This window comes from Coregonus lavaretus (genome assembly GCF_964263955.1).
Source record: "Coregonus lavaretus genome assembly, chromosome: 39".
Lineage (NCBI taxonomy): Eukaryota > Metazoa > Chordata > Actinopteri > Salmoniformes > Salmonidae > Coregonus > Coregonus lavaretus.
The window spans coordinates 11,626,383-11,698,471 of NC_140026.1; the positions used below are offsets into that span (position 1 = coordinate 11,626,383).

The 72,089-nt window shown below is 44.5% G+C and overlaps 1 protein-coding gene across 1 annotated transcript; it reads right to left on the reverse strand.

The window, feature by feature from the left end:
• Positions 1-4,244: 4,244 nt before the first annotated feature.
• On the reverse strand, positions 4,245-35,558 carry LOC311112832 (adipose-secreted signaling protein-like). The gene is made up of 6 exons (XM_084155966.1): positions 35,409-35,558; positions 27,537-27,637; positions 13,239-13,387; positions 9,469-9,607; positions 8,566-8,691; positions 4,245-5,065 (listed from the first exon to the last, which is right to left on the reverse strand). The coding sequence occupies exons 2-6, from the start codon at positions 27,553-27,555 to the stop codon at positions 4,965-4,967; spliced, it is 534 nt and encodes a 177-aa protein (XP_084012092.1). The 5' UTR covers positions 27,556-27,637; positions 35,409-35,558; the 3' UTR covers positions 4,245-4,964.
• Positions 35,559-72,089: the final 36,531 nt, after the last annotated feature.

The following is a 72,089-nucleotide window of genomic DNA, read 5'->3' on the forward strand; positions in this document are numbered from 1 at the left end:
TAAGGGGACTGACGGAACTGTGTGTGTGTGTGTGTATGTGTGAGCTAAGGGGACTGTAGCCCCATGTCACCTGAAGGTACATAGATCATGTTTACAATCCCTTGTCCCATATGCTGGATTGAGAAGTTATGCATTTAAACACATTAGAGTAGCACTTGTCATCTCCCGTCTGGATTACTGCAACTCGCTGTTGGCAGGGCTCCCTGCCTGTGCCATTAAACCCCTACAACTTATCCAGAACGCTGCAGCCCGTCTGGTGTTCAACCTTCCCAAGTTCTCTCATGTCACCCCGCTCCTCCGCACACTCCACTGGCTTCCAGTTGAGGCTCACATCTACAAGACCATGGTGCTTGCCTACGGAGCTGTGAGGGGAACGGCACCTCCGTACCTTCAGGCTCTGATCAGACCCTACACCCAAACGAGGGCACTACGTTCATACACCTCTGGCCTGCTAGCCCCCCTACCTCTACGGAAGCACAGTTCCTACTCAGCCCAGTCAAAGCTATTCGCTGCTCTGGCACCCCAATGGTGGAACAAGCTCCCCCACGACGCCAGGACAGCGGAGTCACTGACCACCTTCCGGAGACATTTGAAACCCTACCTCTTTAAGGAATACCTGGAATAGTATAAAAGTAATCCTTCTACACCCCCTTCCCCACAAAAAAAGTGGTTGTCCCACTGGCTATCATAAGTTGAATGCACTAATTTGTAAGTCGCTCAGGATAAGAGCGTCTGCTAAATGACATAAATGTAAATATAGTAATCTAACTGACATTGGAGGTCACGTTCGTAATTCAACCTTAACATAAGGGGACTGTCTCATCTAAAGGGGATGGAATCAGTCTCGTCTCAGGTTCCGCTACTAGTTACGGTTGAGTCGGAACATGAACAAGCAGCCATGAAGCACTGGCCAGGCTTTTATAGTCGAGGAACAAAGAGTGCTCTCTCTCACACACACACACACACACACACACACACACACGTTTGCAGGCTTTTCATCTGTGGTTTGCAGCAGCAATGCAGGTTGTGTTATGATTGGGACTTAACCAGGGACACACAAGAACAAACAGAGTGTGAAGGAGTGAGGGAGAAATGGAGGTGAAAAAAAGAGAGATTAAGGGTCTAAGAGAGAGGGTCAGTCAGAAGCAACTTTACACCTCATTTGTTTCTGTTCCAATAATACACACTACAGCCCTTGCGAAACACCATAAACCTCAGAACATTGTTGTATCCTGTAGTTCCATTCCATCCAACAGAACACAGCGATGTAACAGTAAGGACCGCCCTTTAGCGGAAAATCATTTGAGTTACGCAATGGTAAAACAGAAAGCACATTTAAACGAAGTTATTTAAATACATAAACTTTATTAGTTCAGGTGGGCCTTCACGCTTCAGCAGACAAAGGAAAGGAGGGTGCTCAACAACAATAACTAAAATCATGAGAAGGGCTTACCAAGAAAAACTTCCAAAAGGACTCATTTGAGGTAGAAAGGAGTTGGAGCACTCAACAAAAAAAAAAGCAGACATTGATTTCCTCAGAAGAAGACTGTCAGCTTGACGTCCACCTGTTCGCATCCTGTACAATGGATTAAAAGTGAGCTAAAATAAATAAATCTCTATTCAAATGAGTCCTTTTGGAAGATTTCTTGATAAGCACTTAACATTAACTTTGTTTTATGGCATAAGAAAATAACAGAGATCACAGTAACAAATACCTATGAGGGAACATTTATTGTATAGTGTAACAACTGACAAAATGATCAGTCTGACTGCATGAACAATAGTGCCCCCTCTTTTCTACTCGACAGGACAAGATCGCCTTGTATCCAAACTGAATCCAGTCTGTTTCACTAACTTCTGAAGCGTGGCAGGGTTGTGTACAATTCTATTTCCATTCCAGTTAATTCAGAAAGTAAACGGAATTCCAATTTCACATTCTCCTCATTGAAAAGCATTGAAGAGAACTGGAATTTCAAAAGTACTTCCTGAATTGACATGGAATTGACCCCAACCCTCGAGCGTGGATTTAGTATGGACATCATGACAACAAGGGATAACTTTAAAGACATTACAGAGCCTATTATACAGACATAAACACAAACGATATACAGGTTCTCCTCAATTAAGTCTGAACACATTTAACACATGAAGATTGTCTGATATGATAAAGAAAACAGGGCTTAGTCCGTTTGGCTATGTGAATACGGATATGTTTTATGCAAGATACTTGACATTCTTATTTGATGGGAATTTACATTTAGATTTACAGTGACTAGCAATTGACAGTAAATGTGAATAGCTATACTACTAAGAGGTTGCAATGAAAGTATGAGTGCTCAGAGAGGATGGTGAGGGGTTTGGTGGTAGATCAAGGGTAAGAGTTACTAGTTGTTGGCAGATTCATGGGTGGGCTTACAACCAAAATGTTTGTATTTTTCTCATTGCCTCAAATATATCAAAAAGCATAAAATAACTTTGAAAATCTAATTTTTGTGTGTGGATTTACTACCAATGGTACAGATGGCACCAATCTTTAATATTTTCTAAATACACTGAATATACATTTGTTGATATAAAATGATCTTGGAAGGCTGATCTATTGTTGAGTGCAGATCCTCCAAACTACAAAGTCCAAATTCTTTTAACTCCTGAAGGGGAGGTACGTGATAGATAGTACGAGACAGAAGGCAGTTGTTGATGGTAAAAGCTGTACAGCAACGTAGGCACTTGCGACTGATTAATAGAGTATAATTCTTAAAGTAATTTAAAATACATTACTTAAAGTAAGTCATTTTGAATCCCTCCAAACCTTTGGATTCAGATGGGAGGGATACATTTGGTGGTCTTTATCGTCCCCTATTGGTACAGTTGAGGTCAGGCTGGGTGAAATGGGCTGGATTGAATACGTGAGCTTTGCTGACCCCTAAAGGTTTACGCAGAAAACACATTCAACACAACATGGGGCAGGCAGTGGAAATGAATGGGCAGTTGGATAACGCATCATCTTAGTCCTAAAAAAAGTACTTATTTCAGATGCATTTCAGCTTTGTTAACTTAATATACTGAACAAAAATATAAACGCAACATATAAAGTGTTGGTCCCATGGTTCATGAACTGAAATAAAAGATCCCAGACATTTTCCAGACATCCCTGTTAGTGAGCATTTCTCTTTTGCCAAAATAATCCATCTACCTACAGGTGTGGCATATCAAAAAGCTGATTAAACAGCATGATCATTACACAGGTGCACCTTGTGCTGGGGACAATAAAAGGCCACTCTAAAATGTGCAGTTTTGTCACACAACACAATGCCACATGTCTAAAGTTGAGGAAGCGTGCAATTGGCATGCTGACTGCAGGAATGTCCACCAGAGCTGTTGCCAGAGAACTGAATGTTCAACTCTCTACCATAAGCCGCCTCTAATGTCGTTTTAGAGGCCTCACAACCGCAGACCACATGGAACGACGCCAGCCCAGGACCTCAACATCCGGCTTCTTCACCTGCGGGATCGTCTGAGACCAGCCATCCGGACAGCTGATGAAACTGTGGGTTTGCACAATCAAAGAATTTCTGCACAAACTGTCAGAAACAGTCTCAGGGAAGCTCATCTGCGTGCTCATCGTCCTCCCCAAGGTCTTGACATGCCTGCAGTTTGACGTCGTAACCGAGTTCAGTGGGCAAATGCTCACCTTCGATGGCCACTGGCACGCTGGAGAAGTGTGCTCTTCATGGATGAATCTCGGTTTCAAATGTACTGGGTAGATGGCAGACATTGTGTATGGCGTTGTGTGGGTGAGCGGTTTGCTGATGTCAATGTTGTGAATAGAGAGCCCCATGGTGGCGGTGGGGTTATGGAATGGGCAGGCATAAGCTAGGGACAACGAACAAAATTGCATTTGTCGACACGACCATTGTCGTGTAATTTATCCGCCGCCATCACCTCATGTTTCAGCCTGAAAATGCACAGCCCCAATTCCTAGAAGCTGAAAATGTCCCAGTTCATCCATGGTCTGCATACTCACCAGACATGTCACCCATTGAGCATGTTTGGGATGCTCTGGATGGACGTGTATGACAGTATGTTCCAGTTTCTGCCAACATCCAGCAACTTCGCACAGCAATTTTAGAGGAGTGGGACAACATTCCACAGGCCACAATCAACTGCCTGATCAACTCTATGCGAAGGAGATGTCGCGCTGCATGAGACAAATGGTGGTCACACCAGACACTGACGGATTTTCTGATCCACGCCCCTACCTTTTATTCAGGTATCTGTGACCAACTGATGCATATCTTTATTCCCAGTCATGTGGAATCCATAGAATAGGGCCTAATTAATTTATTTCAATTGACTGATTTCCTTATATGAACTGTAACTCAGTAAAATATTTGAAATTGTTGCATGTTGCGTTTATATTTTTGTTCAGAATAGTTCAGAGGGAAGCTCAATTGTGATCGGATCACATTGGACTTGCTTTAAAAGTCTTGATACTTGTTTGTGTTACTTTTCAAGCAACGTAAAAAAAATGTTGTTTACTTGTATGTGTTGTGTGCTGCAATTCAGCTTTTAGAGGCCAAGTACATCCTACATGTAAAATTAAAAACCCAGACTACTATTACTACTTAAAATAACTTCTATCCATTTCATAATTGAATCCTCCTTTAGGACCATAACATCTTGAATGGTCAGGGATTGTTTTAAGTACAGTGGATGTTGAATTTGAATACATGTGGAGGCAGGTAGCTTAGTGGTTAAGAGCGTTGTGCCAGTAACCGAAAGGTTGTTGGTTCTAATCCCCGAACCGACTAGGTGAAAAATCTGTCGATGTGCCCTTGAGCAAGGCACATAACCCTAATTGCTCCTGTAAGTCGCTCTGGATAAGAGCGTCTGCTAAATGACTAAAATGTAAATGTGTGTGGCACGGCCTTTTGTGAGTGTGTGGGTGTGTGTCACTGTCTGGTTTAGTCAAATCCTTGCCAGTCACTCTGTTCAGAGTCATACTCCAGCTCCACTCCCACACAACGCACTCCTTCCAACAACATGGGTGTACCATGGTGACGGTCTGGGAAACAGGGAGAGAGAAAGAGAGAGCGAGAGATAGCAACAGAAAATGAAAGAGAGGGAGAGAAAAAAATAAAAATACCATTAGGCTATTTCTCAGAAATGGTTTAGTCCACAACATCCGACCAGTGCCAGTGCTCTCTATTAAAGTGTGGTGAAGTAGAGAGTGAGTGAGATACAGTAAAGCCTTAAGGATTAAGCTGTGGGTTGATCTGTTTCCTGGCCTCTCCACGAACCCTTTCATTCAACTATATCCCCTCCCCTGCTCTGCCTGACTATAGATGTTCAAGTTCGGATCACCACTGTGGTTTTGTCCCAAATGGCACCCTAAGCCCGATGTAGTGCACTACTTTTGACCAGGGCTCCACAGCCTGTAAATAAAAACGCTACCCACAAACCCATTTATTAGGTAGCTAGTTGACACAAATAGACTGTCTGTCTATCAGTCATTTTTTTGCACTATTTTAATTTAAAATACATAAATGACTGAAAATGGATAGATAACTATAAACTCAGCAAAAAAAAGAAACGTCCTCTCACTGTCAACTGCATTTATTTTCAGCAAACTTAACATGTGAAAATATTTGTATGAACATAAGATTCAACAACTGAGACAAACTGAACAAGTTCCACAGACATGTGACTAATAGAAATTGAATAATGTGTCCCTGAATAAAATCAAAAGTAACAGTCAGTATCTGGTGTGGCCACATTAAGTACTGCAGTGCATCTCCTCCTCATGGACTGCACCATATTTGCCAGTTCTTGCTGTGAGATGTTACCCAACTCTTCCACTAATGCACCTGCAAGTTCCCGGACATTTCTGGGGGGAATGGCCCAAGCCCTCATTCTCCGATCCAACAGGTCCCAGACGTGCTCAATGAAATTGAGATCCGGGCTCTTCGCTGGCCATGGCAGAACACTGACATTCCTGTCTTGCAGGAAATCACGCACAGAACGAGCAGTATGGCTGGTGGCATTGTCATGCTGGAGGGTCATGTCAGGATGAGCCTGCAGGAAGGGTACCACATGAGGGAGGAGGATGTCTTCCCTGTAACGCACAGTGTTGAGATTGCCTGCAATGACAACAAGCTCAGTCCGATGATGCTGTGACACACCGCCCTAGACCATGACGGACCCTCCACCTCCAAATCGATCCCGCTCCAGAGTACAGGCCTCGGTGTAACGCTCATTCCTTCGACGATAAACGCGAATCCGACCATCACCCCTGGTGAGACAAAACCGCGACTCGTCAGTGAAGAGCACTTTTTGCCAGTCCTGTCTGGTCCAGCGACGGTGGGTTTGTGCCCATAGGCGACGTTGTTGCCGGTGTTGTCTGGTGAGGACCTGCCTTACAACAGGCCTACAAGCCCTCAGTCCAGCCTCTCTCAGCCTATTGCGGACAGTCTGAGCACTGATGGGAGGGATTGTGCGTTCCAGGTGTAACTCGGGCAGTTGTTGTTGCCATCGTGTACCTGTCCCGCAAGTGTGATGTTCGGATATACTGATCCTATGCAGGTGTTGTTACACGTGGTCTGCCACTGCGAGGGCGATCAGCTGTCCGTCCTGTCTCCCTGTAGCGCTGTCTTAGGCGTCTCACAGTACGGACATTGCAATTTATTCACATCCGCAGTCCTCATGCCTCCTTGCAGCATGCTAAAGGCACGTTCACGCAGATGAGCAGGGACCCTGGGCATCTTTCTTTTGGTGTTTTTCAGAGCCAGTAGAAAGGCCTCTTTAGTGTCCTAAGTTTTCATAACTGTGACCTTAATTGCCTACCGTCTGTAAGCTGTTAGTGTCTTAACGACCGTTCCACAGGTGCATGTTCATTAATTGTTTATGGTTCATTGAACAAGCATGGGAAACAGTGTTTAAACCCTTTACAATTAAGATCTGTGAAGTTATTTGGATTTTTACTAATTATCTTTGAAAGACAGGGTCCTGAAAAAGGGACGTTTCTTTTTTTGCTGAGTTTATAAATAGAAAATACTTTTCTGTTGAAAGGAAATTAATTACAGGGTTTGTGTTAGGTTCCAAAGTGAATCATCATGACATAATCTATTCAATGCTTCCAGACACTGAAAGCAGTCTGAGTCCCAGTACTGCCACAGTGTGCTACAGACAGAAAATGGCTCCAACTCAAGTGCCAGGAAGAAAGAACGGGATGCAGTGATTATAATCAATCAGTCATGTTCAATACAGTGCAAGTATTATACCAAATCATAAGCTCTCCACTTATGCGTGACTTATTTCATTTTACTCAGGTTATCACAGTATCACAGTTTTCAGTGATGCGCTTAATTTAAACCGTGCTGTTCACACTTACCAGCAGGTGGCAGCAGCACACTACTACATCTACTCTCACAACCAGTCTCCTAGGTGCTAGACTGTTACGCAATTCAACAATGCTACATAAAAATACATCATTGCCTTGCTTTGCTTTGGGAAGAAAATGACAAGATGGCTACAGTAGAACTAAACTGATACTTCTTTAGAAACTCTATTAGAAGAGGCAGTTGGTTTTCAATACTGTTGTGTATTAATAATGAGGGAATTACAGGTAACTGCCAAACTAATGGAAACACTTGAGTAAATGAGGGATACAAAGTATATTGAAAGCAGGTGCTTCCACACAGGTGTGTGGTTCCTGAGTTAATTAAGCAATTAACATCCCATCATGCTTAGGGTCATGTATAAAAATGCTGGGCAGGCCATTATTTTGGCTATCATGGCTATGCCTCCATAGGATGACAATGCCCCCATCCACAGGGCACTAGTGGTCACTGAATGGTTTGATGAGCATGAAAACGATGTAAACCATATGCCATGGCCGTCTCAGTCACCAATTGAACACTTATGGGAGATTCTGGAGCGCTGTTTTCCACCACCATCAACAAAACACCAAATTAGGGAATTTCTTGTTGAAGAATGGTGTCGCATCCCTCCAATAGTTCCAGACACTTGTAGAATCTATGCCAAAGTGCATTGAAGCTGTTCTGGCTCATGGTGGGCCAACGCCCTATTAAGACACTTTATGCTGCGGTGTCCTTTATTTTGGCAGTTACCTGTACCTCTACAGAGCACATATTGCATGACACCACAACACAAGCTGTTTTCATCAGAATATTTCATTTTTAGGTACGGTACATTGCTTCAAACTGGAAAGGAAGTTAAGTGGTGCAATGGTTTCATATTGATCAATCAACACTTCTCCAAGCGTTGGGAGATCTGGGATGTATTCACTAGGAACAAAACGGAAGCAAACGGAACGAAACGGGGGGAAACGTTTTCCGTTGGACTAATGATTGCAACCCAGATCATCTGAGCAGTGTGACTGCAATAAAGACGACCTGGAATGCTCCCTCTGATTTTGTTATCATGGGTGTAACACTACAGCTACCCTAGCGCGCCCAGAAAACAGTAGGTCTCATTTAAAATCAATAGGGGTGTATCATGCTCGTCCAACGTTACGATGTAGCTGGCCTCTAACTGTGGTCTTACCCATGACGCGGGCGTGCACCTTGACCCCCACGCAGACATCCTCCTGGCTCTCACTGACCAGCATCACCTCCTCACACAGCACCCCCTCCTGGTGGGCCATGTACTCACATGTCACTCTCAGACCACCTGAGGAGAGGAAGGAAGGAAGGGGAAAGAAGGGCAAAAAGCCAGAGGGATAGGGAACACGTATACAGAAAGAGAGAGAGGGGGGGGAGGGGGAGAGAGAGGTGCTTGGTATGACTTTACATTTATTTTCATTGTTTACTTCTCTTTATTCTCCTCCTTATATATTTCCCTCTTCTTCCACTGCATCAAGTCTGTCAACCAGAATGGAAAAACTCTCTGGGGTCAAACACATAAACACAGCTGGCAAACACTACAAATAACACACACACACACACAGTCCAAGAGGTCACAGAAAGATCACAGGGATGAAAGTAAAAGGTCATGGTTTTCCAGCAGATGGTTTAATGGAACGTAGCAACTAACTCAGTTCAACGCTAGAACAAACTACTGAAGCGTTAGAATGAGTGGTAAGAACAACCCTCATTACGAAATCCAGAAACTCCCTCAGGGATGTTAGCAAAATGGTTCAACATTTCAACATTTCCTGATTCGGGTTCTGTCATGGACCGACACACTTTCAGTCTTTCCTGTATATTTGAGATGCACAGCTACTGTAAAACATGACTGACATGAAGGTCTGGTCAACTGGAGACTGGGCAAAGATCAGTGGAACTTCAAAAGGGTTTGGATTAGGTCTGGGTATAGGGCAAAGGCTGTATCTGACGGCTATGGCAAGGCTGAACCATGGGTTGTGGCGAGGTAGCTGGGACTGGGGTTAGGTCAAAGGATAGGACTGGGACAGGGACTAGGGCTGAGTTGAGCAAGACTCTGACATACCCTCTGGTACAGGAGTGATATCGGTGATGCGGACGTGGGGGTTGGGTACTGGAGCTGGAGACAGGTCCTTCCCCAGTGATGGAACCTCCGGGAGGGTGAAAACAATCTCATACTTGTGCTGGGTCTTCAGGAAACCAACCTGACAGATATATATAAATAAGAGAGAGAGAGAGAAATACATTCACCATATACACAAATGCACAGGAAAAGCATTTTCTAGCAATAAAAGAGAGAGTGAGATTCCAAAAATGAAAAGGAATTAGCGTTGCAAAGAAACTTCCAGTTTTTGAAGATGCACATCCTTCAGTTTCATCTGAACAAAATGGCAACAAAAATAAACTAACTTGCTTTTCTCTCTGATAAACATCCTTTCTGGTTCATGTGATTTCATAAAAATCATACAATGCAATTTAACAATAGAGAGGAAGACAGAGAGAGTGAAGATGAAAAAGGGCATGATGGGGAAAGAAAATGGAGCAAGCGAAAAAGCTGCAAGAGAAGAGATAAGGAAGGGGGAAATAACAAGCCAAAGAGAGATCAAGGGAGAGAGAGAAATAGAGAGGGAGAAAGAGCGAACGCAAGAAAAAGAAAACGAGAGCGAAAGAGACAGAGAGAGAGAAAGGAAGGAGCCAATAGATTAGCCTCAGCCCTTCCAGACAGTCAAACGCCTCAAACAAGCCTCACATGACCCTCTGGCCTTGTCAAACAACAAACAATAACAACAAGTGAAGAAGAGAGGGCGAAAAGAGAGTGAAAGAAACACAAAAACCTAGTGCTTTGATTAAACAGCTATGCAGCATACCGTCCATGTCCAACCATCCCACACACTGACTACATCCCACCACATCTGATTTAAACAAGCCGCTGTTGCCAGAAGCAGCTACTCGGTGGTTCCAAGGGGGTGGCAGAGAACTTCAGACACAAGGCACATTCACCGCTGTCGTCTGTCTGGTGGACCTCACTTCCCACACCGGGGCAGCAGAATCAAAGGGCTGTCAGAACCGCAGCACAGTCACACTACACGCCCACAGTGCTATGCTGCAAAGAGTACAGGGGTTCTCTGATCCACAGCCATCCCCTGGTACACAGAAGGGGAGAGGACTGGCACCAGTGACTCGGTTAATAATGACGCAGATGCTAAGCTACAGGAAAGTTTTGCTAGCACAGACTGGAATATGTTCCGGGATTCTTCCGATGGCATTGAGGAGTACACCACATCAGTCACTTCATCAATAAGTGCATCGATGACGTCATCCCCACAGTGACCGTACGTACATACCCCAACCAGAAGCCATGGATTACAGGCAACATCCACACTGAGCTAAAGGCTAGAGCTGCCGCTTTCAAGGAGCGGGACTCTAACCCGGACGCTTATAAGAAATCCCGCTATGCCCTCCGACGAACCATTAAACAAGCAAAGAGTCAATACAGGACTAAAACTGAATCGTACTACACTGGCTCCGATGCTCGTCGGATGTCGCAGGGCTTGCAAACTATTACAGACTACAAAACGGAAGCACAGCCACGAGCTGCCCAGTGACATGAGCCTACCAGATGAGCTAAATCACTTCTATGCTCGCTTCGAGGCAAGCAACACTGAAGCATGCATGAGAGCATCAGCTGTTCCGGATGACTATGTGATTACGCTCTCCGTAGCCGACGTGAGTAAGACTTTTAAGCAGGCCAACATTCACAAGGCACAGGGCCAGACGGATTACCAGGACGTGTACTCCGAGCATGCGCTGACCAACTGGCAAGTGTCTACACTGACATTTTCAACATGTCCCCTGACTGAGTCTGTAATACCAACATGTTTCAAGCAGACCACCATAGTCCCTGTGCCCAAGAACATTAAGATAACCTGCCTAAATGCCTACCGACCTGTAGCACTCAAGTCTGTAGCCATGAAGTGCTTTGAAAGGCTGGTCATGGCTCACATCAACACCATTATCCCAGAAACCCTAGACCCACTCCAATTTGCATACTGCCCCAACAGATCCACAGATGATGCAATCTCTATTGCACTGCACACTGCCCTTTCCCACCTGGACAAGAGGAACACCTACGTGAGAATGCTATTCATTGACTACAGCTCAGCATTCAACACCATAGTGCCCTCAAAGCTCATCACTAAGCTAAGGACCCTAGGACTAAAAACCTACCTCTGCAACTGGATCCTGGACTTCCTGACGGGCCGCCCCCAGGTGGTAAGGGTAGGTAACAACACATCTGCCACGCTGATCCTCAACACGGGGGCCCCTCAGGGGTGCGTGCTCAGTCCCCTCCTGTACTCCCTGTTCACCCATGACTGCATGGCCAGGCACGACTCCAACACCATCATTAAGTTTGCCGACGACACAACAGTGGTAGGCCTGATCACAGACAACGATGAGACAGCCTATAGGGAGGAGGTCAGAGACCTGGCCGTGTGGTGCCAGGATAACAACCTCTCCCTCAATGTGATCAAGACAAAGGAGATGATTGTGGACTACAGGAAGAAAATAAATTCTCATCGACGGGCTGTAGTGGAACAGGTTGAGAGCTTCAAGTTCCTTGGTGTCCACATCACCAACAAACTATCATGGTCCAAACACACCAAGACAGTCGTGAAGAGGGCACGACAAAACCTATTCCCCCTCAGGAGACTGAAAAGATTTGGCATGGGTCCTCAGATCCTCAAAAAGTTATACAGCTGCACCATCGAGAGCATCCTGACTGGTTGCATCACCACCTGGCATGGCAACTGCTCGGCCTCCGACCGCAAGGCACTACAGAGGGTAGTGCGTACGGCCATGTACATCACTGGGGAAGAGTTTCCTGCCATCCAGGACCTCTATACCAGGCGGTGTGAGAGTAAGGCCCTAAAAATTGTCAAAGACTCCAGCCACCCTAGTCATAGACTGTTCTCTCTGCTACCGCACGACAAGCGGTACCGGAGCGCCAAGTCTAGGTCCAAAAGGCTTCTTAACAGCTTCTACCCCCAAGCCGTAAGACTCCTGAACAGCTAATCATGGCTACCCGGACTATTTGCATTGTCCCCCCCAACCCACCCCCTCTTTTATGCTGCTGCGACTCTGTTTATTATCAATGCATAGTCACTTTAACTCTACCCACATGTACATATTACCTCGACTAACCGGTGCCTCCCTACTGTTATTTTAACGTTGCTCTTTAATTATTTTTTACTTTTCTATTTTTTACTTAACACTTTTTTTCTTTTTTTTTCCTTCTTAAAACTGCATTGTTGGTTAAGGGCTTGTAAATAAGCATATCACTGTAAGGTCTACACCTGTTGTATTCGGCGCATGTGGCAAATAACATTTGATTTGATTTGTAACTGAACCTTCATAACAGATACAGGAGATTAGCAGAGATGAGAGAGAAACTCTCCTCCTCCCCTTAGTTGTCATACAGGTTTAGGGTTGCAAAATTCAGGGAACTTTTAATAAATTCCCTGGTTATCCCCAAATCCCGGTTGGAGGATTCCAGGAATCAGGAGGGAATAAGAAGGAAATCCAGAATCCTCCAACAAGGATTTCTGGTAAACCAGGGAATTTATTGACAGTTCCTGGAATTTTGCAACCCGATACAGGTTAACCTCATAGTACAAAATGGCAACACTGTCTGTACTGATGTTTTCAAGAAAAGAGGGACCACTGGAGATGAAGGGGAAAGTTTAGGAGAATCCTAGCTCTATGGGTGTGCCGTTTTGCCAACTCTTATGGTCATTGTCACGTCAGACACGTTAAATTATTTAATCCAAAACCCACCTTGACCATAAAGTTCCCATCAGGCTCAGGGATCACCATGACAACAGAGTCGTGGAGCTTCTCATCAAAGTGGACATGGGAGGGAGTGCCGGCGACAGCGGTGGCTGGCTCTTCTGAGAAACTAACACCTCCCACCTTCGCCGCGGAGCCTGAAGAGGGAGAGAGCAACTAACTTAATGACTTGTCACACACACACACACACACACACACACACACACAGCAAGGGCCTATGGTACAACAGTTTCCCATGGGAACAACTTTATGCCAGTGACACTCAGCAATGAGTGGTTAGTGGCTATAAAAGAAATTCAAAAAATATACATTTAATTTTTTTCATATTTATTTATTTCCAAGGGAGAACATGGCATCTTGAACTTTGATTGTAAATCCACTTATTTTCGGTCATTTGAGTGCCTCTTCAAAATGTCTGTGATCACTCTTAAAAGCAATAGTAACAAAATATATTTGTAATCATGGAAGGAAAACACATCTTTCAGGGAGAAGATTGAGGATTTGATATGGGGTAAAGAATAATAAAGAAAAGACTAGGCCTATCCCAGAATGCCCTGCAGTCATAAGATAAACAACTTTATTATCCATTAAACGTTCATTAAATTGACATTTGAAGGAAACCACTTGTCACAGCATTTATAGAGGGAACAGACTAAATGGTATTATAGAATAATAGATCTCTACCACTGTCTCTCATGTCTCTGGTCAAAACTAGTGCACTATATAGGGAATAGGGTGCCATTTTGAAAAGAAGGTTGACGACATCCGATCCTCGTTTGTTAAGTCAAATGACATCGCTGGTCCTGCTCACACTGCCCTACCCTATGGTTTGACTTCTTTCTCCCCTCTCTCTCCAGATGAAATCTTGCGACTTGTGACGGCCGGCCGCCCAACAACCTGCCCGGTTGACCCTATCCCCTCCTCTCTTCTCCAGACCATACCCGGAGACTTTCTCCCTTACCTCACCTCGCTCATCAACTCATCCTTGACCGCTGGCTATGTCCCTTCCGTCTTCAAGAGAGCGAGAGTTGCACCCCTTCTCAAAAAACCTACACTCGTGCCCTCCAATGTCAACAACTACAGACCAGTATCCCTTCTTTCTTTTCTCTCCAAAACTCTTGAGCGTGCCGTCTTTAGCCAACTCTCTTGCTATCTCTCTCAGAATGACCTTCTTGATCCAAACCAGTCAGATTTCAAGACTGGTCATTCAACTGAGACTGTTCTTTGTGTCATGGAGGCTCTCCGCACTGCTAAAGCTAACTCTCTCTCCTCTGCACTCGTCCTTCTAGACCTATCTGCTGCCTTTGATACTGTGAACCATCAGATCCTCCTCTCCACCCTCTCCGAGTTGGGCATCTCCGGCGCGGCTCACTCTTGGATTGCGTCCTACCTGACAGGTCGCTCCTACCAGGTGGCGTGGCGAGAATCTGTCTCCGCACCACGTGCTCTCACCACTGGTGTCCCCCAGGGCTCAGTTCTAGGCCCGCTCCTATTCTCGCTATACACCAAGTCACTTGGCTCTGTCATATCCTCACATGGCCTCTCCTATCATTGCTACGCAGACGACACACAACTAATCTTCTCCTTTCCCCCTTCTGATAACCAGGTGGCGAATCGCATCTCTGCATGTCTGGCAGACATATCAGTGTGGATGACGGATCACCACCTCAAGCTGAACCTCGGCAAGAGGGAGCTGCTCTTCCTCCCGGGGAAGGACTGCCCGTTCCATGATCTCGCCATCACGGTTGACAACTTCGTTGTGTCCTCCTCCCAGAGTGCAAAGAGCCTTGGCGTGACCCTGGACAACACCCTGTCGTTCTCCGCTAACATCAAGGCGGTGACCCGATCCTGTAGGTTCATGCTCTACAACATTCGCAGAGTACGACCCTGCCTTACACAGGAAGCGGCACAGGTCCTAATCCAGGCACTTGTCATCTCCCGTCTGGATTACTGCAACTCGCTGTTGGCTGGGCTCCCTGCCTGTGCCATTAAACCCCTACAACTCATCCAGAACGCCGCAGCCCGTCTGGTGTTCAACCTTCCCAAGTTCTCTTACGTCACCCCGCTCCTCCGCACACTCCACTGGCTTCCAGTTGAAGCTCGCATCTGCTACAAGACCATGGTACTTGCCTACGGAGCTGTGAGGGGAACGGCACCTCCGTACCTTCAGGCTCTGATCAGTCCCTACACCCAAACGAGGGCATTGCGTTCATCCACCTCTGGCCTGCTGGCCCCCCTACCTCTGTGGAAGCACAGTTCCCGCTCAGCCCAGTCAAAGCTGTTCGCTGCTCTGGCACCCCAATGGTGGAACAAGCTCCCTCACGACGCCAGGACAGCGGAGTCGCTCACCACCTTCCGGAGACACTTGAAACCCCACCTCTTTAAGGAATACCTGAGATAGGATAAAGTAATCCTTCTACCCCCCCTTACCCCACCCCAAAAAAATAAAAAATAATAATAATTGTAAAGTGGTTGTCCCACTGGCTATCATAAGGTGAATGCACCAATTTGTAAGTCGCTCAGGATAAGAGCGTCTGCTAAATGACGAAAATGTAAATGTAAATTTGGGAATCAGACTGTGTTTGTTTGAATGCCTTGTGTAACACATTAGATCACTGATCTTTTGAAATGCTGTAACTTGACTGTCCCTCTGGCATACATTGTCACAGTATCATCATATTCATATACTTTTTTTATTTTCATACTTTATTTCCCATTAAAAGAGTGATGCGTATCTACAGCATTTATTTCCATTGCCTTGCTTGAGTTAATCCTATCTGGGTCAAGAAGATAAGAGTTTAGGAGTCATAATTACATTGTGAGTCAGAATTTCATCAGGCAGTGGATGGCTGTTCAGATTAAAATGATATAAAAGGATATTAAAAGAAGATAAAAATGTATGAGGTGGAAATATAACCCTTGAACCTAATCAACTTTACAGTTGCATGGTTTCATACAGTGCATTCAGAAAGTATTCACACCCCTTGATTTTTCCCCCACATTTTGTTATGTTACAAAGTGGGATTAAAATGGATTTAATTGCAATTTTTTTGTCAATGATTTACACAAAATACTCTCATGTCAAAGTGGAAGAAGAATTCTAACTTTTTTTATGGAAATTAAAACACTAATAGATATTGATTAGATAAGTATTCAAACCCCTCAATACATGTTAGAATCAACTTTGGCAGCGATTACAGCTGTGAGTCTTTCTGGGTAAGTCTATAAGAGCTTCGCAAACCTGGAGTGTACATTATTTGCCAATTATTCTTTTAAAAATTCTTCAAGCTCTGTCAAGTTGGTTGCTGATCATTGCTAGACAGCCATTTTCAAGTCTTGCCTTAGATTTAACTAGGCCACTCGGGAACATTCAATGTCGTCTTGGTAAGTAACTCCAGTGTATATTTGGCCTTGCATTTTAGGTTATTGTCCTGCTGAAAGGTGGATTTGTCTCCTAGTGTCTGTTAGAAAGCAGACCGAACCAGGTTTCCTCTAAGACTTTGCCTGTGCTTAGCTCTATTCCTTTTAAATGTTAAATCCTACAATAAAACTCCCCAGTCCTTGCCGAGTGGTACTCGGTAAAGTGTTGTGTTGGATTTGCCCACACCAAACATGCTTTGTATTCAGGACAAAAAGTGAATTTCTTGGCCACATTTTTTTGCAGTATTACATTAATTCCTTATTGCAAACAGGATGCATGTTTTGGAATATTTGTATTCTGTACAGGCTTCCTTCTTTTCACTCTGACATTTAGGTTAGTATTGTGGACTAACTACAATGTTGTTGATCCATCCTCAGTTTTCTCCTATCACAGCCATTTAACTCGAACTGGTTTAAAATATCCATTGGCCTCATGGTGAGTTAGGAAGAACGCCTGTATCTCTGTAGTGACTGGGTGTATTGATACACCATCCAAAGTGCAATTAAATAACTTCACCATGCGCAAAGTGATATTCAATGTCGGTTTTCTTTTTTTACTCATCTACCAATATATGCCCTTCTTTGCGAGGCATTGGAAAACCTCCCTGGTGTTTGTCGTTGAATCTGTGCTTGAAATTCACTGATCGACTGAGGGACCTTACAGATAATTGTATGTATGGGGTAGTCATTCAAAAAGCATGTTAAACAGCATTATTGCACACACAGTTATATTACTTGTTAAGCAAATTTTTACTCCTGAAGTTATTTCTGCTTGCCATAATAAAGGGGTTGAATACTTATTGACTCAAGACATTTCAGATTTGCATTTTTTATTCATTTGTAAACATTTCTAAAAACATAATTCCACTTCGACATTATGGGGTATTGTGTGTAGATCAGAGGCACAAACATCTTAAAATGGAACCCATTTTACATTCAGGCTGTAATAACAAAATGTGGAAAAAGTCAAGAGGTGTGAATACTTTCTGAAGGCACTGCATGTCACCCTACAGGTTTTTATTGAAAGAGATTCTATAGGAATGATAACTATGATGACATCATAGAATTACATACAGTGAGGGAAAAAAGTATTTGATCCCCTGCTGATTTTGTACATTTGCCCACTGACAAAGACATGATCAGTCTATAATTTAAGATGGTAGGTTTATTTGAACAGTGAGAGACAGAATAACAACAACAAAAATCCAGAAAAACACATGTCAAAAATGTTATTAATTGATTTGCATTTTAAATGAGGGAAATAAGTATTTGATCCCTCTGCAAAACATTACTTAGTACTTGGTGGCAAAACCCTTGTTGGCAATCACAGACGTCAGACGTTTCTTGTAGTTGGCCACCAGGTTTGCACACATCTCAGAAGGGATTTTGTTCCACTCCTCTTTGCAGATCTTCTCCAAGTCATTAAGGTTTCGAGGTTGACGTTTGGCAACTTGAACGTTCAGCTCCCTCCACAGATTTTCTATGGGATTAAGGTCTGGACTGGCTAGGCCACTCCAGGACCTTAATGTGCTTCTTCTTGAGCCACTCCTTTGTTGCCTTGGCCGTGTGTTTTGGGTCATTGTCATGCTGGAATACCCATCGATGACCCATTTTCAATGCCCTGGCTGAGGGAAGGAGGTTCTCACCCAAGATTTGACGGTACATGGCCCCGTCCATTGCCCCTTTGATGCGGTGAAGTTGTCCTGTCCCCTTAGCAGAAAAACACCCCCAAAGCATAATGTTTCCACCTCCATGTTTGACGGTGGGGATGGTGTTCTTGGGGTCATAGGCAGCATTCCTCCTCCTCCAAACAAGGCGAGTTGAGAGCTCCATTTTGGTATCATCTGCCCACAACACTTTCACCCAGTTCTCCTCTGAATCGGGCGCGGCAGGATTTCAGTCCTTCACGGCATAGTGTGTTACCAATTGTTTTCTTGGTGACTATGGTCCCAGCTGCCTTGAGATCATTGACAAGATCCTCCCGTGTAGTTCTGGGCTGATTCCGCACCGTTCTCATGATCATTGCAACTCCACAAGGTGAGATCTTGCATGGAGCCCCAGGCCAAGGAGAACTGGGAGATTGACAGTTATTTTGTGTTTCTTCCATTTGCGAATAATCGCACCAACTGTTGTCACCTTCTCACCAAGCTGCTTGGCGATGGTCTTGTAGCCCATTCCAGCCTTGCGTAGGTCTACAATCTTGTCCCTGACATCCTTGGAGAGCTCTTTGGTCTTGGCCATGGTGGAGAGTTTGGAATCTGATTTATTGATTGCTTCTGTGGACAGGTGTCTTTTATACAGGTAACAAGCTGAGATTAGGAGCACTCCCTTTAAGAGTGTGCTCCTAATCTCAGCTCGTTACCTGTATAAAAGACACCTGGGAGACAGAAATCTTTCTGATTGAGAGGGGGTCAAATACTTATTTCCCTAATTAAAATGCAAATAAATGTATAACATTTTTTAAATGCGTTTTTCTGGATTTTGTTGTTGTTATTCTGTCTCTCACTGTTCAAATAAACCTACCATTAAAATTATAGACTGATCATTTCTTTGTCAGTGGGCAAACGTACAAAATCAGCAGGGGATCAAATACTTTTTTCCCTCACTGTATAGAATATAATCTGTCTACTCTCTCTTGCCTGACCACTCACCCTGAATTGTATTCCCCTGATCTATCGATCGCTTAATACATTCAGTCAAACTGCCATCTTAGAAGTCGTTTGTGTTACTTCAAAATGAGGGGGCATTATGAACAAATTAATCAGCGATTGGATCGTCTCTAACAAATCTAACCAAACAGAGTATCAAAGTTGATAACGTCATCATGTAGGCTGGCTCTGGCCTAACCCATCAGTTTCTGGGACCAATCAGAACAGTCAGATTGTGTTCGCATTCTAAAAATCGTCGGTGAGGGAGGCAAATCCAGACTCATCGTAGAGAAGAAACGTCGGTTGGCCTGAGCGATGTGGATGGCTAGCCAGGCAATATTCTGAGCTTACCTCAGACAAAAAATATACAGTATAATATATATATACATATATATATATATATATATATATTAGCAGTCAAAGGTTTGGACACACCTACTCATTCCAGGGTTTTACTTAATTTTTACTATTTTCTACATTGTAGAATAATAGTCAAGACATAAAAACTATGAAATAACACATATGGAATCATGTAGTAACCACAAATGTGTTAAACAAATCTAAATATATTTTATATTTGAGATTCTTCAAATAGCAACCCTTTGCCTTGATGACAGCTTTGCACACTCTTGGCATTCCCTCAACCAGCTTCACCTGGAATGCTTTTCCAACAATCTTGAAGGAGTTCCCACATATGCTGAGCACTTGTTGGCTGCTTTTCCTTCACTCTGCTTTCCGACACATCTCAAACCATCTCAATTTGGTTGAGGTCGGGGGATTGTGGCGGCCAGGTCATCTGATGCAGCACTCCATCACTCTCCTTCTTGGTAAAATAGCCCTTACACAGCCTGGAGGTGTGTTGGGTCATTGTCCTGTTGAAAAACAAATGACAGTCCCATAAGCCCAAACCAGATGGGATGGCGTATCACTGCAGAATGCTGTGGTAGCCATGCTGGTTAAGTGTGCCTTGAATTCTAAATAAATCACAGACAGTGTCACCAGCAAAGCACCCACACACCATAACATCTCCTCCTCAATGCTTTACGGTGGGAAATACACATGCGGAGATCATCCGTTCACCCACACCGCGTCTCACAAAGACACGGCGGTTGGAACCAAAAATCTCAAAATTTGGACTCCAGACTCCACCCGGATTCCACCCGGTCTAATGTCCATTGCTCGTGTTTCTTGGCCCAAGCAACTCTCTTCTTCTTATTGGTGTCCTTTAGTAGTGGTTTCTTTGCAGCAATTCGACCATGAAGGCCTGATTCACACAGTCTCCTCTGAACAGTTGATGTTGAGATGTGTCTGTTACTTGAACTCTATGAAGCATTCATTTGGGCTGCAATTTCGGAGCCTGGTAATGCTATTGAAACTTATCCTCTGCAGCAGAGGTACCTCTGGGTCTTCCATTCCTGTGGCGGTCCTCAAGAGCGCCAGTTTCATCTTAGCGCTTGATGGTTTTTGCGACTGCACTTAAAGAAACTTTCAAAGTTCTTCAAATTTCCCGTATTGACTGGCCTTCATGTCTTAAAGTGATGATGGACTGTCAATTCTCTTTGCTTATTTGAGCTGTTCTTGCCATAATATGGACTTGGTCTTTCACCAAATAGGGCCATCTGTATACCCCCCTACCTTGTCACAACACAACTGATTGGCTCAAACGCATTAAGGAAAGAAATTCCACAAATTAACTTTTAAGAAGGCACACCTGTTAATTGAAATTCATTCCAGGTGCCTACCTCAAGAAGCTGGTTGAGAGAATGCCAAGAGTGTGCAAAGCTGTCATCAAAGCAAAGGGTGGCTATTTGAAAAATCTCAAATAGAAAATATATTTTGATTTGATTAACACTTTTTTGGTTACTACATGATTCCATGTGTTATTTCATAGTTTTGATGTCTTCACTATTATTCTACAATGTAGAAAATATTAAGAAAAACCATTGAATGAGTAGGTGTTCGAAAACTTTTGACCGGTAGTGAGTGTTATATATATATATATATATATATATATACACACATACATACATACCTACACACACACATACATACATATACACACACACACAATGCCTTCAGAAAGTATTCAGACCCCTTGACTTTTTCCACATTTTGCTACGTTACAATTTCCTCATCAATCTACATAATGACAAAGCAAAAACAGGTTTAGACTTTTTTGCGAATGTATTAAAAATAAAAACAGAAATACCTTATTTACATAAGCATTCAGACCCTTTGCTATGAGACTCAAAATTGAGCTCAGGTGCATCCTGTTTCCATTGATCATCCTTGAGATGTTTCTACAACTTGTTTGGAGTCCACCTGTGGGAAATTCAATTGATTGGACATGATTTGGAAAGGCACACACCTGTCTATATAAGGTCCCACAGTTGACAGTGCATGTCAGAGAAAAAACCAAGCCATGAGGTTGAAGGAATTGTCCGTAGAGCGCCGAGACAGGATTGTGTCGAGGCACAGATCTGATGAAGGGTATTAAAAAAAAATCTGCAGCATTGAAGGTCCCCAAGAACAGAGTAGCCTCCATCATTCTTAAATGGAATAAGTTTGGAACCACCAAGACTCTTCCTAGAGCTGGCCGCCCAGCCAAACTGAGCAATTAGGGGAGAAGGGCCTTGGTCAGGGAGGTGACCAAGAACCTGATGGTCACTCTGACAGAGCTCCAGAGTGCCTCTGTAGCAATGGGAGAACCTTCCAGAAGGACAACAATCTCTGCAGCACTCCACCAATCAGGCCTTTATGGTAGAGTGGCCAGATGGAAGCCACTCCTCAGTAAAAGGCACACCTGTTTTTGTTTTGTTTTGTCTTGTCATTATGGGGTATTGTGTGTAGATTGATGAGAAAAAAATAATTTTATCCGGTTTAAAATAAGGCTGTAACGTAGCAAAATGTGGAAAAATTAAAGGGGTCTGAATACTTTCCGAATGCACTGTATATAAAAAACATTTTGTAAATTTTGCCGACCCAAGTGGGGTCGTGACCCCGACTTTGAATACCACTGCACTATAGGAAGATAAAAATGGGTCCACTTCGTCGGTAATATGGGTCAGATCTTTTGACCTGGTTAGTCTAGAGGCAAGCCGTTTTTGCTGTAATGGTGCAACTATGATGCTAACGAATCTGTACTCGCTAGTTTCTCTAGGGCCCTCGGAAACAACAGTACAACCGATATGTTTACATATCTTGCACTACTCATCTCATATGTATATACTGCATTCTATTCTATAATATTCTACTGTATCTTAGTCCATGCCGCTCTGTCATTGCTTGTCCATATATGTATATATTCTTAAATCCCATTCCTTACTAGTTTTGTGTGTATTGGGTATATGTTGTGAAATTGTTAGATATTACTGCACTGTCGGAGCTAGAATCACAAGCATTTCGCTACACCCGCTATAACATCTGCTAAACACGTATGTGACAAATAACATTTGATTTGATTTACAGTGAAGCCTTATCGTTACAACAATTATAATCTGGGAGATTTTTTTTTATAGTCGCACAGCGCTCCCAAAATAAAAATCCTAGTCGCACAGCAAAATATTTTAGTTGCATATGCGATCAATTTGGTCACACTTTAGAGTCCTGAGTGTGAGTGATGCTGATGTATGAGGTGAGTCGGAGTAGCTCTCTGTCCACTCCAGTCTGAAGACTATCTACTATGCTACACTAGTTGAGAGGATTTGTGGATTCAGACAATGCTGAGAGAGATCCACAGCCTTTCAAACAAGACCGTACGTTAATCCACATTCTCTGGACACTAGCCCAGACAGTGAACTGCACTGGACACTGTGCTGGCTAGCTACCAGGCCTGGGTTCAGATAGTATTGGTTTTCTTTCAAATACTTGGAAGCATTTGATTGAGCCTATTTTGGAGAGTCAGGTGGGTAGCCCGGGCAGGGTTTGCACTTTTCCATTGATTCTATAGTGCCAGGCAAACTCAGTCAAGTGCGGCTGAAGTGTTTGAAAAAAAAACATATATATATACACTATTTGAACCCAGGTCTCTTAGCTGCTGAACATCCCAGGCCTGTTACATATACTACAGTGCAGTCTACAGTACAGGAGCTGGCTTCTCTGTCTGGTTGTCATAATCTCGCTCTCTTTTTCCCCTTTCTCTCTCACTCTACATCTGTCGGTCTGGGTCTGGATCATCGTTTCTCTCCTAGCCTCTGTTGTATATTAGATTACTGCATGGGTCTACCTCGCTCTCTAACCTGTCCTTTCACTCTATCCCCTCCATCTTTGTCACATGTCTATGTCTCTTTCTCTGCATGTCCATTGTTCTCCCCCCCACCCCCGGCTGTCTGGTTCTCTCTGGAAAGGAGAGGCAGGCAAGTCAGTGCTCGGCGCTGCACAAGACTTTAAACAAAGATCTATCACTACCTTTCTCTGATAACCATGGTAACATACTCCATTAGGCTTGTATCTCCATGTTCAGTTCCCTCTTCCACCCCTTGCTCTTTCTTTCTCCCCCCAAGGACCAAATTAAAAACTCTCTCTCACACACACACTCTCTCTCTCTCTCTCGCTCTCCCTCTCTCTCTCACTCCCCTGTGAAACTGGCTACATCCCAGACACATGAAAAATACATTGAAGTGAAAACAAATAGGAAGTAAATCGCCACTCTCATTCAGTAGCCTAATCAACGTGAGAACAAAGACCCAGGGAGAGGGGAGCACTTTGTGTGCAGAAACAAAAGCCTCCAATCGCCACTGGGGATGTATTAATGACAGTGAAAAAACGTGTTGAGTCACACTTTTAGTCTGTCTCCCAGGTGCTGTTCTCTGGCTGTGTTTCTATGAGGCTCCCTGAACACTTCCTGCTTATCCTTCATGTGCAACATATTCGTTCACACTGAGACACACACACACACACACAATTCAGACTCAATTCAATCAAGTCCACATTGTGTTTTTGCACATGTTTTGCCTAGAATCCCCTAAAAATACATTCTTCCAAAGACTATAAATTGATGCTTCTAGTTCTGAGAATAAGATGTAGTATGTGTGCATTGTAAACAAAGACATTGCATACATACAGTGGGGGGGGGAAGTATTTAGTCAGCCACCAATTGTGCAAGTTCTCCCACTTAAAAAGATGAGAGGCCTGTAATTTTCATCATAGGTACACGTCAACTATGACAGACAAAATGAGGGAAAAAAATCCAGAAAATCACATTGTAGGATTTTTAATGAATTTATTTGCAAATTATGGTGGAAAATAAGTATTTGGTCAATAACAAAGGTTTCTCAATACTTTGTTATATACTCTTTGTTGGCAATGACACAGGTCAAACGTTTTCTGTAAGTCTTCACAAGGTTTTCACACACTGTTGCTGGTATTTTGGCCCATTCCTCCATGCAGATCTCCTCTAGAGCAGTGATGTTTTGGGGCTGTCGCTGGGCAACACGGACTTTCAACTCCCTCCAAAGATTTTCTATGGGGTTGAGATCTGGAGACTGGCTAGGCCACTCCAGGACCTTGAAATGCTTCTTACGAAGCCACTCCTTCGTTGCCCGGGCGGTGTGTTTGGGATCATTGTCATGCTGAAAGACCCAGCCACGTTTCATCTTCAATGCCCTTGCTGATGGAAGGAGGTTTTCACTCAAAATCTCACGATACATGGCCCCATTCATTCTTTCCTTTACACGGATCAGTCGTCCTGGTCCCTTTGCAGAAAAACAGCCCCAAAGCATGATGTTTCCACCCCCATGCTTCACAGTAGGTATGGTGTTCTTTGGATGCAACTCAGCATTCTTTGTCCTCCAAACACGACGAGTTGAGTTTTTACCAAAAAGTTCTATTTTGGTTTCATCTGACCATATGACATTCTCCCAATCCTCTTCTGGATCATCCAAATGCACTCTAGCAAACTTCAGACGGGCCTGGACATGTACTGGCTTAAGCAGGGGGACACGTCTGGCACTGCAGGATTTGAGTCCCTGGCGGCGTAGTGTGTTACTGATGGTAGGCTTTGTTACTTTGGTCCCAGCTCTCTGCAGGTCATTCACTAGGTCCCCCCGTGTGGTTCTGGGATTTTTGCTCACCGTTCTTGTGGTCATTTTGACCCCACGGGGTGAGATCTTGCGTGGAGCCCTAGATCGATGGAGATTATCAGTGGTCTTGTATGTCTTCCATTTCCTAATAATTGCTCCCACAGTTGATTTCTTCAAACCAAGCTGCTTACCTATTGCAGATTCAGTCTTCCCAGGCTCGTGCAGGTCTACAATTTTGTTTCTGGTGTCCTTTGACAGCTCTCTTTGGTCTTGGCCATAGTGGAGTTTGGAGTGTGACTGTTTGAGGTTGTGGACAGGTGTCTTTTATACTGATAACAAGTTCAAACAGGTGCCATTAATACAGGTAACGAGTGGAGGACAGAGGAGCCTCTTAAAGAAGAAGTTACAGGTCTGTGAGAGCCAGAAATCTTGCTTGTTTGTAGGTGACCAAATACTTATTTTCCACCATCATTTGCAAATAAATTCATTAAAAATCCTACAATGTGATTTTCTGGATTTTTTTTCTCATTTTGTCTGTCATAGTTGACGTGTACCTATGATGAAAATTACAGGCCTCTCTCATCTTTTTATGTTGGAGAACTTGCACAATTGGTGGCTGACTAAATACTTTTTTTCCCCACTGTAAACATTGCCATGTCGGGGTTGGATTGCCAGGTCTTATTATCTTGTTGCTATGGGGTTTCCTGTACCCTTCTCGCCCATCTCTTCTTTAAATTACACACACTTACTAAGTAAGCATTTGTATACTGTAGTGATGTTATAACATAGTGGGGAGGGGGAGAGCAAGAGAGGGAAAGAGAGGGGAGGGGGAGAAAGATGGAGAGCGCCTCTACCATATTCGTGCCAATACCTCCCGTCTCGCTGAAACAAAGCCTCCGAAAAAAAAGACAAATCTATTACAGGTTCAAGCATTGAAAAATTAATCGCATTAAATCTGATTTAGTTGAACGATTTCCTGAGGACAGTGTGCTGTTTGATCAGAGGAAAGCCTGATTCAGGTGGGCTCCCTGTTTGATGTAATATGTGTGCATTGTAAACAAAGACATTGCATACATAAACATTGCCATGTCGGGGTTGGATTGCCAGGTCTTATTCTCTTGTTGCTATGGGGTTTCCTGTACCCTTCTCACCCATCTCTTCTTTAAATTACACACACTTACTAAGTAAGCATTTGTATACTGTAGTGATGTTATAACATAGTGGGGAGGGGGAGAGAGGAAAAGAGGAAGCATGATTTGGGGGTTTTCGGTTACTGGCCCAATGCTCTAACCGCTACGCTGCCTGCTGCCCCTGGCTTGGAGACAGTTGAAGGGAGTGGCTGGAGAGTTCTATGAAGACTGATGGAAACCTGATCCAAACATCAACAATGTCTGCCAACCCTTGGGAGGCTATAGGACAGGGGTAATCAACTAGATTCAGCCGTGGGACGATTTTTTCTTGAGCGGATGGTCAGGGGGCCGGAACATAATTACAAATAATTTGTAGACTGCAAATTGATCACAAGAAACCCAAACAGATATAATAGTTGACTAAAACATAATCATTTCAAATCTTGCTTACATTTGTATACAATCACGTGTCTCTATTATGCGTGAGAATACATGGGAACAGATTCCCAAAATTTAAATCACTTGGACCTGATTTCCGGGTGTTTTTACAATCTTTTATGTCCAACAATAAAAATAAAATGTAAAAACCACCCGCGGGCAAAATTCGGACAGTTGGGGAACCCTGCTATAGGGGTTGTTTCTGGACAGGGTCCATGTGGAGGAAGAACAAGCTCAGGTAATAAAGCATGATGTACTACAGTACCCATAATGCTCTGTAACCATATCAGTTTTTATCCACCTAAAGACGTTCCTAAGCTAACACTATGGCAGGAGTAGGCAACTAGATTCAGCCGCGAGCCAATTTTTGGTCGGAGCGGATGGTCGGGGGGCCAGAACATAATTTAAGAATTTGTAAACTGCAAAATTGGCCACAACTAAGCCCAAAAAGATATTGCATTTGAAAATAACTATACATTTCATACCTTGAACACATTGAGACATATGAGAGCTGTACTGTGTTTTGAATTGGAAGACATTTTAGAAATACCCATTCTTGCGTTGAAAACCACATAACAGGGGAAAAGGGACAAGAGCCTCTACAACAATACAATAGAAAAAGGTACTTACTCTTCCTAGCAGTAGCCATGCCAGGGTTGGTCCAACACAGACACACACAGAACCCACCCGTCACAGCCTGGTCATCTCTATGGCCCAGCCTCAAAACGACCCTGAGAGAGACACACGAGAGAGAGGGAGAGAAACGAAAGAGAGAGCGAGAGAGGGGATAAAGCAGAGGTTTCAATGATAAAGGATTAACAAAATGAGGGAGGGCAATGAAGAAAGAGCTTAAGAAGCTAAAGAAAGGAGAAAGTGACATAACCGTAATGAAATCAGGAAATAAATACTTCTGAAAGACAAGCTGGTATTTGTCTTTAATAAATCCTAGCCCCAGGTTACTAACTCTGTTCAAACGACGGCACCCAGCTGTGTGCCAGGCTCTATCGCCAAGGGAGAGCGGAGGCTCCCGACTGACTTAAAATAAAGAAAAACAACAAACAAACATTCAAAGAGGATTAAATTAAAACCAAGGAGTGTCAGATGTTTATTTTAACATTTCAGGGAACCTCACAGGTTTCTGTAAAAGAAAGGACGAAATATAACCCTAACAAAAATCAAGAAGGGAGGCGTCTTTAAAAGGTTGTTGAAAGATGCAGCACTCCTAGTGATTCCAATGACGTCAGGTGAGGGTCATAGGGCGATGTTGAAATACTACGAAAAATGACAAGTTCCTCTGACTGTAACTGTGAAACCACTGGCCTGAAAATAATGGATAGGTGACCACTGACAAGTGGCAAATTGGGTGTTTCACCATATTGCTTTTGCCTGTTCAGTCCTTTCAGATCAGTCAGTAGCTAAAGAGACAGACCATTGGATTGTCCCTTGGACGTAGCCACAATTGGAAGAGAACCAAAATATGTGCTTATTTACAATTCACCTTTTTAATAAATACAGTGACGGGGCCTCCCGAGTGGCGCAGCGGTCTAAGGCTAGAGGCGTCACTACAGACACGGGTTCGATCTCAGGCTGTATCACAACCAGTCCCATAGGGCGGCGCACAATTGGCCCAGCGTCGTCCGGGTTAGGGGAGGGTTTGGCCAGGGGGGCTTTAATTGGCTCATCGCGCTCTAGCAACTCCTTGTGGCGGGCCAGGCGCCTACAGGCTGACCTCGGTCGTCAGGTGAACAGTGTTTCCTCCGAAACATTGGTGCGGTTGGCTTCCCGGTTAAGCGGGCTGGTGTTAAGAAGCGCGGTTTGGCGGGTCATGTTTCGGAGGACGCATGACTCGACCTTCGCCTTCCGAGCCCGTTGGGGAGTTGCAGCGATGAGACAAGATCAAAATTGCGGAGAAAAAAGGGGGTAAAAAATAAATACAAAAATTATAATTATATATTTATTTTTAATACAATGCCTTCGGAAAGTATTCAGACCCCTTGACTTTTTCCACATTTTGTTAGGTTCTAAAATTACAGTTTTTTACCCCTCATCATTCTACATTTGACATTTTTGTCATTTTAGCAGACGCTCTTATCCAGAGCGACTTACAGTTAGTGAGTGCATACATTTTCATACTACACACAATACCCCAAAATGACAAAGCAAAAACATGTTTTTAGAAATGTTTGCTAATTGATTAAACATAAAAAAACGTAAATATCACATTTACATAATTATTCAGACCCTTTACTCAGTACTTTGTTGAAGCACCTTTGGCAGCGATTACAGCCTCGAGTCTACTTGGGTATGACATTACAAACTTGGCACATCTGTATTTGGAGAGTTTCTCCCATTCTTCTGTGCAGATCCTCTCAAGCTCGGTCAGGTTGGATGGGGAGTGTTGCTGCACAGCTATTTTCAGGTCTCTCCGGAGATGTTCGATCGGGTTCAAGTCCGAGCTCTGGCTGGGCCACTCATGGACATTCAGAGACTTGTCCCGAAGCCAATTCTGCGTTGTTTTGGCTGTGTGCTTAGGGTCGTTGTCCTGTTGGAAGGTGAACTTTCCCCCCAGTCTGAGGTCCTGAGCACTCTGGAGCAGGTTTTCATCAAGGATCTCTCTGTACTTTGCTCCGTTCATCTTTCCCTTGATCCTGACTAGACTCCCAGTCCCTGCCGCTAAAATACATCCCCACAGCATGATTTCTCTGACATGCACTGTCAACTGTGGGACCTTATATAGACAGGTGTGTGCCTTTCCAAATCATGTCCAATGAATTGAAATTTACCACAGATGGACTCCAATCAACTTTTAGAAACATCTCAAGGATGATCAATGGAAACAGGATGCACCTGAGCTCAATTTCGAGTCTCATAGCAAAGGTTATGAATACTTACGTGAATAAGGTATCTGTTTTTTATTTTTAATACATTAGCAAAATGTTCTAAATACCTGTTTTCGCTTTGTCATTATGGGGTATGTGTTTTTTTGTTTTAATCCATTTTAGAATAAGGCTGTAATGTAACAAAATGTGGAAAAGGTCAAGGGGTCTGAATACTTTCCAAAGGCACTCTAAATAAGCATTGAATAATGGATTATGTAAGTGATCTACTACAGCGAACATTTTGTATGCTATAGACAGGCTTTTACTATGTCTTGTAGTCAAGTTCTTAGTTATTTTTACCACGGCAACAGAGGCCTGATACGTTCCAAGAGGACTTCCGCTCCCTGACACATTTAACCATTTGGAACAGTGAGTAAGAACAACTCCCTCTCAGGAGTCAGGGACCCCAGAACCGCTTTAGGTTTGAACCCAGCTGTCTTTAGGTTAAAAAAGCCTGGGAAAGAAACGATTAAACCCACTGACACACCCTCCTTTTTCTACTGCAAAAGAAGGAAGAAGCATCCTAGAGGGAGGTGATTAAAAATATGGCATGTCCATTAACAATAATGCTGGCACACATAGATTGCCTTGTTTCTTAACTCATGCCTGATTTGCAATATAGGGTCGAGCCAAGCTATACTGGGCTAGCCTGGTTATCCACCAAAGCTGCTGGAACCATGCATTGTGAAAGGAAAACATCAGAGCCAGCATGGTGCTGTTCAGGTCGGCCCTAAAGTGCGAATTAGACAAGGCTGTCTAGGCTATAACCTAACTCAGTGTGATATGTCGGTTGGTAGGCCTACTCATCTGAGCATCAAATCAGGTCACTGACTGTCACAATAAAAAAAGTAATATGAAAGGCTACTCAGGGGACTAGGACACAGGTTCTTCTTTCAGACCCAGAAGGTTCTATCAGTCACAAACGTTTGTGACCGCCCTGAAACCACAGGGTGTTTAGAGGGAGGGATGGGATGAGATCTAGTGCCAAGATCATGAAACAGTTGAGAGAAAGAAAATAAAACAAAACATGGAACCCTCTGGGTATGAAATTGGGACCCACAGCCCCCAACCACAGGTGTGCTCAGGGCTGTGAGATTATCATCTTCTAAAACGCCAACTGCCAAGATGAAATAATGCTACAGATGAGAGAGAAACGCTTTAGAAACTAAACTGCAATAACATGTTATATTTACATCTTTGTCTTCAAATACTTGATTTATGCATCCAATTTAAAACATTCCTTTTGAAACCCTCGCCATCGTTCAGTGCAAGCAGAGATTTGCCTTCCCTGCGGCAGGAGACATTCATATTTTAATAAATTAACTATATGCAATGTGGTTAGCCTACAACATCCACACTTTAATGTAGTTTTCACCAGTAACCTAATTTGTAGCCTATTAATATAGGCTAGATTAGGGGTAGGCAACCCTGGTCCTGGGTTGCCGCAGGCACTTTATGTTTTGATTTAACAGACCTGGAAGTCCAGGTGTGTTGAATTTAGGCAATCACTGAACTGATCAATTAGCTCAGTTGGCCAGCTGTGGTGCCTAGTTGGAACAAAATCTAATTCAAATCAAATGTTATCTGTCACGTTTTGTAAACAACAGGTGTAGACTAACAGTGAAATGCTTACTTACGGGCTCTTCCCAACAATGCAGAGAAAATAAATAGAAAAATAATAACATGAGGAATAAATACACAATGAGTAACGATAACTTGGCTATATACACGGGGAACCAGTACCGAGTCGATATGCAGGGGTATGATGTAATTGAGATGGATACACTACCAGTCAAAAGTTTGGATACACCTACTCATTCAAGGGTTTTTCTTTCTTTTTACATTGTAGAATAATAGTGAAGACATCAAAACTATCATGTAGTAACCAAAAAATGTTTTTAAACAATCTAAATATATGTTATAATTGAGATTCTTCAAATAGCCACCCTTTGCTTTGATGACAGCTTTGCACACTCTTGGCATTCTCTCAACCAGCTTCATGAGGTAGTCACCTGGAATGTATTTCAATTACAGGTGTGCCTTCTTAAAAGTTAATTAGTGGAATTTCTTTCCTTCTTAATGCGTTTGAGCCAATCAGTTGTGCTGTGACAAGGTAGGGGGGTATACAGAAGATAGCCCTATTTGGTAAAAGACCAAGTCCATATTATGGCAAGAACAGCTCAAATAAGAAAAGAGAAATGACAGTCCATCATTACTTTAAGACATGAAGGTCAGTCAATACTGAACATTTCAAGAACTTTGAAAGTTTCTTCAAGTGCAGTCGCAAAAACCATCAAGCGCTAAAATGAAACTGGCTCTCATGAGAACCGCCACAGGAATGGAAGACCCATAGTTACCTCTGCTGCAGAGGATAAGTTCATTAGAGTTACCAGCCTCAGAAATTGCAGCCCAAATAAATACTTCACAGAGTTCAAGTCACAGACACATCTCAACATCAACTGTTCAGAGGAGACTGTGTAAATAAGGCCTTCATGGTTGAATTCCTGCAAAGAAACCACTACTAAAGTACACCAATAAGAAGAAGAGACCTGCTTGGGCCAAGAAACATGTGTAATGGCCATTAGACCGGTAGAAATGTGTCCTTTGGTCTGGAGTCCAAATTTGACATTTTTGGTTCCAACCGCCGTGTCTTTGTGAGACGCAGTGTGGGTGAACGGATGATCTCTGCATGTGTAGTTCCCACCGTAAAGCATGGAGGAGGTGTTGTTATGGTGTGGGGGTTTCTTTGCTGGTGACACTGTGTGATTCATTTAGAATTCAAGGCACACTTAACCAGCATGGCTACCACAGCATTCTGCAGCGATATGCCATCCCATCTGGTTTGGCCTTAGTGGGACTGTCATTTGTTTTTCAACAGGACAATGACCCAACACACCTCCAGGCTGTGTAAGGGCTATTTTACCATGAAGGAGAGTGATGGAGTGCTGCATCTGATGACCTGGCCTCCACAATCCCCCGACCTCCACCCAATAAAGATGGTTTGGGATGAGTTGGACTGCAGAGTGAAGAAAAAGCAGCCAACAAGTGCTCAGCATATGTGGGAACTCCTTCAAGAAAGTTGGAAAAGCATTCCAGGTGAAGCTGGTTGAGAGAATGCCAAGAGTGTGCAAAGTTGTCATCAAGGCAAAGGGTGGCTATTTGAAGAATCTCAAATAACATATTTTGATTTGTTTAACACGTTTTTGGTTACTACATGATTCCATATGTGTTATTTCATAGTTTTGATGTCTTCACTATTATTCTACAATGTAAACTTCTTCCCATAGAGTTGATCAGGCTGTTGACTGTGGAATGTTGTCCCACTCCTCTTCAATGGCTGTGTGAAGTTGCTGGATATTGGTGGGAACTGGCTCACGCTGTCGTACACGTTGATCCAGAGCTTCCCAAACACGCTCAATGGGTGACATGTCTGTTGAGTATGCAGGCCATGGATGAACTGGGACATTTTCAGCTTCAAGGAATTGTGTACAGATCCTTGTGACATGGGGCCGTGCATTATCATGCTGAAATATGAGGTGATGGCGGCGGGTGAATGGCACGACAATGGCCCTCAGGATCTCATCTCGGTAGCTCTGTGCATTCAAATTGCCATCGCTAAAATGCAATTGTGTTCGTTGTTCATAGCTTATGCCTGCCCATACCCTAACCCCACCATGGAGCACTCTGTTCACAACGTTGACATCAGCTAACCGCTCGCCCACATGCTGTCTGCCATCTGCCCGGTACAGTTGAAACCGGGATTCATCCATGAAGAGTACACTTCTCCAGCGTGCCAGTGGCCATCGAAGGTGAGCATTTGCCCACTGAAGTCGGTTACGATGCCGAACCGCAGTACTGTAGGCAGTCTCATCATCGTCGTTGGTAATCAGGCCTACTATTGATCGTCATCTGCAAACTTGATGATTGAGTTGGAAGCGTGCGTGGCCACGCAGTCATGGGTGAACAGAGAGTACAGGAGGGAAGGCGGTTGTGTGGTTGCCTACCGTCACTACCTGGAGGCGGCCCGTCAGGAAGTCCAGGATCTAGTTGCCGAGGGAGATGTTCAGTTCCAGGCTCCTTAGCTTAGTGATGAGCTTGGAGGGCACCATGGTGTTGAACACTGAGCTGTAGTCAATGAACAGCATTCTCACATAGGTGTTCCATTTGTCCAGGTGGGAAAGGGCAGTGTGTCATCTATGATCTTTTGGGGCGGTATGTGAATTGTAGTGGGTCCAGAGTGTCTGGGATAATAGTGTTGATGTGAGCCATGACCAGCCTTTCAAAGCATTTCATGGCTACAGATGTGAGTGCTATGGGGCGATAGTCATTTAGACAAGGTTACCTTGGCATTCTTGAGCACAGGGACTATGGTGGTCTGCTTGAAACATGTAGGTATTAGAGACTGGGTCAGGGAGAGGTTGAAAATGTCAGTGAAGACACTTTCCAGCTGGTCAGCGCATACTCTGAGTATGCATCCTGGTAATGCGTCTGGCCCTGCGGCCTTGCGAATATTTACCTGTTTAGAGGTCTTACTGACATCGGCAACGGATAGAGTGATCACACAGTCGTCCGGAACAGCTGGTGCTCTCATCCATGGTTCAGTGTTGCTAGCATAGAAGGTATTTAGCTTGTTTGGTAGGCTTGCGTCACTGGACAGCTCGCGTCTGGGTTTCCCTTTGTAATCCGTGATAGTTTGCAAGCCCTGCCACGTTCGACGAGCGTCAGAGCCAGTGTAGTAGGATTCGATCTTGGTCCTGTATTGACGCTTTGCTGTTTGATGGTTCAGGATTGTAGCAGGATTTCTTATATGCGTCCGGATTAGTACCTGCAGCACTCCTGGAACAGGGATGCCTACCCCTGGGCTAAGTTGATGTAAAGGTTTTGAGGAAAAAAACTCAACACTTAGATATGGTAGCATATACATTTATGTAAAAATGTGAATGCCTTGTAGTTGTAGTGCATCCTATAAACTACTAATACAGTATTCTATTCAAACCAATATCATAATGAGAGAGATTACAGTGCAAGCTGCACTCAATGTCACATTTTGCAGTGGACATAGCATGACACCAAGAGTGCCATATGCCAACCGAGACAGTTTACTGTAGACCCCCCTAGGTTCACGTTTTGGTTCATGCTCTAGTACTACACAGCTGATTCAAATAACCAACTCATCATCAAGTTGATTATTTGAATCGGCTGTGTAGTGCTAAGGCAAACCCCAGAACCGAGTTTGGGAAATCCTGCTCTGGGCTCCAGTAAGCTGTCTCGGTTGGGGGCAGGAACAAATCACTTATGCTATAAGTGACTCTACTGTGGATTCTATAAAGACTTTCTCTCACTAGCTCAGTCTACTAGTTAACTGATCCATTTGGTAGATTTACGTTGCTAAGTTAATGTAGTTAAGTGCAACAGTAAAAACCTCGCATTTCTGCACAAAGTTTAGCCGATAGTCTGATATTTTGAGAATGTGCGACTACGTCATGTAACGAGTTTGAACCTGCTTGTCTCGACACTTGCTGCCTCGTTGCCCTCGCAGTATAATAATACAAAGTTACAACTGTGCTTAACGCTCTGGCAACTGTAGCAAATAGCGTGGAAATATTGCTCACCAAGAACTCACCTTTCTTGCAATTGAGGCTAAATGCACACGCTGCAGCCAGGTAGTGTACTATTGTCGGTTGTATCCAAGTCACTGATAGGCAAAGGAATATAGGACCTCCGAAAATGAATAAACAGCAGGATGAACGCCCACCGTTCCCCCTTGGTCACCACTAGTTACCACAGTCACAAAGTCCTTACTCGCCTATTTCTACAATTAATCTTCTTAAAATCTGATTTTGAATATAACCTTAACCCTAACCTTAATCACACTGTTAATTGTATGTCTAACCTTAAATTAAGACCAAAAAGCTAATTTTTGTAACCAATTTTGAGTTTGTGGCTGTGGAATATGACTTTGTGGCTGGGTTATTTAGTGGAAACCACTCCCCCTTTCGTTGGATTAATTTCTACAGCCAACTTCCCCCTTGGTCACGTGATTTACTATCCAATTTTGGAGATCTAAATTACAGCGTTTGGCAATGTTGTTTATATTCGTGTAAACGATCAAATGTTTAACTCACATAAGGCATGTCTACATTAAGAACTGTCACAGACGCCTGGGTCGATAACTGAGTACGTTTCAGGGGGTTTTCTCCTTCCACTCACCACTAGGCTACATTCATGTTATGATGTCGCCACTTTGTGGCCACTTCACGTGTAGCTGAAGTGAGGATGAGATTCAGCTACTCTTGGAGGACAGCGGACGTTAATTATTATTATTATTATTATTATTATTATTATTTATTGATGTATTTATTTTTAACAACGCGTCTCTGCTCTTGGCCTTCATCAGATTTCACAAATAGAAAAAACGTTGCGCTTTTATACATTTCCAAATGACATCCTATGGGCTCAGGGACCAATCACAATGAATAGCCTACAAAACAAAACATGATCAGTTGCAGAAATCTGACCAATTGTATTTGACATCGGCTGATCAGATTGTGATTACATGCAGTGTTGAGTAATGGGATATGTAAACACAGCCTGTAGCTGCACTTACCTGACAGCCAGGTGTCATTTGGCTAAATAAATGTAACCAGTTGAGACAAAAAAATGACAGAACTTTCAATCATCATGAGAGAAAGCGCATTTCATTTCAAGTAATAATATGCTACATTCTCGTCGAAAAAGGACAACTGAAATGTTAAATGGGATAGGTTAAATAATAGTTTAATTGAGGATATTTACATGTGATAAACAGGACTTAATAGCCTAATCAATATGCTACAATTCCCCACAAACTCATCTTGTAATGGCTTTATTTATGCTAATTACAGTAATACAAGTGGTTAATTTATATAATAGAAACTGTGTAAATGCACTTTTAGTGGTGTAAAGTACTTAAGTACAACTATTTTCAAGTTCTACCTAAGTAGTTTTTTGGGGTATCTGTGCTTAACTTTACTATTTATATTTTTCACAACTTTTAATATTACTTCACTACATTCCTAAAGAAAATATTGTACTTTTTACGCCATACATTTTCCGTGACACCCAAAAGTAGGCTACTCATTACATTTTGAATGCTTAGCAGGACATGAAAATGGTCCAATTCACGCATTTATGAAGATAACATCCCTGGTCATCCCTACTGCCTCTGATCTGGCGGACTCACTAAACACAAATGCTTCGTTTGTCTGATTGTTGGAATGTGCCCCTGGCTATCCGTAAAAAAAATATATATATATACTATTGGGCAGTCTTGTTTGCTTTATATAAGGATTTTGAAATGATATATATTTTTGACACTTAAGTATATTTTAGCAATTACATTTACTTTTGATACTTAAGTATATTTAAAACCAAATACTTTTAGACTTTTAATCAAGTATTATTTGACTGGGTGACTTTCACTTTTCCTTGAGTCATTTTCTATTAAGGTATCTCTACTTTTACTCAAGTATAACGATTGGGTACTTTTTTCACCATTGATTATGATAGAAGAGCTTCGCCACACAACACCGATACCCTGCAGAGGGCACTCAAAGACTAGCTCAAGCCTATACCTGTATGGCCTACTCCTGGCCTACTCCTTTACTAACGTATAACATATAAGTTACAACTGAGTTAATAACAGCAATTATAGGCTAAATTATTATATTCTATGACAAATATAAAAAAAGCAATGTCTTGTTTCACATCCAGTTTATCACCAGGAAATAATCAACTATGTCCACTTCAGCATTAGATCATTCTGAAGCTGTTGAGTTGATCAATTAAACACATTTTTTCCCGAAAAGCTTGATCAGTTTTGCAACTGTGAATGTCATGGCATCTTTTTAAATGATTTAGGCCTTCATGGCATGAGATGCTTTTTCACCATGAATTTGAGTAGCCTAGACTGAATATGATTAGGCCTTATTGTAATAATTTTTAAATTTTGGAAATTGCTGTGATAAACTAGCCTATAAGGAAGGCGAAAGGTGGAAAAATGTTATAGGTCAACATTACCCGGATACAAGCAGATTTCTTTATTAGCAGAGGCTAAATTCTTCGATCACTCATGGTACACGAACGGCAGGAGAAGGTGTAGGCTATGCAACCCGGCATCCGAGCTGAATTTCTTTGATTCGTTTGGTAAAATTCAGCCACCATTGCGTTAATTAATGGTAGCCTAATTGGTGTTTATTTGGGCATAATAACCACGCTATTTCCGTTCGTATTGGAAAAAAATAAAAATTCAGTTCTTCGATTAAATCCACCACGAGGCGCATTGGGAGGAGAGTGGCATTGTTGAAGAGTAGGCCCCATATCCATATAAAAGGTATGACGATTAGATGAAATTAGCAAATATGACAAGTAAATAAATAACCAAGTTACAGTTTGAACAAGAAACATAATTGCATTCGTGTTAACGTGTACTGGTCAAAGAATATCAAGTTTGTGGCTAATGACGCACTAGAAATTAATGAGGAGGCCACAGGCATTTTCCATTCCCCATTTCAAAGTGTGCCAGGTAACATCAAGTTTAGAAGCAATTGTCAAAAATCTGTGAACAGCAGACTAATATTGAAATAGAAACAGTCAAACCATTGTATAGAATAATTGCATTACTGTTTTAATGTGCTTTTGGTCATAGAGAATCAAGTTTCAGGCAATGATGCACTAGAAATGTCAGGTCTCTGTAAATGCGTCAGATTCACCATGTGGATGTTCAAACAACTTTTGGAAATTGTTTGAGTTAAGAAATATAATATGTCCTAGGTCTTCAATTTAAGTTGTCTACTTATTAAGTAAGTTTCGCTGCATAAGTTTTAGTGGACATTGGAAGTCTGGTCTAGGCCTACAGCTTTTTGTCAGGGAACCGTTGTAGGTCCATAGGCCCAATGTTCGAATATAGCCTAGTTTGCAGTTATAATCTTAATGTTTTTTTGCATTAATTTACCTTCCAGCTTTATAAGAATTAGAGACTAATGATAATTTAGGAGAATAAGTAAACAACAATTGTCCCAACTCAGCATATATATCTGTTTTATTATTAAAAGCAAATTGACATGCAAAAAATGGCTCATAATATTACATGAAAACAGTTATTTGTGTGTTTGTTACAACTATGTGGTAATGGCGTGTAGTGCGTAATGGTGGGGAGTATGTATACGTTTCCCCGATAACCCCTGATACAGGATAAAGTAGCAGTTTATATACTGTATTGTTGCACGGTAACGTCATACCGAAACGTCTGTACTTTTTCGATACTAGAACATGAAAAAAGGTTCGGTACTATACATTTTCTTACTTTCGGTACTTCTGTCAAATGTGTCTCACGGGTCAACTCTTGTCTATCAGCGAAGCCGATGTGTGCCTTAGCGTGTGAAAGCACTGTGCCTGCTCCACATAGCCTGCACTGGGAGTCTGGGCTGCATCATGTTAGCACCCCACTCATGCTGCACAGAAGTTAACACACTTGAATGATGCGACACGGCATGTAGACATTTTGAAACTGTTAATTACTGTTTGCAAAACAATGTCCATACAGGCTAGTCCACTTTACAATGCAATAAGATACTGGTAGGTTCCAGCTTTGTAGGCTAACCTTTCTTGCTAGCTTACAATTTAAGGCCAGGCACCACAGGCTAATAGGGATTTTTTTTTCCTTTACTCTCATCAGACTGAAACTGTACCCGTTGAAAGTATACATAAGTACAAGATATTATTGTATTACAAGTTTTATTTATTTTAAAATTAAAATACGCAAATGAGGCAAAACCTGCGGTCGGGCTTGAGCCCCGAAGAAGAGGAGAGCCACTGGACTATGTCCTTTACCAGGTCCTCCAGGTACACCTGCCCATCCTGACACACAGAGAGGTAATGTTGAGGTAATATTGGACATGGTGAGAGAGGTCAATGTAAGGTCATGTAATTCAATATTTGATTATCAAAAGAGTTTACAATTAGATGTTGTTTAATGTTATGGATTGTTCATTAATAGGCCTGCATAGTGAAATTCTCCACTGCTGTGTGTAAATATCAGTAGTCTATTAGCGTTTTGCCTCATCGTAAACCCTCTCACCTCGTCAGACTCCAGGAGGAACTCAATGAACTGGCATCCCACCACAGTGAGCTGCCTGGCTTTGCTGTGGTCCAGCTACAGGCTGGCATACAGCTTACTGCTGGGCTTATAAAAGAACAGCAGTCTGCACACAAACCTGCAGAAATATAACCCAGGGTCAGACAGAGAGAGAACCCAGGGTCAGACAGAGAGAGAGAACCCAGGGTTCAAATATTGGAATTGAAATCCAAACAGACCGTTGTCGTCGGGTGAGGTTGTGTCTCTCTCTGGCGGGAGGTAAGCTTGGCTTATATGGTGTCGAGCAAAGCTTAAACTATGTAGTTAGATTGTAGTTAGGTATTGTAGGTAGTTATCGTGGGTTGTTGTATGTAATTATTGTAGGTAAGTATTGTATTCGGCTGAGCCCGGTGAATCACGAGGCTAGCTAACCCACTAGATCGACTAGCTAGCGGGTAGCTACTGGTAACTATTAGCAACTGTGGATAGTTGTTTCACGCTTGAGAGTACCTGTAATTACGCCAGCTAGCTGCCTACAATAATTACATACAATAATGCCTACCATTCAGCTGTTTTTCTAACCTCATTGTCTAAAGTAATTAGTAGCTACTGTGCTCGAAATGTAGCTAGCTTGTTGCTACCTGGATAGCTAACTAAACAATAGCTGGAACGACCTAGCGAACAGACGCAAACTGGCTGAGTCGATTCAGTGGCTAGCTTTGCACTTGGCTAGCTAACAGTAGCTGCTAGGGGTAAGTTATAACCTACATTTGTGTTTTGTTTTTACATACTGGTAGCCAGAGTCGTTCAAGGGAATTCGGGACATGGGTGACTAGTTAACGTTAGCTTGGCTCTCTCTGTGTGTTCGTGCCATGGGAGGAGGGTTTTTTTTGTTGGCAGAAAGCAATGGTTAGCTAGTATGCTAACTATTCTAGCTAACTAACTGGCTGAATAAGTTGACGACGGACTCGCTCAAGCTGTCGGGACTAACCCACAACGTTAGACACGGACACGTATGATCAGCTTGGCGTGTTGACACACTGGTGGTTTGTTGTGGCCGAGTATTGGTGCTAAACCGTGTTGTTGGAGGCTGGCATGCTAGTTGGCTGTGGCGTCATAGGACTTGGTGCCCTGGACGGTTTTCACGGAAGAATACTGTACCAAGTTAGCTAGCTGAATAAACTAAGTTAGTCTATTCCTAGAAAACATTGAACCGCTGTAGTTTACAACAATTATAGTTTCTGAGGTGGAAGTTGGGAGAGTTATATTTGGGTGTTTCAGTGAAACGTAAGTGAGGGAGGCCCCGCTCTCTCGCTTTCCCAGATGTTTAGTTCATTTCATTCCGATCTCCTTTGCATTATTGTAGCCATTTTCTATAGCCTGTCAACTATGCCTCTGTCTATCCCTGTTCTCTCCTCTCCACACAGGCTATACAAACGCCTCACACCGCGTGGCTGCTGCCTCTCTAACCTGGTGGTCCCTGCACGCACGACCCACGTGGAGTTCCAGGTCTCCGGCAGCCTCTGGAACTGCCGTTCTGCGGCCAACAAGGCAGAGTTCATCTCAGCCTATGCTACCCTCCAGTCCCTCGACTTCTTGGCGCTGACGGAAACATGGATTACCACTGAAAACACTGCTACTCCTACTGCTCTGTCCTCGTCTGACCATGTGTTCTCGCATACCCCGAGAGCATCTGGTCAGCGGGGTGGTGGCACAGGAATCCTCATCTCTCCCAAGTGGACATTCTCTATTTTTCCCATGACCCATCTGTCTATCTCCTCATTTGAATTCCATGCTGTCACAGTCACTAGCCCATTCAAGCTTAACATCCTTGTCATTTATTGCCCTCCAGGTTCCCTTGGAGAGTTCATCAATGAGCTTGACGCCTTGATAAGTTCCTTTCCTGAGGATGGCTCACCCCTCACAGTTCTGGGTGACTTTAACCTCCCTACGTCTACCTTTGACTCATTTCTCTCTGCCTCCTTCTTTCCACTCCTCTCCTCTTTTGACCTCACCCTCTCACCATCCCCCCCTACTCACAAGGCAGGCAATACGCTTGACCTCATCTTTACTAGATGCTGTTCTTCTACTAATCTCACTGCAACTCCCCTCCATGTCTCTGACCACTACTTTGTATCCTTTTCTCTCTCGCTCTCCTCCAACACTACTCACTCTGCCCCTACTCAGATGGTAATGCGCCGTCGCAACCTTCGCTCTCTCTCTCCCGCTACTCTCTTCTCTTCCATCCTATCATCTCTTCCCTCTGCTCAATCCTTCTCCCTCCAATCTCCTGATTCTGCCTCCTAAACCCTCCTCTCCTCCCTTTCTGCATCCTTTGACTCTCTATGTCCCCTATCCTCCCGGCCGGCTCGGTCCTCCCCTCCTGCTCCGTGGCTTGACGACTCATTGCGAGCTCACAGGCTCCGGGCAGCCGAGCGGAAATGGAGGAAAACTAGACTCCCTGCGGACCTGGCATCTTTTCACTCCCTCCTCTCTACATTTTCTTCCTCTGTTTCTGCTGCTAAAGCCACTTTCTACTACTCTAAATTCCAAGCATCTGCCTCTAACCCTAGGAAGCTCTTTGCCACCTTCTCCTCCCTGCTGAATCCTCCTCCCCCCCCCTCCTCCCTCTCTGTGGATGACTTCGTCAACCATTTTGAAAAGAAGGTTGACGACATCCGATCCTCGTTTGTTAAGTCAAATGACACTGCTGGTCCTGCTCACACTGCCCTACGCTATGCTTTGACTTCTTTCTCCCCTCTCTCTCCAGATGAAATCTTGCGACTTGTGACGGCCGGCCGCCCAACAACCTGCCCGCTTGACCCTATCCCCTCCTCTCTTCTCCAGACCATCTCCGGTGACCTTCTCCCTTACCTCACCTCGCTCATCAACTCTTACTTGACCGCTGGCTATGTCCCTTCCGTCTTCAAGAGAGCGAGAGTTGCACCCCTTCTCAAAAAACCTACACTCGATCCCTCCGATGTCAACAACTACAGACCAGTATCCCTTCTTTATTTTCTCTCCAAAACTCTTGAGCGTGCCATCTTTAGCCAACTCTCTTGCTATCTCTCTCAGAATGACCTTCTTGATCCAAACCAGTCAGGTTTCAAGACTGGTCATTCAACTGAGACTGCTCTTCTCTGTGTCACGGAGGCTCTCCGCACTGCTAAAGCTAACTCTCTCTCCTCTGCTCTTGTCCTTCTAGACCTGTCTGCTGCCTTTGATACTGTGAACCATCAGATCCTCCTCTCCACCCTCTCCAAGTTGGGCATCTCCGGCGCGGCTCACTCTTGGATTGCGTCCTACCGGACCGGTCGCTCCTACCAAGTGGTGTGGCGAGAATCTGTCTCCGCATCACGTGCTCTCACCACTGGTGTCCCCCAGGGCTCAGTTCTAGGCCCTCTCCTATTCTCGCTATACACCAAGTCACTTGGCTCTGTCATATCCTCACATGGCCTCTCCTATCATTGCTACGCAGACGACACACAACTAATCTTCTCCTTTCCCCCTTCTGATAACCAGGTGGCGAATCGCATCTCTGCATGTCTGGCAGACATATCAGTGTGGATGACGGATCATCACCTCAAGCTGAACCTCGGCAAGACGGAGCTGCTCTTCCTCCCGGGGAAGGACTGCCCGTTCCATGATCTCGCCATCACGGTTGACAACTCCGTTGTGTCCTCCTCCCAGAGTGCAAAGAGCCTTGGCGTGACCTTGGACAACACCCTGTCGTTCTCCGCTAACATCAAGGCGGTGACCCGATCCTGTAGGTTCATGCTCTACAACATTCGGAGAGTATGACCCTGCCTTACACAGGAAGCGGCACAGGTCCTAATCCAGGCACTTGTCATCTCCCGTCTGGATTACTGCAACTCGCTGTTGGCTGGGCTCCCTGCCTGTGCCATTAAACCCCTACAACTCATCCAGAATGCCGCAGCCCGTTTGGTGTTCAACCTTCCCAAGTTCTCTCACGTCACCCCGCTCCTCTGTACACTCCACTGTCTTCCAGTTGAAGCTTGCATCTGCTACAAGGCCATGGTGCTTGCCCACGGAGCTGTGAGATAAACGGCACCCCGTACCTTCAGGCTCTGATCAGTCCCTACACCCAAACGAGGGCATTGCGTTCATCCACCTCTGGCCTGCTGGCCCCCCTACCTCTGCAGAAGCACAGTTCCCGCTCAGCCCAGTCAAAACTGTTCGCTGCACTGGCACCCCAATGGTGGAAAAAGCTCCCTCACGACGCCAGGACAGCGGAGTCACTCACCACCTTCTGGACACACTTGAAACCCCACCTCTTTAAGGAATACCTGGGATAGGATAAAGTAATCCTTCTACCCCCCCTTACCCCACCCCAAAGAAAGAAAAAAAAAAAAAAAAGAATGCACCAATTTGTAAGTCGCTCTGGATAAGAGCGTCTGCTAAATGACGTAAATGTTAATGTTAAATATGCGCTAATTTGCATATCACGGGAATCAAGGCAAAACTTTTTTTTTTTTGTGATAAGACACTCAATGGTCTGATTTTTGTCAGATCAGTTTATCAAAATATTGTAATTTCATGGAATTATTTTTTTTAAACACTATTCACATGTATGACGGATGCATATTTTTCATATATTTACACATAACATTACACTTAAAATCAAAACGACACAAGATATCATAAAAAAGCCTCTGTAAAAGTCTGACTATAAGACCTAAGAACCTGTGTGTGGAATAATGTGAATGTACGTCCTTTGAAGACTCAAGAAAAATGAATTGGCACACGGGGAACATGTCATTTTGAGAACATGGCTGATAAAGATAGGCTAATGCAATTAAAATGTACTTTCCATAAATATGACTATTTATGTCACATTAATTAAACTCTTATTCATATATCACTTCTAAACTGACAAATAAACATCAAATATACCTTTTACAAATATATTAGCACGTTTAATAAATTTGTTTCAAGCAATAGAGCATATGCTTTGAATACTGGTCTGTTGGGCAAATATGCAGTTTTGGGCAAATTCTTATATCACTTTGCTCAATTTGTCACATACAAGGATTTTGTATGGCTGTTGAAATGTGCAGAACAGTAATCAGCTATGCCTGCCCCATATGTAAGGCCCTCTTTGAGTTGCTGGTGCCGCTTTACTTTCTTGACTGTCATGGGACCTGCGCCTACTCTTGGCACACTCCATTGAAGCAGCATCAGCTCTCACAACTCCTCTCTGATTGCTTCCAGTGTCACCGAAGTGCTGTCAAGCCACAATTTCTCCATCACATTTGATATAGCAGTGGGTCCCTCATTGAACGTGGCTACTGCCATACTGGCTGCTGCGTCAATGCGGCTTTTTCCCACGAAGACAGTTATGGGGCATCTCGACCATATTACAGAGTTCAGACATTCATTTTCATTCTGGGTTCCTCCGTGCTACATTCTTTTGAGGAGGTTATCATTTGAAATCCTATGATATACAGGTACCATTTTCTGTGCAACGTCTATATTAAGAAATGTATGGCCTCCATGGTTTTTGTGACTGGGTGGATCTTCACCATTTTCTAGGGCTCGCTGGTACCAGCACCAATGCACACACCTATCCCATAGTTGGAAGTGAATCATCTCTTTTGCCATGTGCCATAAAAGGATCCATGAATGTCTATGATGGCATCCTCATCCTCCTTCAGCAACTCTGCTATGTCTAGGTCTATATCTGCATATGCTCTTCTAATTAGCTTTGCAGCACTCTCCATTGACTGTAGCCCTCTCTGAATCTCTGCAACTAAAGTGGGGGGGGGGGAAAGTACTTATTATGTCTGTCGACATTACAGTCATAACTGCAGGACTAAATATCAGCATGTAACCCTATATAAATATTAGCATATCAGCATGTATTTACTTTATGTAAAGCTAATTTCTCAGTAATCAATGTAGGCTACAGCCCTATATACTCCTGAGTGGCGCAGTGGTCTAAGGCACTGCATTGCAGTGCTAACTGTGCCACTAGAGATCCTGGTTCGAATCCAGGCTCTGTCGCCGCCGGCAGCGACCGGGAGACTCATGGGCGGTGCACAATTCGTCCAGGGTATGGGAGGGAATGGCCGGCAGGGATGTAGCTCAGTTGATAGAGCATGGCGTTTGCAACGCCAGGGATGTGGGTTCGATTCCCACGGGGGGCCAGTATAAAAAAAAATAATGTAGTCGCTCTGGATAAGAGCGTCTGCTAAATGACTAAAAATGTAAATGACACAGTAAGCCTATGTGACAGTCTCATTGTATAGTTATGTTTTCCTATCACTATGTTTTATTCACTTTGAATACATTTGCTGGATCAAGGAAATAAATATTATTTATACACAGCAAGTCACCTGACAATAATGGGCTACTCTCCCTTTTTATTTACCTGTCACTCTCCTGGGACGTCTCTGATATGAGCTGAGAGGCAAGGAAGGAATCCCTAGGACATTGCTTATTTTCTTTAGAGCTGCATAACCAAGTCCAAGTTCGTGGGCTAGAAGAACCATCCTCACATTTATATAAAATGCCACATCTCCCCTGGAGCACTCCTGTAGCCTGGAGGAAGTGTCAACACTCCTCCTAAATGCATCACGATCACCTTCACAGTGTGCACATTCTATCATGACAGAATTACAGAATCTCTGGTTGGTGGGGTCTATGGTGATTTTCAGTCCAGTGTTTAGACCAGGGGTGTCAAACGTACGGCCCGCGGGCCGGATCAGGCCCGCAAACGGGTTTAATCCGGCCCGATAAATTTTTTATTTTTTTTTTAAGTATAAAAATGCGCTGCAATTTTTCAATAAAATAAACTGCTGTTCCAATTGCGTCCACTGGATGGCGCAATAGCAATTGTGTTAAGCAAGCAAACTGTTTATACCGGGGCAGAGCAAGTAGGTCAAGCACGTGCAACCAATGAGCTACTTTGTTTTGCCCGCGATATTTATTACGGCTTCTACTTTTAACATTATGTGCTTTGGCACCCTCATTGCCCCAATATGTCTCTGTCAAAAAAGAGAAAAGTGGACGCAGAGTGCAGAGTGTTCCAAGAAAAATGGTAATCCTATTTAATCACGGAATTGAATGGGAAAGCTGTATGTTTGGTGTGTTCAGAGCATGTTGCAGTGCTGAAAGAATATAACCTTCGTCGCCACTATGTGAGTCTTCATGCCGACAAATATGACAACTTTCAAGGACAGCGGAGATGAGAGAAGGTGAATGAACTATTGGCGGGTCTGAAGAAACAGCAGTCTGTGTTTACTCACAGCCGAGACATCAGTGACGCTGCAGTGAAAGCTAGCTACCTCATTGCTAATGAAACCGCAGTGGCTTCAAAACCATTTAGTGAGGGTGAATTTGTAAAAACATGCATGATGAAGGCAGCGGAGATTGTGTGCCCTGAAAAGCGGCAGGCTTTTGCAAATATCAGCCTGACAAGAAACACAGTTGCAGACAGGATTTCCGATCTTTCAGTGGATTTGGACAGCCAGTTGAAGCAAAAAGTAAAGTCATTTATTGCGTTTTCGGTTGCAATTGATGAAAGCACAGACATTACAGATGTTGCACAACTGGCCATTTTTTCATCCGCGGAGTTGATGACACATTGACCGTCACCGAGGAGTTCGTGGAGTTGGTGCCGATGACAGATACAACGACAGCAGCTGATATTTTTACCGCACTCGTCGGCGCGCTGGACAGGGTCGGAGTGGACTGGTCCCGCGCTGTCAGCCTGGCTACAGATGGTGCGCCCTCAATGATCGGGAAAAAAGCAGGCGTTGTGACAAAGTTCAGAGAGAAAGTGCAATCTGCAAATGGAGGACATGATTTTTTGACTTTTCACTGTATTTTGCACCAGGAGGCTTTGTGTTGCAAGTCATTAAAGATGGATAATGTCATGAAGGTGGTCATCCAAACTGTTAATTTCATCCGATCCAGAAGCCTGAATCACCGTCAGTTTGACAGCCTTCTCAGAGAGAAAGACCACATCTATGGCCTGCCATACCACACTGAGGTAAGATGGTTAAGCCGAGGTGCTGTGCTGAGGCGTTTCTTTGATTTACGAGAAGAAATTGAACAGTTCATGGAAGAAAAGGGCAAACCAGTGTTAGAATTTCATTCCGCAGAATGGATGCCGGACCTTGCATTTATGGTGGATGTTACAGAGCACCTGAATAACTTGAACAAACAGCTGCAAGGGCGCAACAAAGTTGTCACGCAGTATTATGACAGCATACGTTCTTTCAAGTTGAAGCTGTCATTGTGGGAGACGCAACTTGCCGGTGGTGATGCAGCTCACTTCCCCTGTCTGAAAAATGTGTGCGCGACCCAACATGTGGCAGACATGAAGCGGTTCAAAGATAAAATAACTGGACTGTTACGGGAGTTTGAGCAACGCTTTCAGATTTATGTTTATATGTTTTTATGTTGATGTGCTATTGTTTTTAATTGATTTTATTTTATTTGTATATTTAACATATTCTTGACTCTGTGGTTCTTGCACTTGTTTGGGGAACAGGATTTCATTATTTTTATCTACATTTCTGCCTGAGAAATGACACCCTGATATAGTTCTGTGATCTGTGAAACAGTTCTGTTAATCACTGAGGCATTGTGTGTTTGTGTGTTCTTTTTCTTTAGAATTTTCAAATAAACTTGAGGTGTTTTATGATTAATAGTGATGTTGTGCTTGTACTATTTTGGACACACTGTCCTCAGGCTCCAGCTTTATGTTGTATGTTGATCGTATTAAAACAAAGAAAACAATCTGAAGTTGTTGTTTTTAAGTTATATATACCATGATTTTTCCGGTCCGGCCCACTTGGGAATAGATTTTCCTCCATGTGGCCCCTGAGCTAAAATGAGTTTGACACCCCTGGTTTAGACACTTAGGGTAAATCAAATCATGTACAAGTTGGTTTATTTGTGACATGTGGAATAAAAGCCACTGTTGTCTGACTGCTGTCTGGTTGATCACTGCTAGCTGTCATCTTCATCTCAACTAATTTGCATCTCGACGCGCTGCTGCCGGCTACCTCCTTTTCGTCCTCTACATGTACTGCCACTGCCTCGATTGGCTGATCAGGCTAGTTTTTTCTTTCATTCAATGCTTTTCTCGCATTGGCTAACTGAGATCGACTATTTTTATTCACATACTGTAGGTATATTCTTTGATGTTTTCTCAATTTGTCTCTTTACTTGCATTCTTCGCGGGAGATATTTTCAAACAAGGAAGTGCTGCGCAGCACGTGAGGCATTTTAACCAATCAGGTTGCTGGAAAGGTTCTTTAAATGCCAGTAACCAATCGGATGTCAGGGAATTATTCATCTTTCAGCACGAAGCACTACGTCTACAAAGGATATAGCCATGTGTGGACTAGCTAATGATATGCTCCGGAAAACAAGCTTTGGAATGATATATGATTCAACATGGAGAGTTCTACATGAAACATTTACATTTACATTTTAGTCATTTAGCAGACGCTCTTATCCAGAGCGACTTACAGTTAGTGAGTGCATTCATTATTATTTTTTATATGCTACCAAAACATGCTACCAACAACGACATTTATGGTAGGTGTAGTTGACGGAGTTTGGAGAAAATTATACAAATCAAGTATTTATATACATTATTGCCGATTTATTTGTATTTATTAAAGTATGGAAGTTATAGTTGCAAAATATCCCAAAATCTGAAAATTGGCAGATGGAAGCAAAATCAAAAAATGTGCCTGTGGTGCCTGGCCTTAAGCTATCATCAATTCACTATCCTGATACCCTGATACTTTGTTTGTGAACCATTATGCAAAATTGGCTGATTTCAAAGCTGATCGCCACCATAACTTTATTCAATCATTTAATCGGGCTCTATCATGTCTCTCTAAAATATGATCTATTGCCTCAGCGAACTGACTCCGGGACGCTCCCCCTCTTGCCTCATGAACGATGTCATTACTGGTTAAAGAGCAGCGCACACTTTTATAAAATAAGCTACTTCTATGTAAATGTTTTTGATCAGTACAATAAAATAAGTCCCAGATGGAAGGTAAACAGATATTTTGAAATCAGTATCTCCATGAAATCAGCCAAAACAAGCTCAACAACTCAATGCATGCACACACTCCTATTGAATATGTATTCATGTGACTAGGCCTAGGCTACATCTTGATATACCCAGTTTATCAATAAGGATTTACCATTGAAATAAATGATTACCATTATGTTGTTATATAGTTAGACTGGTAAAACAAAGTCAAACTGATTGTGTGACTATAATTGATTCATTAATGCATACAAGGCTGTCTCTGAAAAATATGGATGTAAAAAATATAAAATGTAATGATATTGAACTCGAAAGATGCCAAACAATTGAACAGAGCAGTAGCTGAGTTGATCTGTCTGGAAGAAGTGCAATTTTGTGACTTTGGTTAATATGCTTTCCTTTGTTTTGGTATTGAGTATCGTGACGGTATCGAGATACTAAACCTGGTATCGGTATCGAGGTCAAAATTATGGTATCGTGACAAACAGCTTATAACTGGTAGTTCAGTGATGCCACTATATAATAAAGATTGTGTAGTGTATCTTATCTTACTTAGTGTTAACACAAAGATAAATATGAATGTTATATATTCTGCTTTCTTTATCCATGGTAGCATGTACAGTAACAATAAGTAACGCGTTGACTTATTCTACATGTCAACTGGCACCAATGAGGTTGACTGAGCTTCCTCTCCGTAGTTTGTAGTGTTGCACTGTTTTGCTCGGATTCAGAATTTCCCCTGCAAACAAGTCAACATCAGCAATCACAACAAAAAACAACAAAATCTGTATCTCATAAAGATAATCGGTATACTACTTTGAAGCATAAAGGATGTGTAATGTGATTCCATACTGAGTGTGGTAGTGGTGTGTCTATGTGGTTCTATAGTGTAGCGGTTATCACGTCTGCTTTACACGCAGAAGGTCCTGGGTTCGAGCCCCAGTGGAACCATGCTTTTGTCGGCAGGTAGCCTAGCAGTTAGAGAGGTGAACCAGCAACTGGAGGGTTGCCAGTTCGTATCTCAGGTCTGACAGGAAAAATCTGTCTGGAAGTGAGCTGGCAACTGGAGGGTTGCCAGTTCATATCTCAGGTCTGACAGGAAAAATCTGTCTGGAAGTGAGCTGGCAACCGGAGGGTTGCTGCACTGTAAAAAAATCTATGTCTGAAAGATCACATAATAATAGTATTCTACATAACAGAACTGAATAGCATATTATAACGTTACTGTAAAATAAAAAACACCACTGCATTCTTCTCTTATGTGGCCAAAACGCAACAGCGTGCGCAACTGTTCAAAATATACAGAGGCTATGCTTCAGTTTAACACCATCTGCTCTAAAAATCATTCACTGTTAGGGATGTAACGATTCACCGATCATATCAGTCCCTGGTTGAAATGTTTAAGATGTCAGTGCATCTTTTGGCGGGAGCCCAAACCGATCCAAATGTAGCATGCATCAGTCAGAAAATTTATTCAAATGTTACAAATTGACGGTTCACCATTTTTGTTGTTGTTGCTCATATTACTTTCTTTTTACCAGAAAATACCTCTCATCTTTTGTCGAACTAAACATGTAACTGTGTTGAGTCATTGATCAACAAGCCATTTTCCCTGCCAAACAATCCAGGCAATATCATTAGCCTAGTCAAACTGTGCACTTGTGTGCTGCTTTGCGTGCTGTCGAACAACAGGTCACCTTCAACATTCAAATGTTTGTAAAATGGCTTGCGCAATATTAGGCTTTAGTAGTTAAGTGACAACTAATGTAACTTGTTCGTTTATTGTTATCAAATGCGCTGTTGTAAATTGTGTTTCACCAGAATAAAGTAGCCTAAGCAACCGCCTGAGACACTACTCATCTGCCTAAATAGTTGGGATCCTTAACAATAAGACACAATGTTTTTTTGTTTTTTTTTACCCACTTAGTTAAAATCATATAGTGCAGTTATCACAAAACATAAAACAGTTTTTGTGTTATAGAGATAGGTTATAAAGGCCTGGGAAAGTTGTGCAATTCAAATAAAACCAGAGAGGAAGAGGTGAACTTTAGGCTACTTTGGTGAATTTGCAAGGCATGCAAGACAAGACATTGGAGATGCAGATTACCAAAACATATGAGCACGCTTCTGCCTGCTCCTCCTCTCTCCCTCCTGCTGGCCTGCCTGCCCCTCCTCTCTCTCCCTCCTGCTGGCCTGCCTGCTCCTCTCTCTCTCCCTCCTGCTGGCCTGCCTGCCCCTCCTCTCTCCCTCCTGCTGGCCTGCCTGCCCCTCCTCTCTCTCCCTCCTGCTGGCCTGCCTGCCCCTCCTCTCTCCCTCCTGCTGGCCTGCCTGCCCCTCCTCTCTCCCTCCTGCTGGCCTGCCTGCCCCTCCTCTCTCTCCCTCCTGCTGGCCTGCCTGCCCCTCCTCTCTCCCTCCTGCTGGCCTGCCTGCCCCTCCTCTCTCTCCCTCCTGCTGGCCTGCCTGCCCCTCCTCTCTCCCTCCTGCTGGCCTGCCTGCCCCTCCTCTCTCCCTCCTGCTGGCCTGCCTGCCCCTCCTCTCTCTCCCTCCTGCTGGTTTGCCTGCCCCTCCTCTCTCTCCCTCCTGCTGGTTTGCCTGCCCCTCCTCTCTCTCCCTCCTGCTGGTTTGCCTGCCCCTCCTCTCTCTCCCTCCTGCTGGTTTGCCTGCCCCTCCTCTCTCCCTCCTGCTGGCCTGCCTGCCCCTCCTCTCTCCCTCCTGCTGGCCTGCCTGCCCCTCCTCTCTCCCTCCTGCTGGCCTGCCTGCCCCTCCTCTCTCCCTCCTGCTGGCCTGCCTGCCCCTCCTCTCTCCCTCCTGCTGGCCTGCCTGCCCCTCCTCTCTCCCTCCTGCTGGCCTGCCTGCCCCTCCTCTCTCCCTCCTGCTGGCCTGCCTGCCCCTCCTCTCTCTCCCTCCTGCTGGTTTGCCTGCCCCTCCTCTCTCTCCCTCCTGCTGGTTTGCCTGCCCCTCCTCTCTCTCCCTCCTGCTGGTTTGCCTGCCCCTCCTCTCTCTCCCTCCTGCTGGTTTGCCTGCCCCTCCTCTCTCCCTCCTGCTGGCCTGCCTGCCCCTCCTCTCTCCCTCCTGCTGGCCTGCCTGCCCCTCCTCTCTCCCTCCTGCTGGCCTGCCTGCCCCTCCTCTCTCCCTCCTGCTGGCCTGCCTGCCCCTCCTCTCTCCCTCCTGCTGGCCTGCCTGCCCCTCCTCTCTCCCTCCTGCTGGCCTGCCTGCCCCTCCTCTCTCCCTCCTGCTGGCCTGCCTGCCCCTCCTCTCTCTCCCTCCTGCTGGTTTGCCTGCCCCTCCTCTCTCTCCCTCCTGCTGGTTTGCCTGCCCCTCCTCTCTCTCCCTCCTGCTGGTTTGCCTGCCCCTCCTCTCTCTCCCTCCTGCTGGTTTGCCTGCCCCTCCTCTCTCCCTCCTGCTGGCCTGCCTGCCCCTCCTCTCTCCCTCCTGCTGGCCTGCCTGCCCCTCCTCTCTCCCTCCTGCTGGCCTGCCTGCCCCTCCTCTCTCTCCCTCCTGCTGGTTTGCCTGCCCCTCCTCTCTCTCCCTCCTGCTGGTTTGCCTGCCCCTCCTCTCTCTCCCTCCTGCTGGTTTGCCTGCCCCTCCTCTCTCTCCCTCCTGCTGGTTTGCCTGCCCCTCCTCTCTCTCCCTCCTGCTGGTTTGCCTGCCCCTCCTCTCTCTCCCTCCTGCTGGCCTGCCTGCTCCTCTCTCTCTCCCTCCTGCTGGCCTGCCTGCCCCTCCTCTCTCTCCCTCCTGCTGGCCTGCCTGCTCCTCTCTCTCTCCCTCGTGCTGGCCTGCCTGCTCTGTCTCTTTGCTAATGATTCAAGTGTGTGTTCAGTCTTCGGTCTGTTGGGTGTACAGTCGTGGTCAAAAGTTTTGAGAATGACACAAGTATTGGTCTTCACAAAGTTTGCTGCTTCAGTGTTTTTAGATATTTTTCTCAGAAGTTACTATGGTATAATTACAAGCATTCCATAAGTTTAAAAGGCTTTTATTGACAATTACATTACATTTATGCAAAGAGTCAATATTTGCAGTGTTGACCCTTCTTTTTCAAGACCTCTGCAATCCGCCTTGGCATGATGTCAATTAACTTCTGGGCCACATCCTGACTGATGGCAGCCCATTCTTGCATAATCAATGCTTGGAGTTTGTCAGAATTTGTGGGTTTTTGATTGTCCACCCACCTCTTGAGGATTGACCACAAGTTCTCAATGGGATTAAGGTATGGGGAGTTTCCTGGCCATGGACCCAAAATGTAGATGTTTTGTTCCCCGAGCCACTTAGTTATCACTTTTGCCTTATGGCAAGGTGCTCCATCATGCTGGAAAAGACATTGTTCGTCACCAAACTGTTCTTGGATGGTTGGGAGAAGTTGCTCTCGGAGGATGTGTTGGTACCATTCTTTATTCATGGCTGTGTTCTTAGGCAAAATTGTGAGTGAGCCCACTCCCTTGGCTGAGAAGCAACCCCACAGATGAATGGTCTCAGGATGCTTTACTGTTGGCATGACACAGGACTGATGGTAGCGCTCACATTGTCTTCTCCGGACAAGCTTTTTTCCGGATGACCCAAACAATCGGAAAGGGGATTGATCAGAGAAAATGACTTTACCCCAGTCCTCAGCAGTCCAATCCCTGTACCTTCTGCAGAATATCAGTCTTTCCCTGATGTTTTTCCTGGAGAGAAGTGGCTTCCTCGCTGCCCTTCTTGACACCAGGCCATCCTCCAAAAGTCTTCGCCTCACTGTGAGAGCAGATGCACTCACACCTGCCTGCTGCTGTAGTATCTGAGGAATTATGACTTTGTTAATGTTTGCAAATGGTAGCTTAGAGAATGTTGATTTGGCCCAGGGAGACATCTGGAGAGCAGTTTTAGAGGGGCACCCTAAAGCAGAGGAAGTCTGTTAGGTGACCTCCTGGGAGTGGTCTGTAGGGGAAAACACCCATATCAGATTACATAGGATATATACTATGGTTTGGGACAAAGGACGGTGAGAATAGCATATTTGAATTTGGGTCGGCTGTTCTCCGGGTGTCTGCAGATACCTGTAAATTGAAGCTGGAATACTCAGATATAATAAACCTTTATAATCAAAGTACAGCGTCAGCGGATTTCCTTGGTCTCACAGCATAATTAGCAAAGTTTTCTCGACACAACACTGCCATTCCTGAGCAAGCTCTGCACTGGTGGTGCCCCGATCCCGCAGCTGAATCAACTTTAGGAGACGGTCCTGGCGCTTGCTGGACTTTCTTGGGCGCCCTGAAGCCTTCTTCACAACAATTGAACCTCTCTCCTTGAAGTTCTTGATGATCCGATAAATGGTTGATTTAGGTGCAATCTTACTAGCAGCAATATCCTTGCCTGTGAAGCCCTTTTTGTGCAAAGCAATGATGACGGCACGTGTTTCCTTGCAGGTAACCATGGTTAACAGAGGAAGAACAATGATTTCAAGCACCACCCTCCTTTTAAAGCTTACAGTCTGTTATTCTAACTCAATCAGCATGACAGAGTGATCTCCGGCCATGTCCTCGTCAACACTCCCACCTGTGTTAACGAGAGAATCACTGACATGATGTCAGCTGGTCCTTCTGTGGCAGCGCTGAAATGCAGTGGAAATGTTTTTTGGGGATTAAGTTCATTTTCATGGTAAAGAGGGACTTTGCAATTAATTGCAATTCATATGATCACTCTTCATAACATTCTGGAGTATTTGCAAATTGCCATCATAAAAACTGAGGCAGCAGACTTTGTAAAAATGTATATTTGTGTCATTCTCAAAAGTTTTGACCACGACTGTATAAAATGGAAGTAGAGGCCTAAGCATTGTTGTTCACTAGTTTACTCCAATTAGGGAAGGAGTGGTGGGGTTGGAAAGTAATAAAGGGAAATATGTTTTTTAAAAGGATATGTATGTATATATGTATACAGTGAGGGAAAAAAGTTTTTGATCCCCTGCTGATTTTGTACGTTTGCCCACTGACAAAGAAATTATCAGTATATCATTTTAATGGTAGGTTTATTTGAACAGTGAGAGACAGAATAACAACAACCAGAAAAACACATGTCAAAAATGTTATACATTGATTTTTATTTTAATGAGGGAAATAAGTATTTGACCCCTCTGCAAAACATGACTTAGTACTTAGTGGAAAAAACCCTTGTTGGCAATCACAGAGGTCAGACGTTTCTTGTAGTTGGCCACCAGGTTTGCACAAATCTCAGGAGGGATTTTGTCCCTCTCCTCTTTGCAGATCTTCTCCAAGTCATTAAGGTTTCAAGGCTGACGTTTGGCAACTCAAGCCTTCAGCTCCCTCCACAGATTTTCTATGCCTAGGCCACTCCAGGACCTTAATGTGCTTCTTCTTGAGCCACTCCTTTGTTGCCTTGGCCGTGTGTTTTGGGTCATTGTCATGCTGCAATACCCATCCACGACCCATTTTCAATGCCCTGGTTGAGGGAAGGAGGTCCTCACCCAAGATTTGACGGTACAAGGCCCGTCCATCATCCCTTTGATGCGGTGAAGTTGTCCTGTCCCCTTAGCAGAAAAACACCCCCTTAGCATAATGTTTCCCCCTCCATGTTTGATGGTGGGGATGGTGTTCTTGGGGTCATAGGCAGCATTCCTCCTCCTCCAAACACGGCAAGTTGAGTTGATGTCAAAGAGCTCCATTTTGGTCTCATCTGACCACAACCCTTTCACCCAGAATCATTCAGATGTTCATTGGCAAACTTCAGACGGGCATGTATATGTGCTTTCTTGAGCAGGGGGACCTTGTGGGCGCTGCAGGATTTCAGTCCTTCACGGCGTAGTGTGTTACCAATTGTTTTCTTGGTGACTATGCTCCCAGCTGCCTTGAGATCATTAACAAGATCCTCCCGTGTAGTTCTTGGCTGATTCCTCACCGTTCTCATGATCATTGCAACTCCACGAGGTGAGATCTTGCATGGAGACCCAGGCCGAGGTCTTTTGTGTTTCTTCCATTTGCGAATAATCGCACCAACTGTTGTCACATTCTCACCAAGCTGCTTGGCGATGGTCTTGTAGCCCATTCCAGCCTTGTGTAGGTCTACAATCTTGTCCCTGACATCCTTGGAGAGTTCTTTGGTCTTGGCCATGGTGGAGAGTTTGGAATCTGATTGATTGATTGCTTCTGTGGACAGGTGTCTTTTATACAGGTAACAAGCTGAGATTAGGAGCACTCCCTTTAAGAGTGTGCTCCTAATCTCAGCTCGTTACCTGTATAAAAGACACCTGGGAGCCAGAAATCTTTCTGATTGAGAGGGGGTCAAATACTTATTTCCCTCATTAAAATGCAAATCAATTTATAACATTTGACATGTGTTTTTCTGGATTTCTTTGTTGTTATTCTGTCTATAACTGTTCAAATAAACCTACCATTAAAATTATAGACTGATCATTTCTTTGTCAGTGGGCAAACATACAAAATCAGCAGGGGATCAAATACTTTTTTCCCTCACTGTATATGTATGTATGTATGTATATATATACAGTGGGGAGAACAAGTATTTGATACACTGCCGATTTTGCAGGTTTTCCTACTTACAAAGCATGTAGAGGTCTGTAATTTTTATCATAGGTACACTTCAACTGTGAGAGACGGAATCAAAAAAATAAAATAAAAATCCAGAAAATCACATTGTATGATTTTTAAGTAATTAATTTGCATTTTATTGCATGACATAAGTATTTGATCACCTACCAACCAGTAAGAATTCCAGCTCTCACAGACCTGTATAACTGCACCTGTTTGAACTCGTTACCTGTATAAAAGACACCTGTACACACACTCAATCAAACAGACTCCAACCTCTCCACAATGGCCAAGACCAGAGAGTTGTGTAAGGACATCAGGGATAAAATTGTAGACCTGCACAAGGCTGGGATGGGCTACAGGACAATAGGCAAGCAGCTTGGTGAGAAGGCAACAACTGTTGGCGCAATTATTAGAAAATGGAAGAAGTTCAAGATGACGGTCAATCACCCTTGGTCTGGGGCTCCATGCAAGATCTCACCTCGTGGGGCATCAATGATCATGAGGAAGGTGAGGGATCAGCCCAGAACTACACGGCAGGACCTGGTCAATGACCTGAAGAGAGCTGGGACCACAGTCTCAAAGAAAACCATTAGTAACACACTACGCCGTCATGGATTAAAATCCTGCAGCGCACTCAAGGTCCCCCTGCTCAAGCCAGTGCATGTCCAGGCCCGTCTGAAGTTTGCCAATGACCATCTGGATGATCCAGAGGAGGAATGGGAGAAGGTCATGTGGTCTGATGAGACAAAAATAGAGCTTTTTGGTCTAAACTCCACTCGCCGTGTTTGGAGGAAGAAGAAGGATGAGTACAACCCCAAGAACACCATCCCAACCGTGAAGCATGGAGGTGGAAACATCATTCTTTGGGGATGCTTTTCTGCAAAGGGGACAGGACGACTGCACCGTATTGAGGGGAGGATGGATGGGGCCATGTATCGCGAGATCTTGGCCAACAACCTCCTTCCCTCAGTAAGAGCATTGAAGATGGGTCGTGGCTGGGTCTTCCAGCATGACAACGACCCGAAACACACAGCCAGGGCAACTAAGGAGTGGCTCCGTAAGAAGCATCTCAAGGTCCTGGAGTGGCCTAGCCAGTCTCCAGACCTAAACCCAATAGAAAACCTTTGGAGGGAGCTGAAAGTCCGTATTGGCCAGCGACTGGAGAGAGAAGTGTATTGTGCATCTGGGCGCATGGTCAATTCGACATCTGCATTGGCCATGCAGCATTTATGGTGATATCGCCTCAGCAGAAGTCAAGGCAATCATACTTCTTGCGCTTCAAATCAAATCAAATTTTTTGGGTCACATACACATGTTTAGCAGATGTTATTGCGGGTGTAGCGAAATGCTTGTGTTTCTAGCTCCAACAGTGCAGTAATATCTAACAATTTCACAACAAAACACACAAATCTAAAGTAAAGGAATGGAATTTAAAAAATATAAATATTTGGACGAGCAATGACGTAGCGGCATAGATTAAAATACAGTAGAATATTATAGAATACAGTATATAGATATGAGTAATGCAAAATATGTAAACATTATTAAAGTGACTAGTGTTCCATTATTAAAGTGGCCAGTGATTTCAAGTCTATGTATATAGGGCAGCAGCCTCTAAGGTGCTAGTGATGGCTATTTAACCATCTGATGGTCTTGAAATAGAAGCTGTTTTTCAGTCTCTCGGTCCCAGCTTTGATGCACCTGTACTGACCTCGCCTTATGGATGATAGCGGGGTGAACAAGCAGTGTCTCGGGTGGTTGTTGTCCTTGATGATCTTTTTGGCCTTCCTGTGACATCGGGTGCTGTAGGTGTCCTGGAGGGCAGGTAGTTTGCCCCCGGTGATATATTGGGAAGACCGCACCACCCTCTGGAGAGCCCTGCAATTGTGGGCGGTGCAGTTGCCGTACCAGGCGGTGATACAGCCCGACAGGATGTTCTCAATTGTGCATCTGTAAAAGTTTGTGAGGGTTTTAGGTGCTGTTGCGCCTTCTTCACCACACTGCCTGTGTGGGTGGACCATTTCAGTTTGTCAGGGATGTGTACGCTGAGGAACTTGAAGCTTTCCACCTTCTCCACTGCGGTCTCGTCAATGTGGATAGGTGGGTGCACCCTCTGCTGTTTCCTGAAGTCCATGATCAGCTCATTTTGTTTTGTTGATGTTGAGTGAGAGGTTATTTTCCTGGCACCACACTCCCAGAGCCCTCACCTCCTCCCTGTAGGCTGACCCTTCATTGTTGGTAATCAGGCCTACTACTGTTGTGTCGTCAGCAAACTTGATGATTGAGTTGGAGGCGTGCGTGGCCTCGCAGTCATGGGTGTACAGGGAGTACAGGAGGTGGGGGCTGAGCACGCACCCTTGTGGGGCCCCTGTGTTGAGGATCAGCGAAGTGGAGGTGTTGTTTCCTACCTTCACCACCTGGAGCCGGCCCGTCAGGAAGTCCAGGACCCAGTTGCACAGGGCGGGGTTCAGACCCAGGGTCCCAAGCTTAATGATGAGCTTGGAGGGTACTATGGTGTTGAATGCTTAGCTATAGTCAATGAACAGCATTCTTACATACAGTTGAAATCGGAAGTTTACATACACCTTAGCCAAATACATTTAAACTCAGTTTTTCACAATTCCTGACATTTACTCCTAGTAACAATTCCCTGTCAGTTAGGATCACCACTTTATTCTAAGAATGTGAAATGTCAGAATAATAGTAGAGAGAATCATTTATTTCAGCTTTTATTTCTTTCATCACATTCCCAGTGGGTCAGAAGTTTACATACACTCAATTAGTATTTGGTATCATCGCCTTTAAATTGTTTAACTTGGGTCAAACGTTTCGGGTTGCCTTCCACAAGCTTCCCACAATAAGTTGGGTGAATTTTGGCCCATTCCTCCTGACAAAGCTGGTGTAACTGAGTCAGGTTTGAAGGCCTCCTTGCTCTCACACACTTTTTCAGTTCTGCCCACAAATTTTCTATAGGATTGAGGTCAGGGCTTTGTGATGGCCACTCCAATACCTTGACTTTGTCATTGTCCATTTGGAAGACCCATTTGCGACCAAGCTTTAACTTCCTGACTGATGTCTTGAGATGTTGCTTCAATATATCCATATAATTTTCCTTACTCGTGATGCCGTCTATTTTGTGAAGTGCACCAGTCCCTGCTTCAGCAAAGCACCCCCACAGCATGATGCTGCCACCCCCGTGCGTCACTGTTGGGATGGTGTTCTTCGGCTTGCAAGCATCCCCCTTGTTCCTCCAAACATAATGATAGTCATTATGGCCAAACAGTTCTATTTTTGTTTCATCAGACCAGAGGACATTTCTCCAGAAGGTACGATCTTTGTCCCCATGTGCAGTTGCAAACTGTAGTCTGGCTTTTTTATGGAGGTTTTGGAGCAGTGACTTCTTCCTTGCTGAGCGGCCTTTCAGGTTACAGTGAGGGAAAAAAGTATTTGATCCCCTGCTGATTTTGTATGTTTACCCACTGACAAAGAAATGATCAGTCTATAATTTTAATGGTAGGTTAATTTGAACAGTAAGAGACAGAATAACAACAACAAAATCAAGAAAAACACATGTCAAGAATGTTATAAATTGATTTGCATTTTAATGAGGGAAATAAGTATTTGACCCCCTCTCAATCAGAAAGATTTCTGGCTCGCAGGTGTCTTTTATACAGGTAACAAGCTGAGATTAGGAGCACACTCTTAAAGGGAGTGCTCCTAATCTCAGTTTGTTACCTGTATAAAAGACACCTGTCCACAGAAGCAATCAATCAATCAGATTCGGACTGGCGACGTGCACCACTGGCTTGGTGCAAGGAGCAGGGACAGGCCGGGCCGGACTGGCGACGTGCACCACCGGCTTGGTGTGAGGAGCAGGAACAGGCCGGGCCGGACTGGCGACGCGCACCACCGACTTGGTGCGAGGAGCAGGAACAGGCCGGACTGGGAACACGCACCACTGGCTTGGTGCGGGGAGCAGGTACGGGGCGTACCGGACTGGGAACACGCACCACTGGCTTGGTGCGGGGAGCAGGAACAGGCCGGGCCGGACTTGGAACACGCACCACTGGCTTGGTGCAGGGAGCAGGTACGGGGCGTACCGGACTGGGAACCGGCGCTGGAGGTCTATGACTGTCTCCGTCCTTTACACTCCGCGCCCCATCCTCCTCCAGTGAGGACTCCTCCTTGAGCCCCCACGAATGCAGTGGTCGGGGCTCCTCTCTGTCGCTCCCCGACCACCCTTTTAGCCCCCAAATTTTTTTTTATTGGGGCTGTCTCTCCACCCTGATCCCTTTCAGGGCCTCCATCTTTCTTGCCAGATCCTCTCTTATCTCCTGCCAAGTCCATCCTCTCTGCTCATCCTCGGCACACTGCTTGGTCCAGGTCTGGTGGGATTTTCTGTCACGTACGTTAAGGAACAGGACGGACCAAGGTGCAGCGTGAACGGCGAACATGTTTATTTACTAATAAACACACGAAACAGTAACCAAAACAACAAACTTAACCGTGGCGGTCCAAAGGCTAACACACAAGCCTAAACATGAACATAACAAAATCCCACAACGCAGGTAGGAAAACTGGCTGCCTAAGTATGATCCCCAATCAGAGACAACGAGCGACAGCTGCCTCTGATTGGGAACCACACCCGGCCAAACATAGAAATACAAAACCTAGAATATATTCACACCCTGACCAAACTAGCTAGAGTTCTATAGGCCAGGGTGTGACACATGACAGCGTCTGGAGACGACGTGGAGAACGTTCTGCTGCCTGCAACATCCTCCAGCATGACCGGGTTGGCGGTGGTTCAGTCATGGTGTGGGGTGGCATTTCTTTGGGGGGCCGCACAGCCCTCCATGTGCTCGCCAGAGGTAGCCTGACTGCCATTAGGTACCGAGATGAGATCCTCAGACCCCTTGTGAGACCATATGCTGGTGCGGTTGGCCCTGGGTTCCTCCTAATGCAAGACAATGCTAGATAGACCTCATGTGGCTGGAGTGTGTCAGCAGTTCCTGCAAGAGGAAGGCATTGATGTTATGGACTGGCCCGCCCGTTCCCCAGACCTGAATCCAATTGAGCACATCTGGGACATCATGTCTCGCTCCATCCACCAACGCCACGTTGCACCACAGACTGTCCAGGAGTTGGCGGATGCTTTAGTCCAGGTCTGGGAGGAGATCCCTCAGGAGACCATCCGCCACCTCATCAGGAGCATGCCCAGGCGTTGTAGGGAGGTCATACAGGCACGTGGAGGCCACACACACTACTGAGCCTCATTTTGACTTGTTTTAAGGACATTACATCAAAGTTGGATCAGCCTGTAGTGTGGTTTTCCACTTTAATTTTGAGGGTGACTCCAAATCCAGACGTCCATGGGTTGATAAATTTGATTTCCATTGATTATTTTTGTGTGATTTTGTTGGCAGCACATTCAACTATGTAAAGAAAAAAGTATTTAATACGATTATTTCATTCATTCAGATCTAGGATGTGTTGTTTAAGTGTTCCCTTTATTTTTTTGAGCAGTGTATATATGTATTTGTTACTGCTCGACTAAAACAATCTCTGCCGACCAACAGCCTAACGACCAAACAGTCGACTGATTGGGGTCAGCCCTAAATGCTTCCCACAGTTTTGTCATGTTGGCTGGATGTCCTTTGGGTGGTGGACCATTCTAGACACACACAGGAAGCTGTTGAGCGTGAATAACCCAGCAGCGTTGCAGTTCTTGATACACTGAAACCGGTGCGCCTGGCACCTACTACCATACCCCGTTCAAAGGTACTTAAATATTTTGTCTTGCCCTTTCACCCTCTGAATGGCACACATACACGGTCCGAGTCTCAATTGTCTCAAGCAATGTTCCCTGCAAGCACTGCAGCTCCACCGAAGAAACATCAGCCCGTGCAGAGAAGCACGAGATTGAACTTCACTCAACTTTCTAGAGTTTTCCCCTTTAGTTAACATTATCAACGTTTCCTTTTACTGTGGGAATTGTGATCGAATCAACGCGATATTAGCCACTTTCAATGCAACATACCGAAACAAAATGAACTATGCAACATATTTTGTTGTAGGCAGAACACATCGGAGTAGGATTATATTGCATTGACAGGCCCGTACTACACAGACCGGTGCGCCATAACCAATCAGAGCTGCAGTAGGCCTATATGCAAATATACCATTGCCATATATGGACCTGTGCCATTCACTTTGAACTGGACTGTTTTTACAGCATGAGCGGTAGTGAGTAGATGTGCTTGTTTTCAGATCAAAGCAAAAGCTACATTTAGCGACGTGTGCACATTTGTTCATATCCTTTGCTCGTTAGTGAGTTATTAGCCCAGTTATAGATCATTTGTAGTCAACAATGGGGGACTGATTGCTTCCTACAAGAGCACAAAATGTGTGCATTTCTAGACATCTTTGAAAAGTGAGTAAGGTAAAGAGCTTTTTTCTTTTCTTCAAGGGGCAGTATTGTATTTGGAGACAGGCTTGAATAAGCTAAGTAGCCAATAGGCAGAGGGTAGCATAATTTGTCTGATTCTCTGTAAATAATGGTATGGGAATAATGATGCATTTTATTTTGTAGTGGTTTTGTTACGCTATGGTTAAACCCAGCACTCAGAGAAACAAAACACGACTAAGGGAGTGGAAGAAACAAAAATTATTTTAATAAAAGTTCAATTTGTCTTAGTCCAAAAACAACTGAAGAAAAGGAACAGAGTGGGCTAGTCGGCTCCGGAGGAAGGAGAGGCTGAGGCAGGCAGGCAGGCAGGAAGGCAGGCAGGTTGGGAGGTATGTCTGAACTGAAGACAAAACAAACGACAGGTTAAGGAGAGTAAAATGCCAGGCTGAAGACAAAGACAATTTAACTTTACTGGTGAGCCAAGTTACCGCTCTAGTAAGAACAACGATCTGGCGCCGGTGGAGAGCCATGCCCAGGAATTAGTAGTGCAGGTTGATGAGAGAATAGGATGCAGCTGCGTAGGCAGGAATCACTGAAAACAACCCGCAGCTGCACAGGAGAGGCAGATCCTGAGCACGCCCCCCGATCCACTCCAGACACACCCACATAATGGGGACAAACACACATACAACAGACAAAGAGGGGACAAAACAAGGAGGAAGGGAAACAGAAAAGGGAGAGACAAGCTGCCCACATAACAGTACCCCCCCCCCTCAATGGTCGCCACCTGGCGACACACCAGGCCTGTCAGGGTTGTCGTGATGGAAGTCCGTGATCAGCTGAGGATCCAACACAAAACGCTTAGGGACCCAAGACCTCTCCTCTGGTCCATAACCTTCCCAATCGACTAGGTATTGGAGACCCCTACCCCGCCTCCGAGAGTCCAGGAGCCTACTGACGGTGTAGGCCGGATGGTCGTCAATGAGGCGAACAGGTGGAGGTGGATCTGCCGGCGGACACAAAAGGCTGGAGGACACAGGTTTCAGTTGGGAGACGTGGAAAGTAGGGTGTATCTTCATGGCTGAAGGCAACTTCAAACGAACCGCAGCGGGGTTAATGATGGACTCCACCACAAACGGACCCAGGTACCGAGGAGACAGCTTGCGTGATTTGGTACGAAGAGGTACGTTCTTAGATGACAGCCAAACTTCTTGACCAGGATGAAACACAGGTGCGGGAGTCCTGCTCCTATCCGCTGTCGTCTTGTTCCTGTCGGTGGTCCGAAGCAACGCTTCCCGAGCGTCGCTCCACACTCTCTGGCAGCGGCGGAGGTTCTCCTGAACCGAAGGAACAGCCAATTCCTTCTCCTGAGCAGGAAACAGAGGGGGTTGATAACCCATGGTAACTTCGAAGGGTGAAAGACCGGTGGCAGAGGTGGTGAGGGAGTTGTGGGCGTACTCTATCCAAGGCAGATGTTTGGCCCAGGATGATGGATGATGAGCAGCCACACAACGAAGGGTTGCTTCGAGGTTTTGATTGGCTCTTTCTGTTTGACCGTTGGTCTGGGGATGAAACCCTGAGGACAGACTAACGGAAGCACCCAAAGCAGAACAGAAAACCTTCCAAACACGGGAAGTAAACTGTGGGCCTCTATCAGATACGATGTCCACAGGTATTCCATGGGGACGGAATACATGTTGGACTAGGAGGTCCGCTGTCTCACTGGCAGACGGTAATTTTGGTAATGCTATATAGTGAACAGATTTAGAGAATCTGTCCACAATGGTAAGTATAGTATCATTACCTTCAGACTTGGGTAGGCCGGTGACAAAATCCATGGCTATGTGGGACCAGGGACGGCTGGGAACTGGGAGGGGTAGCAGCAGCCCCGAAGGGGACTGATGGGAGGCTTTGCCCCGAGCACAGGTTGAACAGGCTGCCACAAAAGCCCGAACGTCAGTTTCCATTGAAGGCCACCAAAAATGTCTCCTAAGCAGCGTCAACGTGCGTCTCATCCCAGGGTGACCAGCAAAACGGGAGGTGTGAATCCACTGCAACACCTGAGACCGGACCGTCTCGGGAACAAAGAGTAGGTTGGGAGGTCCATCACCCGGTCCCGGGTCCGTGGCAAGTGCAGTCTTCACAAGAGACTCGATCTCCCACTGTACTGCCGCCACGACGCATGAGGAAGGCAGGACTGCCTCAGGCTCGCTGGTCTCCGAAGGGTCCGCAAACTGGCGGGACAAAGCATCTGGTTTAACATTTCTTGACCCCGGTCTGTATGTAAGAATAAAGTTAAACCTACTAAAAAACAGGGCCCATCTGGCTTGGCGTGAGTTGAGTCTCTTAGTGGCTTGGATGTAAGCCAAGTTTTTGTGGTCTGTCCAGACCACAAACGGCAGTTCAGCTCCATCCAGCCAGTGCCGCCATTCTTCCAGTGCTAGCTTGACCGCCAGCAGTTCCCGGTTTCCAACGTCGTAATTCCGTTCTGTGGGTGACAATTTCTTGGAGAAAAAAGCACAGGGGTGAAGCTTTTGGTCAGTGGGGGAGCGCTGGGAGAGGACTGCTCCCACACCTGAGTCCGACGCGTCCACCTCCACAATAAACTGCAGAGAGGTATTGGGGTGTATCAACACGGGGGAGGTGGAAAACAGTTCCTTCAAAACCCCTACCGCCTGCTCCGCCTCAGGGGACCACAGAAAAGGGACTTTTGGGGATGTGAGTCTAGTAAGGGGTGCCACCACTTTACTAAAACCCTTAATGAATCTACGGTAGAAGTTAGCAAAGCCCAAAAATCGTTGAAGTTGCTTACGGGTGGTGGGTGTGGGCCATTCCGTCACTGCCCGGATCTTCTCGGGGTCCGCCTTCACCTGCACGCTCTCAATGATGAAACCAAGGAACGATGTAGACTGTTTGTGGAACTCACACTTTTCTGCTTTGACGTACAGCTTATTCTCCAAGAGCCGTTGAAGGACGTGTGACTCATGCTCCTCGGGTGACTTGGAAAAAACAAGAATATCATCCAGGTATACAAAGACAAAACGGTTCAAAAAATCCCTAAGAACATCGTTCACCATGGCTTGGAATACAGCAGGGGCGTTTGAGAGCCCAAAGGGCATGACCAAATACTCAAAATGTCCCAGTGGAGTGTTGAAAGCGGTTTTCCACTCATCTCCCTTTCGGATTCGGACAAGGTGATAAGCGTTCCTGAGGTCGAGCTTGGAGAAAACTGTGGCGCCATGCAAAGGTTCAAAAGCTGAGTTGATGAGTGGAAGGGGATACTTGTTTTTAACAGTTATGTTGTTTAAACCCCTGAAATCGATACAGGGGCGTAACGACTTGTCTTTCTTTTCCACGAAAAAGAAACCTGCACCCAAAGGAGACGACGAGGGACGGATTATGCCCGAGGCCAGAGAATCACCAATATACTGCTCCATTGCCTCTCTTTCCGGTCGGGACAGATTGTATAAGCGACTAGAGGGCAAGGGAGCACCAGGAAGCAGTTCAATAGGGCAATCATAAGGCCTATGTGGTGGTAGAGACAGAGCCTTGTCCTTACTGAAAACCTCCGCTAAGTCATGGTATTCTTTGGGGACAGATGACAGATCGAGAGGAGCTGAGGGATGAGTTGGGTTACACTTAGTGGGGGGAACCGCTGACCTAAGGCACTCTGAATGGCAGTTAGTGCTCCAACTGAGAATGGTGTGACGTGTCCAATCAATTTGTGGGTTGTGAAGAGCCAACCAGGGGAAGCCAAGGATTAGGGAGGTAGCTGAGCCAGACATAACTCTTAACTGAATGCTTTCACAATGATTGCCAGAAATCACTAGGGAAACGGGGGTGGTTTGATGAGTTATCTCCGCGAGGAGGCGCCCATCAAGGGCTGTGACCCGAATGGGGGTAGGTAGTGGCTCCATGGGGATACGAGCTTGTGTAACGAACTGGTGGCTAATAAAGTTGTCTTCTGCACCTGAGTCTATGAGAGCTGAGAGTGGCAGGGAATGACTCTGGAAACGTAAGGTTACAGGTACTTGTAATCGGGGAATGATGGGTTCAGGATCTAACTCTGGGCTCGCAAGTAGACCCACCGTTACGAGCGAGCCTTGTCTTTTGGTCGCTTAGGGCATGTAGCCAGAATGTGTGTGGCGTCTCCACAGTACAGGCACTCACCCGCCTGGAGGCGCCGTTGCCGCTCTGCTGGAGGTAGTCGAGCTCGACCCACTTGCATTGGTTCCTCCTCTGTGCTCGGGATGGGATCAGGAACAAGAAGCTGCCGGCTCCGGGGAGGCGAGACTCGAGTGGTTGAAGGCTGGGGAACTCGTCCTCCTAGATGTGGCCGACCGCCTCTCTCCCGACGCCTCTCCCGCAACCGGTTGTCTAGCTTAATGGACAGGGAAACGAGAGAATGTAAATCATGTGGCTCATCACGAGCAGCCAGTTCATCCTTAATGGCTTCATTCAAACCGTTTAGAAATGCTCCTTGAAGTGCCACATTGTTCCACTTGGAGTCCGCTGCCAACGTCCAGAACTCAATAGAGTACTCAGCCACACTGTTAGAACCCTGCCTCAAATTAAAAAGTATCTTGGAGGAATTACCCACATGGTCAGGATGGTCAAAAACAGTCTTCAATTTAGCAGAAAAATCAGCAAAAGTCAAAGTTTGGTTTGAGCACACAGCCTCAGCCCAAACCAGAGCTCTCCCTCTTAACAGCCCCAGAACATAATGTACCTTAGAGGAATCAGTAGAAAACGACAGTGGTCTCTGCCGAAAAATCAAGTCACACTGAAGAAAAAATCCCCGGCACTTGTCCAATTCTCCATTGAACGGTTCAGGCGACGTGACCGGGGGTTCCCGATGGAACGAAGCCTGCATAATGTCAGAGGAAACAACTTGGGGTGCATCAAACTGGGGGTCAGAGAGAGATGGAGAACTGATAACAGACAATTTAGAGACTTGTGTAGTTAACTGAGTCACCTGGTTCAGCAGTTGATGATTATCTTCCAAAAGAGTCCGAATCAATTGGTCATGCTGTCCTAGCAACGTTCCTTGAGCCTGGATAGCTTGTTGGAAGCTGTCTTCGTTTGCCCCGTGCTGTTTCTCTGTTGGGTCCAGGGCCAGATCGTTCTGTTACGCTATGGTTAAACCCAGCACTCAGAGAAACAAAACACGACTAAGGGATTAAAAATTATTTTAATAAAAGTTCAATTTGTCTTAGTCCAAAAACAACTGAAGAAAAGGAACAGAGTGGGCTAGTCGGCTCCGGAGGAAGGAGAGGCTGAGGCAGGCAGGCAGGAAGGCAGGCAGGTTGGGAGGTATGTCTGAACTGAAGACAAAACAAACGACAGGTTAAGGAGAGTAAAATGCCAGGCTGAAGACAAAGACAATTTAACTTTACTGGTGAGCCAAGTTACCGCTCTAGTAAGAACAACGATCTGGCGCCGGTGGAGAGCCATGCCCAGGAATTAGTAGTGCAGGTTGATGAGAGAATAGGATGCAGCTGCGTAGGCAGGAATCACTGAAAACAACCCGCAGCTGCACAGGAGAGGCAGATCCTGAGCACGCCCCCCGATCCACTCCAGACACACCCACATAATGGGGACAAACACACATACAGATACAACAGACAAAGAGGGGACAAAACAAGGAGGAAGGGAAACAGAAAAGGGAGAGACAAGCTGCCCACATAACAGGTTTCTTGCATCAAACAACACAACAACATTTTCAGTCACTTCCTTGTCTGAAGGACAAGTGGATAAACAGGTTAATATCAAACCCTGCATGTTTTTTCAAAAGTGTCATGGAATATAGGTCTACATTGAACACCACACATTGGCTGCTACAGTAGGCTGAACGATAGAACATCTATTTCCTTGTTAAAATGTTATGGGGATGTATTTTCTCCATTGTTTTTTATGGTAGGCCACTCTGGTAGGCCTACATTGTGATCTAAAAACCACAGTAGCTTACTTAACCACTGTTAAAACTAACTTAAAGCAGGTACGCCTCAGTGTTCATAGTAAATGCGTGCTGGAAGTTGCACAGAATTTTCACAACGCTCAAGTGACTAAAACATTTAGAAGGAACCTTGGTGTTGTGACGTAACTTTCATTATTGTGATGACTATTATTTATCGAATAATTACCTACTATGTTTAATTGTTACTAGATTAAATTAATCATGTAACAATGAACTCATTAGGAATTTGGGGCACCACAGGAAGTTATTTAACGAGTTACCGTTTCCCGAATTAACTCTAGATATCTAGATATCTAGCTCAGAAAGTGTTTTCTATCATTACATACAGCCGGGGGAAACTATTGGATATCAGAGCGGCGGTAACTCACCAGCATTACGACCAGGAATACGACTTTCCCGAAGCAGATCCTTTGTCCTTTGGAGGTCTTCGTCGTGTATCTCTGTTGGACCCAGGCCTTCGTGGGAAGGGGTCGATTGGGTCTTCACCTCGTGTTGATTTTCAGGGTCCGGACCAATTTGGACAAAAGCTGCAGCTTGAGGTCCGTCTAGTCTGATCTGATCTGATCATTCTTATCTTAATCTTTTATACACTGGTAAAGAGGGGCGTTTCCGTCATACTGACAAGCTCTCTGAGCTCCCTTGGGCGTGGCTAGTTACGAGGCAAAAGTATTATCATCACTAGGATTTTGTTAGAAAGCTAAATTCACATTCCTATCTTCATGAAAACATTGTCTTCCTCCTTGATATTTTCTACACAAGGTAAAGGATGTAACCCTGATAGACACAGTGTAAAAGCTCTTCAAGTCACAATGTTTTAGTTATAACGCCTTTATACCGTTTTTAATGACATCACAAAATATACATAATTCCTAACGTTTGGATGTTGAAATATATTGTCCCAATGTTCATTGTTGGATGTTGAAGTTTTTTGGGGGCCAACAGGTGTCCTTAATGTTTCGTAAACTCAGTGTACATGCACATCATTTACACACACACACACACACACACACACACACACAGAGAGAGAGAGAAGTCAGCTCAGACAGATCCAGCTCAGGCCCAGCTCATGAGAAGCAGATTTGAATATAGAATGAAAAATGAATGTGTTTATGCAACAAATGTTAGTGCATCGAACCGAATCGCATTGATATGCTCCTCTACTCAAACTGAATCGTACTGAATCATTTCAAACTAAAACGTATTGTTCCTGTATTGTATCAGAGCCCATGTATCTAGATACGTATCGAATCGTCTTGAAACTGAAAGATGCACATTCCTATTCACTGTACATCATTCAAACCAACACTGTAGACAACTTCTAAACAACACTATAGGCTACTTCTAAAAAACACTGTATAACTCAAGAAGATCTAAATGCATATCCCCATGAAACTGATTTAGATCAAGCGATTGGTATTCAGATGCTGCATGGATGCTTCAACTTGAAGAATTATCATTCATGATTGAATGCAGTTTTTTTGTCTTACAGTAACGTTATACTATGCTATTATATTTGGCTCTTTTATGTATAATACTATCGTTATGTGATCTTGCAGACATTGATTCAGCTTTGATCTAACTTTGTTAACCATTGGCCTGAGTAGCCGGTTCTCTGCGTGCAGTAGGGGTGAAAGTAAGGCGGTACGGTCAGATACGGCGTCCCGGCAAAATAAATATTTGGTGTACGCAGTACCAATAAAACATGAGCATATCACAATAATTAAAACAAAATGTCAAGAAAACTTTAGGCTATTACACCATTATTTACAATTACCGCATGTCAGAGGCATGAAAAATTAGCAAATGGACTTGAAAATGGTTGATATAGTCCACGCTCCAAAATGCGATGTGGTTAGATGAGAACACAGACATTTTGCCAAGGCAGAGATGAGTGGCCGACACCGAGACATGCGCGGACAACAGTGGCCTAAGCACAATCGCCAAATGTCATTACACTTTTTGGTATATTGTGTAAAATATGTCTCTTTCCATTCACCATTGTTTAGAGCAGGGGTATTCAACAAAATTTAAAAAAGGTCCAGTTAGAGAAAATGTTTTGAAGCAAAGGTCCAGAAGATCATAATGTCTAACAATTTAGTGGTATATATATTTAAGTAGCCTAGTAGTTCTGAATGTAATCAATAACTGACCGTCTAATCAAATTAATTCAGTACAATTCAAAAACTTGTTGACAATATTTATTATCACGAAACATAGAACT

Excerpts from the sequence above, each read along its gene's own strand:
- LOC311112832 (XM_084155966.1), bottom strand. Across the intron at positions 8,692-9,468 it reads TATCACTCCTGTACCAGAGG|GTGGTCTGAGAGTGACATGT; the intron begins GTATGTCAGAGT and ends TCCTCTCCTCAG. Across the intron at positions 5,066-8,565 it reads GGTGCACGCCCGCGTCATGG|ACCGTCACCATGGTACACCC; the intron begins GTAAGACCACAG and ends CCTGTTTCCCAG.